Consider the following 72,089-nt stretch of genomic DNA (forward strand, 5'->3'; position numbering starts at 1 on the left):
CCCCCACAGGCACCCCAGATCATAACAGTGCCCCCACAGGCACCTCAGATCATAACATTGCCCCCACAGGCACCCCAGATCATAACACTGCCCCCACTGGAACCGCAGATTATACCATTGCCCCCACAGGCTCCCCAGATCATAACACTGCCCAAAACAGGCACTCTAAATCATATCACTGTCCCTACAGGCACCCCAAATCATATTACTACCCCACAGGTTTAGGGACTTTTTTAAAGCCCAGGCAGGAAGCAGGGGGGGGGGGGGGGGTTGTGAGAAAGTGACCATTCATCTCTATAGATCTCCCAGATCCAACACAGTTGCATGCAAAATTATGGTTCCCATTCACTTGATCCTGCCAGACCTACATACCTTGGGTCCAGATTGGCCTTTAGTTTACTTAATAATGTATAAAAAGTGCTCCATCACAGCCCATCAGAATGAAACATTCAGCTAATAGGAGTGTGTAGACCGTAAAATGTTCATTTATGATGAGTTATTATCATCTTATTTCTGTATTATATCTGATTGGATGGCGTTTTGGAAAAATAAATACACCAGATACATTTTGATGGTGAGGGCCACACAGCATGTCCTAGGCAGCATCTGGTGCTCTCGACAACCATTCTAAAACTTCTTATCAACCTCGATTCAGGTCATTTCTGTAACATCAGGGGATTAAAAATAACCATTTAAAAACGAGGCGCCAAATCTTTCAATTTTCTGCCATTCCTTGCTTGGGCAGCAGAGGTAAAATTAAACACAGAGCGGCCCCTGACATAGCAGATCTGCCTCCAGAAAGTAATGAATAGTAATGAAGTGTGACACTGAATTATTTCTCACACACACTTCCCATGGTCATTCTTGTGTATCCCAGATTTTGGATTTTCACAGTCTGTGTACATGTTTGGGGGGAAGGATGGGATGGGAAGTCCGGGGAAAGGTTCCTGGATTTTACTGGACCTCAGGCTCTTGTAGAAGAAATATCTCTAGACGACGTATTCAATTGAAGTTGAAAATTTGTGTTAAGTTGTGGTGTTGAACCCTCAAGTAAGTTGAATCACCAACCTATTAGCTTTATATATCTTTCTGTGATCTCAGCTCCCACTACCTGCTGTGGCCAACAAGAGGAAGAATACAAAATATCCATTGGATTTCATTATTGTTAAGCTGTTTAAAGGATAGGGTACATATCCTCCTTCCCTTAGTATGTACAAAAGTGCAAGTAATAAAGATTAATAAAGAAAGGCCACAGTAAAAGCTGGGGTTTGTTGGCAAAAGTGAAAACATGTATTAAATTGTCATAAAATGTTATAAATTATCTACAATCATGGATAAAGAAACAATCATCACTACACAGTGTTACAAAGTAATATAGATAAGCGTCTCCCAGTTTAGTTCCACTGGGGGATTCTGCCTCATCAATATACAGAGGCAGCTAGATGTTATCGTAAATGATTGCCCACAACGTCTCAACCCCGACACGTTTCGCAGTTAGGCTTCCTCGTGGTGAAAATGCTATCATGTTGATCCTTAGGTATTGAAAGATTTGTAATCTATGGCTTCCGTAGGATTATTGTCCTGATAGTCAATGTAGTCCCCTGGCTGTCAGAGTATGCTGCTGCCAGGTTACAAGAATTGCCGAATCCGAATGATCCAGCTCCCTGCCAGGGGGAATCCTATGCATGCATGCACAGCTTAGCATACATTGCCAGGACTGAATGAAGTCCTATACCCACGTGTGGGGCTTACATCATGCTGGCCCGGCCAATCAAGATAGCCAAAATGGCCATCAAGACCCAGAAGTGGAGAAAAAAGATGCTGGCGACCACAACAGAACAATACTGCAGCCAAAGTCATCCATCCTTCCCACCCGCTCATCTTCTGCTGCACCTCTTTGTAGTTCTCTTCATTGGCTTCCATTTCACCTTCACCTGTGCTTTGCCTTCAAATCCCTCCACAGTTTTTGTCCCACTTACATTTCTGACCTGATAGAAAAATACTCCCCCATCCGCTCTCTCTGCTCCTCCAATGACCTACTAATGACTTCCTCACTCATAACCTCATCACACGCACGGCACCAAGACTTTTCTAGAGCTGCCCTAACTCTCTGGAATGGTCTTCCTCATCCTCTTCGGCTTGCTTCTACTTTCTGCTCATTTAAAAGAGCCTTCAAAACCCTTTTTTTTTTTCAAATTTGCCTACCCGTCTTCTTCTGTCTCCTAAAACCCTCACTACTCACCCACCATTACGTATTCCCCCTCCTATTGTGCGATACTTCCCCCACCTCCTAGATTGTAAGCTCTTCTGTGCAGAGTCCTCTCCTCCTCCTCCTCTGTCTGTCATTTGCAAACCCTATTTATTGTACAGCGCTGGGTAATATGTTGGAGCTATATAAAAAACTGTTTAATAATAATAATGACAGGCGGGTGTAAAACTTGCCAGATAAGGTTATTTTTTTGCAGAAGGGACATCCCCTGTCACCTGTCTGGTCACAATTTTTTAAGCAGGGTTTTGATCCGCTATAGGAAGGCGCAGCCGGCAATATTCAGGACAAGGATTCGTATCCCCTCATTAGTTTATGTGGATTTAGAAAAGAATTATAAAATAATTTTATCATTTTTTAGTGACTGACATATCGAGAAGGGGTTTCCCCGTTTGTAACATTCAGCATTGTATTATCTGTCTGATTGTAGCGGTGCCGGGTCCATTCTACAAAGTAGGAAAGATATTTGCTGTATTGAGCTCAGTCCCCGGCCGGTCTCTCTGATGTTTAGGTTACATCCAGGAAACTCTATCGGTTCCAGCCTACTTCCTCTGCCCAACAGGAAATGCTGGAGATGGAACAGGCCTGCTATAGTCAGGGCTTATTTTTAGATGAAATAGGGCTCTACAAGCTGTTACAAATCTGGTCTTTTATTAGGGAGGGACATTTTTCCATACAAAGCTATCCAGTCCTATTAATTTCCTTTGCCTTCTGCCTTCAAATAAGTTTAAAATAATGGGTGACCTTGCACAAACGATAATAGCGTTATGTTATCTGCAGGGAATTATGTATTTTTAGAAACGGCCATTTACAGTGTAAAGACTGCCGGGTTTTGGAATGTTTCTGAAAAATAAATTGATTTTGGGTCTCGTTAAAGCATATGTAAAGCCAATCAGTCACTTCCCATGTAATTAATGTTAATTATATAAAAAAGGTCGATCATTTTACATCTGCAGTTCTCATTAAAATAATGCCTGATGATTCTGCTATGGAAGTCTTTGTTTAGTCACTTTTTCCTATAGGGTGACAACACTCTGGCTCTGTCTTGTATTTAAGCACTTGTGTTGTCACACTGGCCTAATTATTATTAAAAGGAGGCTTTAACACAGATTACATATACATGGGCCACTATTGTTCCTAACATGCTAATCTAGAGAAATCTCATGCTGAAATCACTGGAAAGCATTAATATTGCAAGGCGGCTGCTGGAAATGGGCAGCCAGAACTGTCAGTCAGATTTTTTCCAATGTCCCCCTCATGTAAAAAAAAGCTGCCATTCGTAAACAATACACATTGGATTGTAGTCTTGTTACAGGGTTCTAAGCATGCAGCCTCTTACGCCTAATTTGATAGCCATAATGTACCCAGAGGTGGTGGTGCTGGATTCATTACCCAGATGAACTGCATTGCCACAGTCTCCCCAATATTCATTCATTAGGCTGACATCTACCCATATAAAAAAAATATGCATGTAGGTAATTGGCTTTCCCCTAAATTGACCTTAGACTGTGTTAATGATATATGACTATGGTAGGGACGATATACTGCGAGTCCCTTTGAGGGACAGCTAGTGACATGACTATGGACTTTGTACAGTGCTGCATAATATGTTGGCACTATATACCGTGTAGTAATAATAATATAGGTCTGCACACATCACAGCATGGCTGCCTTTCTATGAAAGAAACATTCATCATGACATTTTAAATGTTGTTTGTATCCCCTTCTCTCTTCTTCTGACACCTGGACAGGAAGTTAATAAAAACCTAATAGCCATTCGACCATTTCCTTCTTTTTCCAAATACCATAGGGAGAAATTCCTTCCTGTTGTGTCCGACACCCATCCAGGAAATGAGGAGAAATCTTCTAAATTGTAACAGACAGCAATTAAGGTTTTTTTTTTTTTTTTTTTTTTACCCCCCTTCCTTTGCCAACAATGACTAAAATTAAACATAAACACTTGAATATAAATCCAGTTTTTTTTATTATTTCAATAGCATTTAATTCTTTTGTACTCACTAACCAGAATAAAGGCCAACTGTGTTGTCCAAAGAAATGGAAAATAGTTTGCAAAAAAAAAAAAAAACCTTCTGGATTTTACATTTCAGTAGCTCCCAGGCTTAATTGTAGTCCAGTAGGGATTATGATTATGGGTGCATAAGGGTAAAACATGGAAACCCGGAGCATTTTATCTTTTGCATTTTTTTTTTTGTGTGTGTGTGTGAAGTAATATTTAAAGTCCTATCTTTAAAGATTTGCTGGACTTTGATATAGAAGGACTGCTAAATACCCCATCAGAAATAGGTGGAGGTCCCTTCCACATTTGTTTCTCATAGCCTTTAAACAAACAGCTATACAGAGGTGGATGCCGCCAATTTCTAAAGATTTTTTTTTTTTCATTAAGGAGACCAGCCATTAAATGTCATTGACATCACCCCCGACTCCAGCGAGTTAAACTATTCCATTGAAAGTGCACATTTCAGTAAATATATTGAAGTTTATTAAAAAATATAAAATATTTAAAACTGTTACACAAATATAAAAGCAGAATTTAAATAAAATATCAGATTTACAAAATACATAGACACACCACATATAGCAATTGTCATGCACAAACCAAAGAAAAGGAAATCACTTAAGAAGTGCAACATAAAACCTTGGCTTTGTGGTACATCCTGACATTATAAAGGTGTAACCGGAACTCCATGTGGTAAACATAATCGATTACTACCTATTGATCTTCCACTAGCAGTCATTACAGAATAAATAGAAATTTATTTGATGAGCGATTCATTGCAAGTCAGAATGCAACACACATAGTGGTAAAATAGATTTTCATAAATGTTATCAAGTAGAGTTGAGATAGTTATGCATATGTGATATAAGAAGTATAAAATGCATGCTTCACCCAGATGTCCATCATTTCAAAGGTCACAAGTTAACCATTTTAATGTAGGTTTCACCTTCAGTCTGTTGTCACTTGGCTCGTGCAAACCTTTAATGGATTGAAACGTATACCAAGCTTTCCTAGCAAAGAAAGGAATACTTACTGTCCCAACATTAACCTTGTTCTCTTGAGGGGCCACAGAGGATGATGAATTTTCAGTATCGGAGAAGTCCAGGTGTGTGGAATGTCAGGACCTTTGCAGATTTGTGATTCAATCAACCGACCCCTTATATCACTACTTATAAAGGGGTTGCAAGATGGAACCACAGAGCACAAAAAGGAAACAGTTATTTGGCACAATCAGAAAGGCTGGATGTTTTTGTTTTTTCTTCAGGCCTAAGAAAGCACAGATAAGCAGCACAGGTAGGTATTAGGTCCTTTCTTTACAGAGATTTTGATTTTAAAGTTTTTATTCTGGAGATGTTTGCTTTAAAGGTAACTAATTCCTAAACCTTTCCTAATTACCACTTATAAAAATGTTAACTGCTTGGCTTTAACATGAAATCAATGACTCCTTTAAAAGTACAGTCAAAATTTTAATGATTTTCACCAATTTCCACTCCATTGTCCAGAGTCTGAAATCAAGTCACATTTAAACAGCTAGTACTTGCAGATGGAACCCAGTGATCATGACATGGAAGGGGTATCTATTAGGCGAGTCTAGTCAAATGTGATATTTACAGCTGGAAGTCTGGTGAGCCAGCCACTGTTGGTTTGAAAATTTTAGACCTCACTGGTAGAGTTTGGCCTAGCTGGTTCTGGAATGTTTATTTGCCCAATATAAAATAAATGTAAAGGTTCAGCAAAAAGAGGTAAACATGACCGATAGCTGTTGGGACAATTAAAAGTCTGGGTGCAAGAAAGGCAATACATTTGTTTGACCATTTCAGGATCTACCCATCTCAGGATCCCCATTTCAGGATCTGAGTTGTGCCTGGATCTGACAAATCTGAGAGTGAAGATGTTTTAGTAATCATGTTTCCAATGTTTAATGCCATGTTTATATAAGTTAGCACTGAAGTGCTACCCGTACAGCTGTGCCTATGGAATGTTTCAATTTGAGTGAACAAAAGCAAATAAAACAGCATTACTGTTATACAAGCACATCATTACAGTTGGTCCACAAGGCACACAACTGCATTCCACTGACCCAGATATACTTGTACAATTCTTTTAAAAGAAAAAAAGAATAATACTCTCAAAGTATAACAGCTTATGGAAAATAAATACAAGTCATACACAAGCCAAATGGATGAAAGACATTTGAAGGTAGAAACCCCCTTTAAATTAAGGACATGCAGTACTTTGGGTTCTTCACTTCCATAGGAAGAAAAATGTAAATAAACCGATTTATTCATCCCAACATTTAGCTTAGAACAGTTTGGGGAGCTGGCGAAGATGGTTGACATCTAAAATTTCAAGAGAACCCGCTGCCACTTTTTTCCCTGAGGAGTTGGAGTCTTTTGCATTGAAGAGTGGTGAACTTCTACCATTCTCTTTATCATGGTGATCTTTAAACAGAGTTTTCCCTGACAAGAGCTTAGATTTAGGGTTAATGTCTTTCAGAAAATGTAGAGATGCCTCATCGGATGCTTGTACAGGTGCCATAGCTTTCTTTGGCATCTCGTTTGTAATATTTCTCAATTTATTTCCCTCTGGGTGATATACAAATTCAACTGCAGCTTTTTCTGATGTTCTTGGGGTTGTCTTGGGTTCAGAACTCAAATCCATACTCTGTTTACTTTCAGAAAGGTCAGAGGAAAACTTCTTGTTCCTATCAACCTGGTCCACAGATAAGTGAGCGGTTTCTGAAGATGGATCCAACTCGTCATCACTGCTGTCATTGCTGTCAATAAGGGCATAACGCTTCAGGTATTTCATGGTGGCAAATGACATATTGCTTGGTGAAATTAGGCTCAGGCCAACCATGCTCTTCTCAGAGTTCCCAGGAAACAGGCCATGAAAGGAGGAAGAGTCTACATCCTTGTTCTGGTTTGTGTGATTAAGGGACAGCTGGGTCAGTTGGGACTCGCTCAGGTACTTCAAGGCAATGGCATTGGCTTCCATACTTAAATCTACTCCACTGGGTACAAAGCCACTCAAGCCAATATTTGTAAAGGACATGTAGTTTAGTCTTGGGATGACGGCATCTGGGTTAATGCATGCCAAGACACTGTAGAAAGATAATTACATGTTATTAGGAATTACTCTATAAACATAACATTTATACTCTATAAACAAATTTCTATTTATACTCTATAAACAAAAAAATAAAAGTGCCTGTTATTGTAAACAGATAAATCAACATAAAACATTTTAAAAAGCCCGTAGTATTTTTCTTAGGAGGAGGATTAAAATTTAGGCCATAGACTTGCTTGACTTCTTTATTAGTGCAAGAGTGCCAACTCAAACTCCAAATTCTTATTAGCCAATAGAGCAGCAGGACCATTGCACAATGCACGAGAGCAGCAGCCTTAGTGGTCATATGAGCTGGTTTATTAAAGCTCTCCAAGGCTGGAGGATACACTTTCATCAGAGAAGCTCTGTAATCCAGCAAACCTGGAATGGATCTGGTACAGCATTGAAAACATTTGCTAATAGAAAATGACTTAAGAAATCCACTCCAGGTTTGCTGGATCACCCGGCTTCACTGATGAAAGTGTATCCTCTCCAACCTTGGAGAGCTTTAATAAATTAGGCCCATAGTGGTGACAAATTGCTGCTCTTACATAGAGCACAGCTGTCGTCCTGTTCAGCAGGCTTGAGGGAGTGGTATTTAAAAAAAAAAATAAAAAAAAAGTACAAGAAATGGTATAACAGAATTAACTGTTGATGCTTAATTTGGTTTTGAGTGATGTGAAGCTGGGTTCAAATAATAAAGCAATTACCATGCATTATCTGCAGTGTCTGCACTGTTCTGCTTCACTTCAGATGTTGCGCTGCCAATTTCCACTCCTAGAGACTTCAGCTGCTTTAGTGTGGCCTTCTGTACACTGTGCTGGTCACTGCGGCTGCTGTCACATGCCACATACTCTTTGGACTTATCCGAAAGAGGTTCGCTTACTCTAGAATTTACCCTGGAAATATTTTCACAAGACTCCTCACTGGCGGAGGATGAGGTCTTCAGCAAATTGTTTACTTGGTTCTGCAAGAAGAAAATAAACTGACATAAGCATTGTGTTACAGGTACATAAAGAAGAACAAATATGGCTTCCAAAATGTTTTCATAATAGGAATTTTTAGGGAGCAATTTGATGGATAGCATTGGATCTTTGTTTCTTCAAGGACATGATTTATTTTCCCATGAGGTTGCTCTGTACAGAACATGTCTCTGGTTCTCATAGTGCAAGTTACAACTGGAACAAATTTACCTGTATATAATTATTTTATTATTATTATACTGTATTTATATAGCCCCAACATAATATGCAGGGAAGTACAAAGTACATAGTAGTCATGTCACTAACTGTCCCTCAAACGGACTCACAATCTAATGACCTTACCATAGTCATATGTCTATCACAGCGTAAGGACAATTTTTTTGGGGAAGCCAACTAACGGAAATGAATGTTTTTGGAATATATATATATGAATTGTTTTGTACATTGTTATTGTAGGGACATGGTCTGGTGTGAGTAAGATCTGGTAGCGCTAAGACTGGTGCATAACTTGCAGCCCCCAACATTAGGAAGTTACTTTTTAACCTCAAACTCAAGCTGCAACCTTACAAATGGTCTGCCATACAATCTGCCTGAGTGCTTTAGTTGGCAAAACTACTAAATGTTCATTGTTAAGGACCAATATAGGGTACTGATTTTACCTTCACAATATTGAAGAATAAATAAATACACTTACAAGTAAATCTTGATAAAATTTCCCTGGTGGCAGACTAGGAGCAGAGACTCCATGATCTGAAGCTTTTTGCTTCCCCTGGTGCTCTTGGTGTGCGTCATACATGATGGAATTTGTGGATAGTTGCTCATCGTGTAGCAGCTGAGGAGACGGAGGCTCGTTCCTTGTACTACAAACCCTAAAAACAAAAGAATAAATGAGAACCATTAGCTGTACAAGGGTAAATAAAGCATGTTTCAGGAGCTATTGTAATGTTGGCCCCAGAGACCTTTTAATTTGATTTTATCAGCTTTAAAATGGGTGGTGACCCAAATTTTTGTGAGGGTATTGCATGGAAACTCTCAGATTTTGTCACTAGTAATTATTCTAAACTATTTTTTCAGCATCAATCTGAGCTGCACCAAGGTAAAGCAATTACAGGATAAGCCATTTGGACTTGTTTTTAACAAGCAAGCACCTAACACACATTTTACACTTTACTACAATTTACATTAGGATTGTGTGCTTGTATATAATACACACACCTCTATACTAGAATCACGCCTACATCATTGTACCTTCACTATAAAAACACAAAACAAAAGCAATTCTATAGCTGCTATAAAATGGTTCTGGACCTATTACCTGCGTTTTAAACCCACCGGTCTATTAGGGAATACCGACAGCGAGCTTATGACAGGTATAACTATGGCGAGACGCGAGATGGGGCAGAAAGAAAAGGGTTTGCATATTGGAAAGACTAATATATTATGTAAATGGCCCAGGTTACATTGATTTATTGGTTGTAATCCACTGAGGTAAACAAATCAGGGCCTGCATAATATGGCCAATTCATAAAATATGGACCATAATGTGTGGCCTTCATTGCCTACTATAGCAGAGCTCGGATTTATAGGAGCCATAGAAGAGCCTTTGCCTTTTTTTTTCATTCAACTACACCACCAAATCTGGAGCTAATAGAAGCACAACAGAAGTGAAATCAGCAGAGAGCAAACATAAACCTAACAACCCTATTTGTTGTGCTATGTAAATGTGAGTTCTTTTTATGGCCATGACACAGCTGTCTTCCTAAGAGCCATAGAACCACCTTGTATTCGAGGTTTATTAGGAAAACAAAGATTTAATACAAGTAATAAATATACTAAAACTAACAATTCAGTTCACAAGCCTAAACAAAAATCAAAAGACTAAAACCACTACATTTCCCTTTAACATGACCAAGAACTACTGTTGCTTTCTTTTTGTATGATTTACATAAACTAGTTTTATTTCAAACCTTTTACCTAGAGATCATAAGACTTTAAAAAGGACTTAAAATAGCATGGAAAACAAAAATGGAAAATGCAGTCATGAGTATTTGCATTTTCTAAGTTTGTTACAAGTATCCACCCAACCCAAAAGTCTGCAGCAGATAAGCACTGAAAGTGTGGGTGGGGAGGGAGGCAGATTGTCACATACAGGCGAGGAGTGCAAGTTGTGTACATGCATGTATGTGGAATACATAACACACACTTCTATCCCAAACACATGTGAACCTAGTCTAAAAAAGTAGTGACCAGGAAAAGAATGAGGTGGAAAAGTTTGGGAGCAGGTCCATTGCTGAGAGATCATGTTAGCTGCCATTGGTGACTTCCAGAATAATACAGCTGCCTGGTTGACATTCTGATCCTCAATGTAACTTTCTGAATTACTGACCCAAAATGAGTATACAGCTCATGCATTCAGCTGATCGCCATGCTTGTTTCAGGTGTGTGACCGAAACGGCATTCTTTTAAAAAAGTTTACATCATCTCCCAGTACAAGTCCATTTAAATCAACATTTTTTTTTTTACTAAATCTAGCTTTATCTCACAGTGAATATTTCCGCACAAGCTAGGCAATGTTTGTATAAATCTAGGGTGTAAAAACAGCAGAGTAAATGATAATGTGAAATGAAAATGAGCTTAAAAAAAAGTTTAAGAGAGACCCAAATAAATAAAAGTGCACGTCCTGCTGATGTTTAATTTTTGTTATGGTTGTATGATTTCCACACAAAGATTGGTTATCTCTGCATCAACCACAACTGTCCACAAATGTTCAAGGAGTGTGGTCAGTTTTTCTTTCATGGGATGAAATAATTTGCTTTGGCCATTCATCCACCATAAACATGCAGATGCTTAGGCATAGAAAAAGATCCTTGTATATGAAGAGATATTTGTTGCCCATGCTTAAAACGTTTTCCTTATATCACTTGGGAAGTATAGGAAGATTCTCTCCTATGAGTTTCAGAGTTCCTCCAGCTAATCAAGAAAATAGGTCTCCCTCTTTCAGATGCATTTCCTATACGGTGCAACAAGTGATGGGTAAAGGTAGAACCCTTCATGACAATGAATGTGTGCAGCTGGGAACATTTGTTCCTAAAGCCCTTTAATGAAACAATGAAGGGTCAAACCCACCAACATCAACCCAAAGTGGAGAAGTCTGAAATCCTAATAATGAACATATTAGCCCATAAACATTATCTAGCTGTACGATAGAAAAGTCTCAGAGTGCAGTGGTTAGTACGAAGAGATTGGAGAATTCAGAGATACTTACGGCTGCAGCGCAGGAGGGGAATAGCCAGTGCAGTCTGTCAGCTGACTGTTCTCTGCAAAGCTGTAAATGTCCACGGCTTTTAAGGAGGAAGCGATGGTGGAGTTGCTTGTATCTTGCTCATTGTTCACAGCGGCAGTCAGCTCATTACAAAGCTCAGACTCATCCTGTTTATTTAGGGACTCCTCTTCCTCAGGACATGGAGGGGGGTTCCAAAACAGACTGGCACCTAAAAGCATTACAAGACAGAGATTAGGATTTCTTTTTAAATACATACAAATGAGCACCAACTCAAAATTCCCCACTGCAGACATAAGACATAACCCTGGTAATTATTTATCGATTTTAAGTTTAAGGCTCAGTACAGAACTTTAGGTGTCAGGGGCCCACTTGTTGGTCATAATGTCTTTTAAAAAAGAACCAGTCGTGTATTGCATTACGGTGTAATGTGATGCGTTGTCTTGTCAAAATAGTTCAAGTACGTTTTTTTGGGATGTTTTGCAAACCAAAATCCAATGGGTCCTCTAAGACCTCTGCATTCAAAGAGAGGGAGGGAACAGCAATACAATCACAGCCATCAACGCCATCATCCCGCTACCTCATCCTATCAGCAAAATCTTAGCGCATGTAGCAGCGCCCGATTGGCTCCTAGAGCTGCCCTTTCTTCTCTCAAGTACAGCAAAGAACAGGTAGATGATGCGTGTTAATATATATATATATATATATATATATAAATAAATAAAAAGAATTACAGTGATAGTTTGAGTTCGATGTAGGAAACATTACCAGAATTGTCCACCCTTACACAAAGCTCTAAGAGATTAAAAGGCACGATTATAACTATGCTATCACGACAGCATTGTTAAAAAAAAAAATATTTTTACACTTTAAAAAATGAAAATTTTACAATTGTTTTCAGTTGCCCTCAGTTTCATTTTATATATAACTGACATTGGTGTTAACCGAATATGTGGTTGCATTAATGTATCCATTTTGTAAGTAAAAAAAAAAAAATAAAAAAATATTAGATAGTCTAGTCTTCATTATTACTTTATAAACACAACCAACGTAGCTGAAATCTAACCGACTGCTTTAGGACAAAATTACAATTCACTTTGTTTAGAAATGCTCTGTGGATTAGGGGACACAAACAAATTAGATTTGGTTTCCACATGGAAACTGTACTTAAGAAACTTTAAATGCCTTCCAAAATCTTTCAAATTGTCAGGGCAAGAAAATACCAAGCAGTGACTAAAAAACAAAAAACAAAACAAACACCCAACCAGGGCTAAACAACAGAAATGTTAAGAAAGCACAATAGTGCCACCTGGTGGCCACTTTTCAAACCTCAGAAATGTCCCCTTTAGGTTCATAAATGATCCCTAAAGTATTCACGAACAGTATTTTCCTAATTGGATTTAATTGGAAATATGTATGTATCCTGGGTCAAATCAAGAATAAATAGACCCCAAAGTTATCTTAACACAACAAGAAATGTAAAATGCAGCATTACTTGGAGGTTTAGAGGTGAATTGGGCCGGGCTGATAACACTTTTTGAAAACTTGCAGCAGTGGGGAAAAAAAATTTAGGAGATTCTGACAGATTAATAGGCAATATTTTGTACTCATGACAAAAGTCCCATCTTCCCACTCTGACAAGTTTTACCTACAAATGTTTGACACGGTTACATTTTTAAGGCCGATATCATCAATGTTTGGCCATGTCTTCTGGATCTATGAACACGCCAAGAGAGTGAGCAGAATCCATTGCATGCCTGAGCCTTAATAAATGAGCACCATAGGTATGTGTGGGGCTTTCTGAGCTGCCATTGCTGAACTCCAGGAAAATCACCTATAGACTTTTTTCTATTGATTAAAAGTTTTAAAGGAGAGTGAAAGGAAGTGTTTTACAGTTTGGCCATCTTGTTGTAGCAAACATGGGTTCTGGATTTCCTATGCACCCAGCATCTGTTAATATCGCCCTAACACTAGACAACTTAAATAATTGTATTTCTTCCTAAACTACAGGTAGTCCCCGGGTTACATACGAGATGGGGGCTGTAGGTTTGTTCTTGAGTTGAATTTGTATCCAAGTTGGAACAGGTACAATATTTTAATAAATGCAATTAGGACAGATGTTTGTCTCAACATATTATTAGGCAGCATGGTGTCAGTTACTGTATAAAATACTCACTGTAAGTTAATCACAAACAAAGCAAAAAAAAAAAAAAAAGCCTTTATGGAGACATTTATTAACTTCTGGAGCAAGCTGTGCTCTGATATGCAGAAAGAATTACAAGTTGTTGCAGAAAAGCCCATCCTTAAGATCACCCACAACCTCAGCTGTGTTTAGATAAAGATTTCTTCTGCAAGTCATGAAAAACTGCTTCCTCCCCCCTTTAAAGCCTCCATCCTGCACTTGAGTGAGCAGGGAAGCCTGTATTTTCGTATCTAGGAGTCGTCCGCATGTCGGATGTCCTTATTTCGGGGACTACCTGTATACCTTAAAATGAACCTGCTCTGAATTAAGTTTGCAGTTACCTACTTTTCTCCATGGAAAGTCTGGTTGTCTGGCTGTTACATTGGTAATGAGGTATATTGAAATACTGCCCAAAACAAGTCTAGAGTTAAGGAGCTTTGATAATTTAACTTTTGTTTTCTGCATGATTGTTGCAAACCAGTGACACAGCCAGTGGTACTTCCACAGTTCCCATCTTACTCGTTATATTTACTGGCAAATGGGCAAAGACAGAGAATGTCATTACCTGTGCTGACAGCGATGCTCACACTGGTCTTCCGCACAGGCTCAGAGATCTCAGTCTCAGTAGCTACGGATTCCGCCGATTTCTCAGAGTGTGAAGGTTTAGATGTTCCTTGAGCAGCCTGGGCTTCAAGCAAACGCTGGATCTGCAAAGTAAATTCTCTCATTACTCATTCTCATTATACACTTGTGCATTCTTCCTTAGAGCATTAATTGGGTTAAAGAAAAACGTATAGAAAGACACAATGTCCAATTGCAACCTTTCTAAAATTGTAATTTGTTGCCTTTACCTCAATAATTGTTCCAGGTATCAGAATGGCTGCCCAATAACAAACAATTTTCAAAATAGGAGTTTACAAAGCCAGCCAACATTTGTCCATTAAAGCTAGCAATGGCAGCTCCCATATTTGTGTTCTGAACAGTTTCCTGTAAAGGATCTCGGTCACCACGGCTCATTGTACAATCTACATACATGTGTTCTCCTTCACATTGCTCTGTCAGGACGTACAACTGACATATTCATTTAGGCTAAATGTTTCTTCTCTGACCCGTTTCCATTTGCCATGTCAGCAGCAAACGGCATTAACAGCTTCCGACACTCCAAGCAATAAGCAACACAGAGCTGCATCTATGGCTTCACTTTGTATTGGAAGATTTACATAGCCTTGCTTTCAAATGAAGAACATTCCCTTCAAAGGCTACCCAGCACAGGTAGGAAATTACAACAGAGCAATAGCAAACTGCTGGAATGCCAATGGCAAAGAAAGCAGCACCTAGCGCCAGACTTAGGATTAGAAGAATACCATTATACACATATGGTATGGCAAATACATTAAATCCATGGGATGAGAACAAAGGTTTCTTTAAAGCATAACTTTTACTAAAACAAAGGTCTGCTACCACTGACCGAGCTTCCTTCTCCTCAAATCACCTACTACATGGAGGTGAAAAACATAACCGTATTGGACAATTCAATGTCCTTGTAGAAGAGTCCTTTGGAGTGGAGAAAAGGCAAAATCTCCCAATGCTCCTCCAATATACTGAGGTGCAATGTCGCCGGTTCTGCATTCCTTAGGACTCAGTAAAGCAGTGATGCCATCCATGCCTAGTTGCTGCAGGCGAAAGACGCGTGTCAGGTAATTATGGTAACGTAACCTACATATAGTAGGGGGTTTGGGAGGCTAAGATGACCATTCATTTTAGTGGAAGGTTAACCTTAATGCGATACAAACACAGAACTGGCTTCTATGGCAGCATTTTTCAACAACCAAGATCAGCTTACTACAGATCCAAGTTTAAACTTTTCAAAAATATTGGATAACACCCATTTAGTGAAAAGGATATGATGGTAATGTTCATGTAGCAATTTATTTTAGAAGGTTTAACAAGACTCTCTTATACAAACCTGAGCTTGTAGAAGTTTTAGCTGCTTGTCTTGTTCTGCTAATAGCTGGTAGGCTTCTGTGGAAAGTCCCATCATGCCATTGGGTGCAGGAATCGAGGTAGGTGCCATGGCCATGCATGGGTTTGAATTGCAAGAATTTACTGGCAAGGAGTCCCTTCTGCCAGGAGAGTTGGCAGCATCTACTGGAGTGGTACATCCCATCATTCTGCCAGAGTTCATTAACATAGGGCTGCAACAAGCATTCGGGCATGGCATATTCTGATAAAACGGAATGACATTTCCATGAGGCTCTGACTGGCTCTCCAGGTTCCGATGACCGATATGGCTCACAGCTGGCCAGGAATTTGGTGAATGGCACTGAACAGAAGCAATGCCAACACAACAGCTGCAGATATTGGTCTGATGGCGGCAAGTAGTAAAATTCTGTGTTAGCTTTTGGGCATCAGAAAGTGGCCTTGTTTGAAGGGGGAAGGTGGCATTGTGGTTTGGGGAGTGGGGCAAGGACGACCGTCTAGAATAAGGTGAAGATGTCAGCGGTGGTTGCTCAGGACAAGGTCCATTGATGCTACATCTAAGGTCATGTTCAGACGATCCTTTGACCTGATGTACAGATGTGTCCGGCGATGAGCCAGTTCGAGGTGTGGAAAGAGAGGAGGATGAAGTAGAGGATGATGTGGAGTTTCTTCTCATCTGGCCATTACCATGGAAATGTGCTTTGTCACCTGTAGATGACTTTCCCCTAGACGGTTTTGTGCCTATGGGTTTGCAAGTTTTACTAGGAACAGGTAAAGGTTTTGGCATAGATTCCTTCCCATATAAATCATTATGGGGGTAAGCAGTAATGAACTGATTGTTTACAACTTTTGGCGTCGAGGACATTGGAGGAACCTTTTTATTGCTGATCTCTGAATTTTGTACAGCAGGTTTTGGTTCTATGACACTTCCAAACACCAAAGAAAGTTCAGGAACGGATGGATGGATCCTGGTGACCTGTATTAAGAACAACATAATAAAAATTGAATATTTCACTAATTTGACACACATTAACAGTTGCAAAACTGAGTACTGATATTTTAAATAAAGAGGGCATACTAGGAACCACTAGAAAGTAAAATGATCATTTTTTTCCATAAACATCTTAGTCATTCAAATAGTGCCACCTACTGGTCAATGAAAACGTGGCAATGTTACCATCAGAAAAATATTGTTTTATTTGCAGCATTGCTTTTCTGACAAGGCCCTCAAAAAAAATGTTCACCCATGCAAGCAAACAATTACTTTTTTTGGTCAAATGGGCATGGAATCTCTTATTTAAGTACTTGAACCATTATATAGAGCATATATAAGATGCCATAATGTACTTTAACTCCGTGTCAAGCTTCGAAGAATGTAGTTTCCTTTAACTGCCCCACTTCTACGTGCAGCCTATTAAGGGAGAGAGAAGGAGACGTTAGAACAGCGGTCCGCAACCTGTGGTCCTGGTCGGCGGCTCTAGCCAGTGCACTCCCCAGCCAGGTGAGGAGAAGGACCCCGCTTGGGGGGGGGGGGGTGCGCACACTGGCCAGAGCCGTGGACTATGTCTCCTGTATGCATCACAGGCTTAGGGCGGTGGGCGGGTTGTCTCTGGGCACAGGTCTGAGCCTGCAATGGGAGAGTGGGAGGGTTCTGACATCACTCGGGGGAATTTTCTTCCTCTGAGTGAGACACGGCTCCCTACTCATGCACGATCCGGAGTCCATAAATTCAGTGGTCCACAATGTCCAAAAGGTTGGGGACAACTGCTTTAGGAGATTTCTAAGGATTATCTGTAACCTGTGAACAGCTGGAAACAGTTTGGATATAATTAGGATTGCTTCTTTTTACAAAAAATGTTTTGCATTTATGGGATGTGGGTTGTTTGGATGCAGCTAGACATTTCTTTATGAAAGCTTTTAAAGCAGAACTAATGCCAGCCATCATCCCCCTTCTATCGCAGGGCACTGCTTTTTCTTCCTAAATGCAATCTTCAGCCATCTTGATTAGCCGGGTTAACATAACCCCCATGCAGGAGTTCATTCTGTCCTGGCATGCTGGGGAAACGTCGAATTGCCAGGTATCCTTGTAACTGGAGCTGCACATGCGTTTTTGACAGTACCATGGGAAGATCAGGCAGGTGTAAATGCCTATTGCAGAAATTGCCAATTCCATTCTGCAGTAATGCCCTGCCCGATCCAATTTTTTTTTTTTTAAGCTTTCAGACAGCTGGTTTCTGATATCAATTTAGCAATGCAAACCGTGTTTTAAGCTAATTATCGGTTTATTTTCCTTGTATGCCTACCTGTTGAAATGAAGGATGAGGGTGAGGCGAAGGCCTAGGAGAGAAATCCTCATCTTCTACTCCAGAATCATGGTCACTTACGGATAACTTAGCAGGAGAAGCATGCAGTTTAAACCTGGAAAAGAATATAAAGATTCAATTTCATTTTTTAGAATGCACATTATAAACTGAATCAGTATCAAAATAATTTTAGATGCATAAGGTGCCATTGTTTAGTGTTATCCTGTCATCTGGGAAGCCATGTTGTTTGTGTAGGTATAGAAGCAAACTTACACAGAATCAGAAATGGTCTTGGAAACTTCACTAAGCAGATACGCTTCAGCATTCTGACTCTCAGTAGAGAGCTCAAACATCAGGGGTGACTGTTTAGAGGATTCCGCATTCTGAAAAAAAACACAAGCTTTAGAAATACTGCACTGCCATATCAAAGTGAGAAGAGGAAGCAGTGACATAGCAGAAAAAAAAACTCACTTTAAAAAGATGTAAAGAATCTTCGCAGGTTAGCAACTGGCAGCCAAGAGGATCGTGACCAATACATGGCATGCATTCATAGAACTCAGGCTCCTTATGAGTCAGTGAATAGAGAACAATGAGGAAACTTCCAGACTCTGAGAGCACCCTGAAAAGACACAAGCAGTAATTGTTTCACTCATTACCATTTCTATCAAAGGTAAAAATAATTAAAAAAAAAAAAACTCAAAGTCTGTCACCACTTTCTGAATTGTAGACTTAGAACAAGTATACAGCAAGTAAAATTGATCCCTGCAGTAAATTGGAGTTGGTGGATGAAAGGCTAAAATCAGATAATCTAGATTAGAGACAGATCTGATACCGAGAGGCTGCACAAAAACAGGGTTGCTCCTAAGTAGTAGAAACAAGATTTAACACAGTTATTGTCATGGCTACAAAGCAGGAGAGGGCCTGTTTTTTTAAGCTATAAGTGGAATGCTAACTTGTAAACTGTAACATAGAAGGTATTCATGTCTCATTTCAACACATCCCAAAATAAAATGATTATTCCTTATTTCAGGATAGTGGGTGGAGCCATGCAAATCTTCTGCGATTGTTTGATGAAGCACATCTAGAATTAATACCCTACAGCATCTAAGAACCTGCGTGGATGAGTTTTTATTTGCTTCAGCCATCTATTGCATTCTCATACAAGTCTAAGGGGATGCAAAACCATAATAAAGCAGGTCAAGTGCATCTGTCAACGAATTCTGAATGATCTCAGAAATGTCAAGCATATACCATCAACACAGGCTTGTCTCAAACCAGCATTACATATGTATATTAAACAGTAGAATTTCTTAAAAGTTAGGTTGGCTCATAAACCTCAAGATGTATTCAACAATTTTGTATTATTGTTATTTTAATTCTCTATTCTTAGCAGATAAATTCCAAATCTTAGCAGGAAACTGTAGCTTAAGACTGCTGTGCTCTGTGTAAGTGCTGTACACCAGTATGCCAGGTCTCATGCCTTGTCACCAATACAATGCTGCAAACTGCACAGTGTACATGAAGGTACTGAAGGTTTTGAATAATTAGTCGCATTTATTATATATGTAATAAACATCTGAAGCATGCAAACATACATGGAAGCCACAAAGTGACACCTACCGTTCCTTAATTGATGAGCTAAACAGATAGCGCAGACAGCTAGCCCAAACCTGTGGACTGTGAATGTGTGTGATCCCACTCAGCCAGCTGTTTAGATAAAGCATAGGAAAGGATCAGTAACCCTAGATATAAACATACTGTTACTTAGTGATAATTTGAAGAGTCCAGAGTATATATTTAATGCTCCATTGTTAAATAAACAGATTTTGGGGGAGTGGGGGGGGGGGGGGTCACAACAATACCCCTTTTCAGCAGGATTGTATGAAATAAAGCAGTCTAACACTACAGCCTGAAAACCTGGGCAGATTGGTTCCAGACTTCTATTCAGGAATTTCATAGGCAGCAGCTACAACTGCAGCATGGACATATTTTAGATGGGTTGCCATTTGGGTGTGTATAAACGATACAATAATACTTTATTCCAGTTTTAAATTGTATATCATCTGATGTAGCCTATGAACAATGAAGTCTTCATCTCTCTGGAATTCATTAACTTATTATTCCTGCCCAGAGCATCATTTTTTTACTGCCCACAGCATCCCTATCCCCTCCAAATCTGGATAACAATATTACCAACAGGCTAAACAAGTATGGAGAAGTGTAATGCATGCAATGGTATGGAGGGGGGGTATCTGAGGGAATTAAATAAAGAGACCCTTGTACTCAAATTTTATCCTGAATTTTTCATGGCTTTGACAACCTTTTGTCAACAGTTCTTTTTTTGCCCCAATATGTTAACAATTTTCTTATTTAGGTCTTAAAAAATGTTAGAAGCCAGGATTTAGTCACATAGGGAACAAATATCAAAAAGAACATGAATAGTTATACTTATAAAACTCACATTCCAACAAGTGGAAGTGTATATGCCTTTGGATCAGACTCTAGGACAAGAAGCAGCTTACGAGTTTGGTCCATCGTCAAATATCTATTCACAAAAACAATTTTAAAAAAAACAACGTTAGTTAAACAGCAAACATAGGAATGTTCAAATCTAAGATATTATTACCTACAAATGCCTGGTTTCTTTAGTTTAAAATAAATAAATAAATAAATAAACAAATAAAAAACACACATGGTAATAAAATACTCACACCCCCCCCCCCCCCAAATCACCTTAACAGGGAAATAATTCAGGAATAAACTTTTCCGCCCATGTGTTTTATCAAAAGCAATGTCAATTATATAAATACATCTGCAATCACATAATTTTACAGCTAAATGGCCAAAGTTACTTTTTAGAGCATTTCAAAATATAATAAAAACCTCTGTTTAAATCTAACACGGTGCCATGCATGTACTCTCTAAATATATGTCCTTTTAAAAGTTTGTTTGCTGTGGCACTTTGCTGCAGATGCATTCATTTCAGACTGCATCAAGTATCTTGTAAATAGAAACAAACAGACGCTTTAAAAACACTTTGTCGCCGCAGTCAAAAGGACAAGCATTTGTAGAAAGACACTAGTATTATTTGGATTTTTTATTAAAGAACACTCAGAATAAAGAAGCTTACCCGCATTTGTGTGTCCCTTGAAGCTGTGCAATATTATTGTGACTGCTCAGGTTCCTGGCTAGGGCCGTGGGTATAATTGGGACAGGCTTTATGGGAGTACTTTCAAATGAATTTGCTACCGTGACAGCCGCCCAGCGAAGATCAAAGTGAAGATTGTCCATGCTCTCCGAGTAAGTGATATGAGCTCTTACAGTGAGCAATTTTGAAAGATCCAAGGCTTCTTTGCAGTGAAGATGGCTCTGCAGACCCTTAAAACAAAAATACAAGAACTGCTTTTTCATCTGCAAAACAATACAATTAAAGTCTGACGGCAGTAATTTCCAGCTCCTTCCTCCTACTTGACATTCAGAACAGACTAGATCTGCTTTGTACGTGGAATATAGAGAGGAAAGAAGAAAAGGGGAGAAAATGCTCCTCAAGAAGACAAACAGAAAATCACCATAATAACAGTAAATATATTCACAAGCTTGTAGCTTCCTATAGGGTCCACATGATGATTTTTCTGCACGGAATATACGAAGGAAATATTATCTCAGATGGAAATAGATGCTGCAGTGTAATACTTAGCAAAGATGAAAGAGAAGATTGAAACACTAGCAATTAATTACATAGTAAAATATTAGTACACATTTAATTATGATGAGAATTTTTTGTGTACGGAAGACAGGGTGCTTTTTCCAACGTCCAAATTATTGCGTGTGTGATGTGGACACTGCTACCAGCGGGTAGGATCTAGAAAAAGAATCATCAATACAAGGAGACTGTCCAGCAAAAGCACCTCTGCATACTGGAATAGCAATCCTCCACATAGCAAAGTGAACTGGGAGTAATATTTAGAATAGCATGTAGGATGGGATATAGGGGGGGCTTCATATTTGCCCAATTGTGTTTCCTGGTCAGCATGTAGATAGTAAACTAATTAGTGGCATTTTAAACTGTTCTATAGGTAATCAAATCTATTCTTTCACGGTTTCCTTCTCACCTGGAGTGGTTTTCTGTTATTGAACTGATCTTTAATATTTACATTATTTGTTTTGTATTAGTTTGTAAAATAACCTTGGCAGTTGTGTCTTCAGAATACCAAATGGGGCCACTCACAGTTTTCTTACATACACGCAAATTGATTTTCAAACGTAACCACTGTTCTCATAATTATACGATTATAGGCCTAATATTTATACTACTATTAGATCCTCTTCGTTTTCATGTTGTGTAAGTCATTAGAACACCCTTTAGAATTCATTTAGACAGGCACACACATCTTTTTAATTAAAGTAAGAAAACAAAATTGTATATTATCTTTTTCATTTGGAAAGCAATAAGTGAAAACATTGGATTAACGTTGTAAAAACACACCGAGATCTACTGAGGAGCAGCAAGGGGATGAAGCTATTAGGGAACCTTTCAGTTTCTGACCAGCCAATGTAAACATTCTTCACAAAAAAATTTAGTCTAAACTTCACTTTGCAAACAGCCAATAAATAATTCAATCACAATCTCAACTCAGATGAGACCTCTGCTTTTTCGTTATCTAGTTTACCTAGATTTAAAATTAGAGTGCCAGACTGGGGACTGACCATGAAAGACAAATAGAACAGAACAGGAAAAAGGCCTAAAAAAAGAAGCAAGCAATGGAATGGGAAGAAAGGAACAGCGGGTAAATAAAGGAAGTCAAAGACTCCAAGGAAATGGCTCCTGGTGGCTATTTGTATCATCTCTAAACTAAATGCAGGATGCACTGGGTAGCTCGGAGCTCTGTGTGTGGCAACGAGTCAGCCACTGGGGATAATGTAACTCCTGTGCTCATGCAGGAGTTAGATCATTCAAAGAATGAATAGGATCACCGGCTAATTTGCAGACTTCCGTGAAGACTGCCATCCTGCTCATTCATCGAATGAGTTAACTCCTGTGCTGCAGTAAGGAGGACGGCTCCTTAGGATGCAGCAAAAACAGGTCCTGGACCTGTCATTGCTGCAAACTGACTGCACAGGGTAAGTATGTGCCAACTTGCCGATTACGGCAGAAGCTCATCAACCACCAAAGAGTTTAGTCTGCTTTAAATTACGATTTAGTTATTATTGAAACTGATGGGTCCTAGTGGAGTGACTGAAAGCTTCCCCCACTAGGACTATATTCAGGGACTGGTAGTGTGGAAGCTTGCACACCCTATATTGCCTCAAACATATTGACCAGCCAGGCAGCAATGTGTGGGTGCCAAAGCATTGCTGGACAGGACAGAACTCGGCCACAGAAGTTTATAGCAGCTAGGAAGAAACTCCTGTAGCTGTGCACACTCCATGGTAAACTGACCTAGGGAACCTCCACATCTAAAAGGACACTGGCATCCTAATGTCCAACACGTAGTTAGATAAGGTGACTATACACAGATCAAGAAAACTTTCTTTTACGAAATGCTGAATACATGGTAATATAGTAACCAATGTAATGATGTATCCTTACTTGCCATTTTAAAATGTTTCCCTGTGATATTATTCAAAGTAACAAATAGCTTACCTTAAAAGAAGCAGCAAATTCCTCTGTAGTATGCAGAGTGACATTTCCAGCTGACTCTCTGCTAGATACAGAGCAAGGAATCACAAAATCTCCAGGTAGGAGAGCAGAGGGAACCTTCCCTACAATGCCGGCTTTCTCCCTCCCAGGATCAAACCGATCAATGGTCAAGGTTACACCTTCCTCATCTGATAGAAGAGAGAAAAACTGGTGAGCAAATAATATGCACATTTCCTCTGATCTAAATCAATTTTTTTTTAGATCAGTTATATCCAGGAATAACAAGGCTGAATATACAAACAACAAATTAACAAAGTGGTGTGGACATTTACATGATAAAAAAAACTGCAGCTTTAGGTCCTCCTGGTACAGTCATGTGACCGATGGCTACATGTTGGTTTTGCTATAAAGATGCCAGGTAGATACGTTGAGGTTGAATAAAGACTACCAAGCAAAGGTGAGGACTTTAGGCAGAAAACAAAAATGTCCTCAACTTTGCTTAATTGTTGTACTAATGGGATGTGGTAGAGGAATTACCTAGTCGTGCTAATGAGCTGAGCAAATTAATCAATCATAAACTTGAGAATGAATAAAGGAATATGGGCTGTTTACATAGCATTGTGAAGTATTATTTTAAGATATCTTTGGACACGATTGCATATTCTTCACAAAGTGATCACCACATTCACTGCGCTTTGTGAATACTAGTTGGACGGCAATAATTCACCTTGATAGGTAAACAGCCTATTAGTAAATTACCCCATTGACCATCTATGTCTGTCCTAACTTTAGTGACCTTAAGTGGAAATCTTTTTACCCCCACCATGGCAATAGGCCATCTTTCTGCTACCAGGATAAAAAAGTCAAGTTTTTTTCACCAAATGGGCCATAAGCAAATTGCTGAATCTCCTACACCAGACAAATATCATAATTTTAACAAGGTGTCTTGCTTGCAGTGTACTAGACAGTGCTTTTATTTAGCACTATATAGGAATGAATGCAAACTAAACAGCCGATTTATGTAGTGCCTATGCTTTTCACTGGCTCTAACCTTCACCATCAGTCAGAAAATACAACATTAACACCGAAGGGGACCATCCTAAAACCATGTGTCATAATAAAACAACACCATTGCAAGAATTTACATAGCACACACATTCAATAAAAAATATTAGATGTTTTATTAGAGTTTATGTGGATCTATACAAATCATAACTAAAGACTTAACATACCATCATCCACAGAGAAAGATCCAAGTAAGAAGCAGCAGAAAACTCTTCTCTCCGTCTTTGCATGTCTATAAGCGAGCCGCAAAGCTTTCTCAGAAAGCAACAAGTGAGGATTCCTGACAACTCAAACAAAGCAAATAATGAATAGTTGTCTACATGATGTATGTATTTATTGTATTAATTTTAATCATAAAAACATAAGAAATAAACCTTGACATAACTAAACAAAACTTCAATTAAATATATATCAATAAAGATACCGGATGAGCGGTGCCAGAGTGACGGCTATGCCTTCCATGTCAGCAACAAATTGGTAATTTAATAGGATAAGTACCTGTAATAGCTGAAATGTAACCCTATTGGCTCTCCCATGGGTGTTGAGTCCCAGAGTACAGTTTTAGTTGGAGGGAAATGAATAGGTAGCATCCTGTTTGGCATATTCCTAAAAACAATAAACAAATTAAAAGTGATATATTAATAAAAGATTTGCTGAAATATACCTACATAGAAAAGAGGAACAAACCAAAAAAAATCCAATTTTTAAATGGTATTTTCTATCTTGGAACAGATGTGTGGGGGGGGTCCTCTGGGAGTCCAGCACTCTCCATCTGCCCACAATACACCAGACTGCAGAATAAAACCCCACTGCTCATTAAAAGTCACACATAGAATTAGTGTCTGGCAAAGGATGAACTTTGAATTTACAATCAGGTTTTAGATGTGACATACCAGTAAAAATTGAAAATTTCTCAAGGAAATGGGTCATTACAGAGAAGGCATGTATGAAAAAGGGTATGTAAAGAAAACCTGCGATGAACTCGCCTATTTAGATACAAGTATGAACGCTCATACAACAATCTTTAATACAGCCATTTACCAGCCGAAGTTGTCCACGCTATTAACCACCGTCACCGACTTGTAACCAGCTTTGTGTTTCTCGCAGTTACCAAACTACTGCAAAATGTAACATACCTAATATTAATCGGGTTTTCATTAGCACTGGGCTTGGCCTCCTTGTAGTGCTGCATATTCTTTAAACTCATCTTTGTGCTCATGTCCTGCAACATAACAGAAATAAAGATTTAATTGAGCTGGAAGTACTTAGTTTTGTTTTATCAAATGATAAAGAGATGGCAGAGGAATGCTGAGAAGGACATATTATTGGATCACTACGAGTTAAAAAAAAAATCTTTCACTTTGTCCTGAATAAGCAAAGTGACAAAGTCTATTTAAACATTAAGGACTAAGACTGTATTGATGAGCTTATCAGTTTAATTAGCTGGCTTTCAGCACTCATGGATTTAAAGTAAAAATGTTCACAATACTGGTTTACGTAGGGGATCAACTCCATAAATAACAGCAGTTTACTAAACAAAAAATGCACCGTATACTCTGCATTGTTTATTTTTTAAATGTAAAAATAAAACCTATTGGGCCGAAATACCTCTTTTCTATTCCTGTGGAATATAACAACAAGCAGTGTACTGTGCAGTAACGTGCATTGCATTAGGGCAGCTTATTTATTTTTTATTAAGCACAGGCATGGAACAAAAACAAAAAAGGGAAAAGTCTAATTTTCCAACACAATGTAGTGCTTTACCATGGATAGTGATGCACTTCCACCCATGTGCATTGCAGCTGTGTTGCCTTTCATTGAGGTGCCATTCTAATGTATGGAACCCTACCAAGTCATATATTTGTGCATTGATATGTGCATTAAGACACACAATCAAAATGAACTCTTTCTTGCTCTCCTCAAAAAAAAGTTTGATTATTCACACATTTTAAAGCAGTGATCCCCAACCTTTCTGACATCAGAGCCTGGTAACAGAGTAAAATCTTGCAGCAGCCTGGTATATGTAAAGCTTACACTACTCTCATTCTATGCTATTCTCAGCAGCTCGGCCTCCTGTCAGCACAGTAACTGAGAATAGCATAGTGTAAGAGAGCTGGTGTGCTGTCAGAGAAGTGTAAGCCTACATACATTGCTCTGCCATTCTCAGCAGCTCCTGTTTAAGCAGTGTGAGGAGAGCCACCAGCGCTTCTGTCCATCATTTGTGGCCCCCCACCTAACCAGCCAGCCAGAAGTAGTTCAATAACTAGTGTACATTGTTGCAGATTTCAATCAGCCACAGCTTAACCCTAACAACATCTGGATAATCCCTGGCTAAGAATGAATGTTCTAGAGGAACCCTTGGATCCCATGGAACACTGGCTGGGAATTATTGCTGTAGAACCCCCTAGGATTAACACTCTGGCTAAGTGTTGCTGTTGTAGAGAAACCCTGGATGAGAATGGCTGCTCTAGAACAGAAAATGTTGGCGATCCTGGGGGTACAGCCCTGCACTACTGTCCCCCCCCCAGAATTTTACAAGCAGGTCTGAGCCAGCTATGGGAGGGTGGGCGGGTTCTTACATCAGTCTGGTTTCTTCCCCTTTGAGTGACACGCGGCTCCCCATGCTTGCGAGCTCGAGTTTGGTGAATTTAGTGGTCCGTGAGGTCAGAAAGGTTGGCGACCACTACTCTAGAAGAACCCTAGGAATCTTAGCTGAGAATAGCTGCTCCAGAGGAAGCCTAAACTTTTATGAAACTTTTATAGATGAAACCGATGATTTCATGAAACCGGCTGCCAACGCCTGTCATAGATGAACCTTGGGATTCCAAGGAGCCCTGGCAGAGAATGCCTGCAGTAGAGGAAACCTAGATTTGCACAGAATGCTGGATGAGAATGCTTGTCATGGAGGAACCCTCAGATTCCACAGAGCCATGGCTATGATTGCCTGCCCTAGAAGAACCCTAGGAGCCCACAGAATTCAGGCTAAAAGTGACTGCACAGAATCCTTAACGAGGATGCCTGCCCAGGAGGAACCCCAGGATTTCCCAGCTAATACCAGCCGAGAATGAATGGCTGACTTAGAATTCCACAGAACTCTGGCTTCCCTGGGAGAACCATAGGAATCCACAGCACCATGGCTTAGAATGGCTGTTCTAGAAGAACCTTAGGAATCTTGGCTGCTCTACAGTAACCGTGGCATTCCAAGGGATGTCCTGGAGGAACCTTAGGAATCCACAGAACCCTGGTATAGACTTAATGACCTATAGGATCCCTACAATTCCACTGAACTCCAGCTGAGAATGCCTGGCATAGATAAATCCCAAGATTCCAAGGGGTCCTGGCTGAGTATGCCCGCTGAAGAGGAAACCTAATTTACCAGCTGAGAATGAATGGCTGCCCAATAATTTCACAGAACTCTGGCTGAGATTGGCTGCCCCAGAAATCCACAGGTTCCAAGTAACCTTAGTTGGTTGGTTGATCCAGGGAACATGGTTTGGAATCCCTGACCTACAGGAAACCTAGGAATCCCCTGCACCATGGCTAAAACCATCTTCTCCAAGGCAATCCACACAACCCTGGTTTAGACAGGACGACCTGGGGGAACCATGGATTTTAAATAAATACCTTATAAGTGATCTTTACCTCCGGTATTCCACCTTCATTGCAATGTTTTAAACACAATTACATTTTCGACATATTTCAAATACAGAAATACTTTATGTAACATTTTCTCCTTTTCCTTTTGATTTTTCCTCATCTAAACACATGTAGCTATGGCTCGGAATGAGGGGCTGAATTTGATTTCTTTTTATTCCACTGCTAGACCAGCAGATTTAGGAGACCCTCCATTCATCCATCCACCCATTCTGACCTCCATTCATCCCTCCATTCCTACTTCATTCATCCATCTATCTATCCCTCTGTCCCTCCATACATCCATTCTTCCATCCCTACCTCCATTCCTCCACCACTCCCTCAATCCATCCATCTATTATTATTAATATTAATAAACAGGATTTATATAGTGCCAACATATTACGCAGCGCTGTACATTAAATAGGGGTTGCAAAGGACAGACTAATACAGACAGTGACACAGGAGGAGGAGAGGACCCTGGCCAGAAGAGCTTACAATCTAGAAGTCTATCTATCCCACCTTCCCTTCCATCCATCCCTACCTCCCTATAGTGATCCCAGGTATGTGAAATGTTATTGCATATTAACAAGGAATGCAAGCCTAGCTCCCAGCTGCAAATCAAAGAATCCTGAGACTTGTAGTCCCCCCCGAGCAGAAAAATTGCAGCCGTCCATCCAGGGATGTAATAATCTCACCTGTGTGTCTCATCTGTGATACAAAACCTATCTCAGGTAGACAATGAGGGAAGACTCACCTGCAGCTCAGCATGGACGCCGCCACCCGTCTACTGCTCAGCTCCTGCACTTCTCTCGGTGAGCCTCCTGAGCGGCAGAAGTGGCGGCAGCTCCCAAGGGAGGGGTTTCCGTAGCACACTAACAGTTATCGGTGCTTAGCGCTTCACCCCCAATAACACATACAAACGAATATGGCGCCAGTCAGTCCCCTGGGCCCGGGACACAATGCCCGCCCCGTGGCCTATCAGAGAAAAGAGCCGAAAACCACCTAACCAATAGACGCGTCAGTCTTGCTCTCGCTGAGCCAATCACAGTCATTCAATTCAAACAGATAACGGTAGGGCTGTAAAATGAAGAACGAGCGCATGCGCTCTTCCCAGAGTAGATTTGACAGGAACCAGTTGCTTAGCAACAGACAGGACGCCGCCTGTGCTACAGTTACAAATACAGTTGCTGCCACAAAGTTTTAGTTTGATGAATGTTGTTAGATTATTATTTTTAATGTAACGTTAATGCTGCACCTGAATGTGAGCAAACCTAACAATGATCTGCTACTGTTGGTCATTTATGGTCCTGTGGCTGCTTAAAGACGGATGACAGAGGAATAAACTAGGTTCCACTGTCCTGACTGTGATACTGGACTTTGTGCAGCACCCTGCTTCAAAATCTACCACACCCCAGATGTCTACTAAAAATGTAAATATTTGTTTTTCTAAAATCTGCATTTAAAGTATATTATTATTTATCAATAATATTGCACCCTTGTTTGGAAAATTTCAGTGAGAAATTTTTGATAAAATATTTTTTTTTGATAAATTACATTGTTGTGGTCTAATATTTCATTATTTTTAAAATTATGATTTATAATTATGTATTATAAATTATGATTATAATAAATAAATATCATTATTATACCCGGGAGTTGTTCCTAAGAATTACAGGCCTACAATTTAAACAAAAATTTCTATGCAAAAAAAATAGGACCACTTTTTGCATAAAAAACTGACAGATATAGAACGCTAGGGGGGTTAAATATACTTTTGAAAGGGCTTTGGTATATTTTTAATAAAAAAAACATACATGCAATACAAAAGTCGCAAAAATCTAGTGAAATAATAACTTTGTACACTCTATGCTTCTGTTGTCACTTTATTCCCTGCAATCTCTGTATATTGTAGTCTGTTCTAGGGTGACAACACTGCTCCTCCTTAGTCACACCATCATAGGAGTTGTCATGATGGAATTACTAAGTCGCAGCTGACATTTTAACATTCCAAAAAAATTACTTAAGTTACACTTTTAAATCAGAACTAATCTAAATAAACCTCACTCCCCTTACTTCTGCAGATCCCTGAGAGGAGGTTTCCTGGATTGGGTCCTGCGCTGCCCGGTTATCCTGATGCAGAGAAAGCACCAGACGCTTCCATCCTCTTCTTCCTGCTCCTGCCTACATCACCTAATCTGGCACTGTGCAGGCGTGAGATCATGTGATGTAACCTGCAGAAAATGGAAAAAAAGAGTGCCGATCTGGATTTGTGAAATCCGCATTGACAAGAATCCGTTGACGAGAAAGCTTTTGCTTCAATGCGGGAAACAATTGCTGAGATCGGCACGCACATGAGATTGACAATGTCCAGAATGATGTGTGACATCCCAGTAGGCTCTGCTCTCCGATTTTGTCTTTATTGCCGCAGCCCCCCCAAAAAAGAGGTAATTTTTACCTTACATAAAAGGGTTGTCTTCCTATTTATGTATTCAAAAAATATATGGAATTTTAATGGGACTTTTAAGGCCAGAATGAATTCATATTGTCACACAGTTCTTAGTATAAAAAAAAAAGACGGGAGTTTGCTGCGTTTAGTTTCTCTTTAGTTCCCCTCCTGGGGGTAGCTGGGCATTGGAAACCAAAATCCCATAAGAATTCATCTCAGCACATTGCAGGAATGTAATATTTTGGGATTTCAAGTGCCCAGGAGGCAGCATTAGGGAACCTGATGTCACCTGGGCCTGCCAAAAGTGTCAGAAGTCAGAATCGAGATATTTTTAGCTTTTATTAAAAAAAGTATATATATCTTTACAGTTTTTTGCAGCATAGTGGGGATAACAGGAAATTCCATTTCTATTGACGGTCCACTTTAAAATTAAGCAAAAAAAAAAAAAAAAGAAAACGAATGCAGCCAGCACATCCAAGGACCGGTCTGTTACTTTGGACTATTTCTAAAGCAGGCAATCTGACATTCACCTTAACATTCCTTGATGAATAACCTGCCAGGGTCATGTGTTTTTTAATGGCAGCAATTGATTCTCGAGCAGAAAATGTTTCTGATTCACTGATTTATAAAAAGACCTTTTTATATTATTGAGTTTAGAAAAATCATATTTAGAATCCTCTGCACCAACTTTTTTTTTCATTCTTTCATTGTTATTGTGAAAAATGTAACCTCACATGCAGCCCCTCCCACACCCCCCATGACCCATCCTCTAGCTACCATTCTTCAGTCACCAAGAGTAAAGCTGCAAACACTTCCAATAATTATTGTTGGAATTGACCGACCAGCCAAAAATTGCAAAAAATTTGACCAACGACTGACCAACAACGCCAACGAACGAGGATTGTCATTGGAAATGAACGACCGTCACGGCCGATCTGATCGTTTACTATCTATCGTGTGTACAGTCGTTCAGTGGTCGTGCATTTTTCTGCAATACACTTTCTACTTTACATGTCACTCCATCATTCAAACGATTGTATCTAGCCTGTGTACGCTATTGGTGGATTATATTTGAACAGTCATATCGTTACAACATGTGCAGAATTGTGCACAATACAATCGGTCAAGTATATTCGTGCATAATCGTTGATCGGTCGTAATCGTTTGTTTTCTAATGATAATTATTGAAAGTGTGTTTGTAGCTTAAGTTGATGCAACGTGTCTTTAATTCTGGAGGCTCATACCTGACTACTGTCCTCTACACACTTCCAGAGACCTTAGGGGTGTTTATGGAGTTTATTTGTGTCTGCACCAAACTCCCTCCATTTTTACACTTTTGAAGCCACCCACACAAAGGAATTGTGTGCTGGCCAATACCTGTCACCATTTTCCTGGGCGACTGTACAGCAGTGTTTCTCATCCAGAGTTCCTCCGAAGTTGTTAGGGATTCCTTGAGCAATTCAAATCTCAAGTCGGTTTAACTGACACCAATGACCTTTTCTGTAAGGGTGACATTCTTCCCAATGGCCAGCAATGTAAAAGTCGTTTTTCCCACTGACCACAACACTAATGTACTGTGAGCTGTGGATATAGTAATTATAGAATAATTATTGAAAACCTGAAAGTTATTTTAAGGGGTCATATGGTAAAGAGATCAAGAAACACTGCTGTAGGAGATGTAGGGGTGTAGGGGATGATGGGTCTTACCATAACACTTCATACTCATGGTGTAACACACAGTTACCATATCACTGTCAGTGTTTTGTCTGTGTCTCTATTGGGAAAGTTGGCTTTTCTACTCATGCCAATGCAAAGGGGGCCCCTCCTGACCCCGATGCAAAGGGGGGTTGCACTAAGCTTTTATTTTTTTTTAATGCTATCTTTTTATTGTTATAGTGGGGCAGGAAAACAGATCCTCCATTACTTTAGAAGGGCCACTTCTATAAAAGAGGGGAGGGTCTACAATACTAAGGGGGATCCCCGCTGAGACCAATACTAGGAGATTGGGGTCCCATGGACACCAAAGCAAAGGAGGATTGGGGGGTTGTATTTATTACATCCTTGCTAATGGGGGGTTCCCTAATAACACCAATGCTAAGGGGGTCCCACTGACACTAATGCTCAGGGAGAAGGGGCCCCCAAATTGATACATTCTGGTTGCCAGGGAAACCCAGCACATCATCCCGGCACAGCCAATCAAGATGTCCTGAAGATTATCCGGTAGCTGAAGAAGGGAAGAAAGATGGCGGAACCCAACAATGTAACAGGGGGGTTGACTGGGTTTTCTTCCACTTCAATGCAAATGGCGTCCTGTACTTTGTCTCTGCATCGACGTCGGCCTTGGGAAGAATGGTAAAAATATCTTTAAATGTATCTCAGACAGTAATAAACCTCCAACCCTTCCCCACCTCATGTTAGTCTTTAATTTTATTGCCACTAATTTATTGCCATGCTATTTCGTATGTAAAATAATTCTGGTAGAGGATTTCTGATCTTAAAAGTGATTGCTAAAGCTGACACGCTGTCAAAACCACAATAAGGTCCTTCCCAAGCTCTAAGATTGGGCATTGCCCTCAGCAATCATGGCGTCGACACATCTTACGATTGACTAGCGTGTAAACCAATGAAAGTCGACATATAGAAGGCTGGGTCCGGGACTGACATGAAACGTCACTTCCTGTATGTGACACCTCAGCAGGCAGCCGGCTTTCTCCTCCCCTTCGTTGTGTATGGTGTTCCGTGCCCTGGGCGCTCTGCCCCGCCTCTCTCCGCTCTTCACCCGCTCTCTGCTCAGTGCTGTCATGAAGCCCATCGTAGTGTTCGTCCTGGGCGGACCCGGCGCCGGGAAGGGGACTCAGTGTGAGAAGATAGTGCAGGTGAGTGAGAATCAATGGGGGGTGGTGTGACCGTGCAGAATGGGGTCAACTCGCCCTGTGCCACGGCAGCATTGCAGCTTGGTGCTGACACAAAAGCTGGGCAGCACAGGCCAACCGGGGAAGCAGGGTCCTTCCTATTACTAGAACATTATAAAGACACCCAGGGCTACAAGGATCAGGACACCAGGTAAGTAACGAGCATACTTACCTCTCTAGTGTGTCCAACCTACCCTCCTTTTCTACATTTATGTCATCAAATGTTAGGCACCTGACCCCCCCCCCCCCCCCATTACACATCATGGTACCTTCCACAGACCCCTGAGCCACTATAGCACTCCACAGTGACATCAGGGTGAAGGAAGAAACCATAGCGTGTAGCGGGGGTCACTGGCTCCTTACATAATAAGAAGTGTCCAATACTAAAACGGTTTTTGGAAACAACAATGCTGGAAAAGAACATTAGACTCTGGGCTCTGGTGAAATAAAGATCCTTCCTCTTCTTTTGCAGTTTTTAACCCCCCAAGCTGTATTTCTGAGTGTGACTCGGTAATCCCAAGTCACACTTGGGGTCGCTAAAAACAATAAAAAAATCTCACCTTGTTCCTTTGGCGGCCTCGGGCGTCATCCTCCTTCCCCAATCTTTTCCCAGCCACTGCAGAGACGATCTCCGGGGTTTCCCCGTGACGTTAGTGCGGGAGGCGCAGCGGGATATTCAAATATTTTTGTATTGGATTCAGTACAAAATAACTGTATCCAAGTCATATAAATAATATAAATAACTGAGTCCAATACAAAGAAAACTTTATATAATGTGTATATATAATTATATTAAATATATATATAAAATACATGCTGCAGTTATATTACAGGTTTCTGTATTTTTATGCATACTTTTTTTAACAGATTTTTGTGTTTTTTTTATTTAAAGTTTATTAATAAATGAGTGAGAATAGGCAAACAAATATTTTGCATTTCTTTAGTAATACCAAAGATAATGCAACTAATGATAACCGTGAGCTGATCAATGAATCCGAGCCTCCACAGTCCTCATCAGACACCATTAGGAAGATCACTATTTTACAAATGTATTTATCTTTAAAAAAAAAATTCATATTAATTGTCCACGGGATTTAAAATCATGAATTTAGTGGTCCGTGAGGTCCGAAAGGTTGGCGACCGCTGCTTTAGAATTTATCTTCATACAAAAAAAAATAAGTGGTATGTTTTTATTGCCTTCTGTGTCTTCTTTAGGGAGATTCACCTCCTCTTTTTGTATTGGTGATCATTGTCCCCGAGAGGGTGAAGGAAAATCTGTAATATTACACTAACCCCTATTACTTTAGAAGATCTCCCTGATGAGAAGTGATGAAAAATTTCCCACTAGTACACAAAAAGCAAAAAATAATCTCACAGTTTTTTTGATCCTTTCCTACTCTATGCAAACTTAAAAAAAAAAAAGTTTTGGCTATTGATACTGCCAACTTCAGGGACCTCCTTCTATAATCATTATAGCCACAGCTCACAGTACATTAGCTGTGGGAGGAATTTCTCTTGCATAGCTGGCCATTGGGAAGAACGTCACCCTTACAGATAGGCAAAAAGACTATAGGTGCTATTTAAACTGACCTGAGTGGCACAAACTACTAATTGCTCTAGGAACCCCCAGCAACCTCTGGAGGATCCCTTATATTTATATAATAATATCCTGCTTATATTGATTGAAGATGCAGGAATATACAACACATACTGTGATCTTTTTATATCCTTTTATATACAACGACTCCCATTATTATTTAGCTGTTAGTGTCTTTGTGGCTTGGTTTTATATCTGTACTCCATGGTGGTGAGCGATAATTGCTGCTTGCAGGCTACACAAGCCATATTCTCCTTTGGTCTAAGTACACAGGGTGTGCCGGCCTAGAAATATGAACCTGTCATTCTGCAGTGGTGAACAGTCATCTGAGACACGTCATTTTATGGGGAGTTTCTTCCAGCTGAAGCGCAGGGGATCTCCTGGTCTATTTGTAATGTGACCTGTGAGTAGTAATTTCTAAGTGCAGGGTCTATATTGGGCAGCTGACAGGGTCATTTCTATCAGAGGTCAGTAGTGGCCCCTCTGCATGTGTGGTCAATGGCTTTTGTATGTTTTTACTTTAGGAGGAAATTCTTGTGTATATTGGGATGCAGGGGACCGTACAGAGGGCACACCTGTCCTGCTAAGGCAGCTACACATCATGCAGTCCTTTTTATATCGGGGTCAGATATTTGCATATTTTTGTCTTTATAGCATAGATTAAGTAGCTGACAATGCAAACTTTACCCGGCTGTGCAGATTTAGACATTTGCATGGCTATATTTTACTTTTTGTGGTTTACCCAGCTGGCTATGCTGCTACAAAGAAAATACCTTTCCTAACTCTTGGAAAGTCTGTGGGGCCTATTTAGAAAGAGGAGAAAAGGCTGTGCACCATAAAATGGAATGATTTATTTGTTGGGCCTGATTTATTAAAGCTCTTCAAGGCTGGAGAAGAAACTCTTTCATCAGTGAAGCTGGGTGATCAGAAAACCTGGAATGGCTTTCCTCAGTTATTTGCTATCTGTTAGAAAATATTTTCAATCCTGAACCAGATCCATTTCAGGTTTGCTGGATCACCCAGCTTCACTGATTAAAGTGTATCCTCTCCAGCCTTGGAGAGCTTTAATAAATCGGGCCTATTATTGGAAGATGGAGATCATCATGTTAAAGCAGAACTATAGCTCCGCTTGTGATCAGGCAGGATTTTGATTGCAGAAGGGGCAGACGATCTTCCTATTCATGAGAGAAATGGTTGCTATGCATTACTGCACATTGCAGCATTATCATTATCATCATCCTTATCACTAAAACATGCGGGAGATTAAAACATTCAACCTTTGCTTGTTTCATCTACAAGGTCCATACTGACAGTTTATACTGAATGCTTCTAAGAATTAAACCCTAACTGAGTGACATTTAGTTTGCAGAAGCACCAAGTATCATGAACCGTTTCCATTTTTCTTTCATTGCCCAGGGCCAGCTTTTGTTTTGTAAACCCAAAACAAAAAAAAGGACACACTCCATTTGTCAGGAGGTTTCTTCAATCGAGTCCCACATTGTCCTGGTTTCTGTCTCTAGCCTGCTGCAGGGGGGCACCAGGCGCCGCCATCTTCTCCTTTCTTCTTCTGCGTTTTTCGTCCTATGTCACCTGATCTTGCACTTTGCATGCGTGAGTTTGGCTATTGATGAACGGGCTCCTTTTCAGACATGCACATTAGGAGCAGCCAAGAGCCTCCCAGGATGCGTGATGTAGGCTATCAAGTATTAAGGGGGCAGTGCTGTCCCCTTATTTTTTAAAAAACAAAAATGGGTGTTGCACTTAAACACCAACAAACAAATTATTTACTAAGGGTTATCTACCCTTTTATGTAAAGTAAAAAATTCTGAGTTTAGGTACTCTTTAAGGCATCCCAATAGTGGTGCGTATGACCGGGTATATAAAATAACTGCATATTGTGGCATATTCAGGTATATCTAAAGGTGCGTACACACTTCCAATTTTTATCGTTCCAATGGAACAACGAACGATCGATTGGGCAAAAAATCGTTCGTAAAAAAGTAACCAACGACGCCGACGAACGAGGAAAATTGTTGGAAACGGGAGCGGCACCCTGCTGCGCGCTCTCCCCTTCCCTTTCATTAGGATCGGTCGTCGTCCATCGTCCATGGATCCGCCAGGACGGTCGTCGGACCATGGACGACGACCGACTGTACACACGGCAGATTTTCGCCCGATAATTGGCCGATACCGAGTATCGGGCGAGAAAAATTTGCCGTGTGTACGCAGCTTTAGGCTGCATACATACGTGCAATAATTGTCTTTGGAAGGGATCTTTCATTATCCTTTCCAACGACAAACTACTGCACAATGCATAAATGAGTGCTGTTCATGCAGCACCGTTCTGCTCTATGGAGATAGGAAAGAGAGAACGACGGAGCCGCACCCCGCTGTGCTGCGATCGCACGACGTCCATCGTCTGTGGATCCGCCAGGACGGTCATTCGGACCATGGGCGCTGTACACTTGCCAGATTCTCGCAAGCTATTGCAAGTGTGTATGTAACCTTGGATTTTTAATTCTGCAAAGTTGTCTCTCTTGTACAGGATCAGTTATTTACAATGAACACCAGTTTCTCTATTTGATATCTTTACTAAGTAAATTGCCTCCACTCCGTTTTGGAAATCGGCTTATATTTTATAGCAGTGCTGTTGACCATAGCGTTGCTTCAGGCAAATGTATTTTTCTAATCACGGTTGGGTTAGGGTGCATTCCCATCTTTGCTTTTGCAATATGTAACATCATCAACCCCCCCCCAGGTCCTTTGTCCTGGCATCTAGTCCTGAAAGGAAATTTGGGAAAAATCTCACCAATAAACACAAATAGGGCCACAGCTTTTTAGGAAGGAATGGATTTCTATAATTATAAAGCATGAGGTAATAAAAATGATGATCTATGGTGCTGATTTTTCTCTTTTTTTTTTTGTCTATAGACTTGCATTGAACGCTGCTTGGAACGAGGGAAGAGCAGCGGGAGAAGTGATGATAACAGAGAGAGCTTAGAAAAGAGGTAACAGTACAGAACTTTGGTTCTTTAGGGATGGGTTGAAGTTTGGCACCAACAAAGTATAAACAGTTTTTACATTATCTGAATGAATCGGTTAAAAAAAAAAAAAGGACCATACGCATTTACATACATACATACGTATTTCAGGTGACCCGATGACACCACCCACATTTCCCCAAAGCTAGTATGTAAGTAAACTTGCAAAATCTAAGGTGACATGTGGCTGGAAACTTATCAAATCTTCCATACAAAAGAAACATAACTAAACAAGCACTACATGTGGTTTGTGGTGTGAATATATATATAAATTTATTATTGTGCATAGGCAACTTCAAAAATAATCTTGTATGGATCTGTAGTGTATAGTTTTTTTTAAGCAATTTCATGCTAGGAAAATGCTACTATTTTTTTCTTGTAATTCCTAGTTTGCTGATTTTTAAGAATTTGTAGCCCAGTCGCCTAGCATGTAGCAGCACTTTGAGTCATCAACAATTATTTAAAATATTCCTCTATGGGCTTAGCTACTAAGTAACTAATTTGTACCAAAGCACACCAACCCAATACTGTAGCACTTGTTTTAGGTTGCAGCAGTGACAAATCATCAGCAACTTTAGCAATTAAATCACTAGCAAAAAATAGGATGCTAATTGCTGGCATTATTATTTGTAGTAGCGATTAGTCTCTGCTACAGAATTGCCCATCCCACAAAGCCCTTAGTGTTAGGGTACTGTTTATGTAAATGAAACTGCAAAGTCCAGAGTATTTTTATTAACAGCAATCCCTGAAGTTAGAAAATTATTGTAGAGTTTATCTGCAGACACAGCAATAACTTTCTGGAACGTGCAATAGCCAACATTTGAAAATTCTAACATATTAAAAAAAAAAAAATACTAAATTAACTTACAGAGAATACAATTTACATTTGTAAGCCTCACTGACAGTCTTTTTTTTTTCAGGATTCAGACATACCTCCAGTCCACCAGGCCTATCATTAATCTGTATGAGCAGAGGGGAAAAGTTCGAAAAGTGGATGCCTCCCAATCTGTAGATCAGGTTAGCTGATGTGACTGGTATAGTAACAAAAGTTTAGTAGTTTTTCTGTGGCTTTGGTAAAACCTACAAGCAAACTACCATTTTTTTTTGCACTTTAAATTTCCTCTGTACTTTTATCTGGCACTTAGGGAGGCAGCTGCCTACCCAGTAATTTATCTGACAGCAGACCAACCAGTCCTCTCTCCTCAATCTATTGTGTGGTAAGCAAAAGAAAGAGAAGTGTATTTTGCCATTAAATTTTAAGTTTCTTGGAAGCTGGTTGGTACATTTTCGATGAATCTTACTCCTGGTACCTAAGCATTTTTCCATCTGTACAGCCCCAATAGTTTTACATGTTTTCACCCAAAACTCACATAGTTTTCCTCTTTGTTTCAGGTTTTCATCAAAGTTGAGGAAATCTTTGACCGAGAGGGATAACGATGCTCCATGCATAGTTATTTTAGCCCCTGGGGCTGAATCTTATTTACTGCATATTTCCTATTTACTTTTTCTATTCTTTTTTTATGTAAACATTGTAAACATGAGCTTGATCTTATTGGTGTATTATTGCTTCATTTCCGCTCACACAACTCTTCATCCTTTAATCACTACATCAGTTAGTATTTTTTTTCCTGAAATGCCGGTGAGGGCCTCTTAGGCCATTCAGATCTGAGGCAGTCGTGATGGACCTTTAACCCACTTTCACAACACCTTAGTTTATATTTGTACAGAAAGTAGTAAAAATTGTATCTGCAATATTCTCTCCATTACTTATTGACAGTACAAGCCATTTACATTTTAAAGAATGGATGTGTAAAGGATTGCTTCTTTACATGGGGGACAAAAAAGAATTCAAAAACCTTTAGAGCTTGTGTCAAAGATATGTTAAAGATGCTTCAGTTTCTTGACAGGTTTACTTGTCCTGCAGTTGACCTTCCTCTGACCTGTGTTTGACCCGTTTCAAGCAGGTCTCCCATAGGTTCCCATACCTCACATTTACATTTGACGACTAGCTGTACAGTCCTGGGTGCTGCATCGATGGAGGAATGAGAAAAGACCACATTCTGTCTCATACTTGGAGGCACCAGTTATGTCTGAGGCTTCAGGCAGGTGAATGGTGGAGTATTAGTAGATTGGGTAGCTTTCAAGAATACCTCTCAATTTGCTCTAAATGGGCAAAGTGATGTATTTACTGTAATGATGTATTTACAAAGTGATGTATTTACCTGCCACCAACCTAAAACATTGCCGCTAAAGCACAGGAAAATCAAATAGTTTAAATGCTTTTGTTCAGCAGTTTCTGAAAATTAGGTTTCGGTATATTTCAACGTGTTAGTACCCCGGTATGAAATGTGACTTCTTCAATATCGTAGCCCTTTCCTTTTTTTTTTTTTTACTCTCTGTGATGCCCCAGAATCTCCTCTTTACCAACCTCCATGACCTTTTATGTTGCATCCAATGAAGGAGTAAAGGAGAAAACTATTCACTTAATGTGTATGTTAAGGAAAAATTGTAATACATATTTACATAGCTGAAAGCACCAAAGACAACTGTTAATGTGACAGAAGTATAGTGTGTTTCTACCCGCACAATACAATGCATTTTTGGGATCTGAATTCTGAAGATTAAGGTCAGTCTTCATTTCTGATAAATTACAAAGAACACAGCCCTTTCCTCATCTCCATAACCCCTCCTTGTGCATTGTTAGGGTCTCCACACACTTTAAGATCTTGGAGCTCCCAGCAGCCGTCTCTGGGCTTTTAAATGTCAACACAAAGGAGGTTTTTACAAGTAAATAACATGGCTAAAATATGTTAAGTACACATAGAGAAGTATTGGAAGATTGTTGTTGAAATGAATGGTCCCGTGACAGGGTCTCTTGTATTGGGGCTTTGCAAAAAAGCTTTTGATGGAGTAGGCTAGACTTGTATTTTGAGTAAATGCTGCCATAGAAACAAATAAATTGGATTTCCCAGCACCCCCCATAGCAACAAACCAATCACAACATAGTTGATTTCAGATAAGGTGTTAGAAAACCCCCATCCTTGTATGCTAGTGACCCATGGACAATTAGTGGATATTGTTGTCTGATTTCCTTTATTCTCTGGACATTACAAATTGGTTGTTTTCCGCCAGTGAATTCTTTAAGTTATAAAATAGACATCGAGTGGCTTAAGCTTTGAGGTGATATAGCTCAGCCTTGCCTACCCACTTCCAGTTATAAGTAGATAATTGGCCGACCTTTAGGCATAGAATGTGTATCTGCAGAGTGAAAAGATTATATTAGAGAGCAGTTTATTATTTTAATATGTTTAAATGTGCTAAATCATTAGTTTGATAAATGAATTGGCTGCTATCTGACTATGTATAGAACTAGCCATGCCAAGCTATACCGAATAACGCAGAATAGGAAGCAGTGGTGTGGTTTGGATTCAATCCTTTCAGTTTAGTGCAACTTTTTATCCTTCCAACACAGTGGAAGGATTTTTACAGTTTTGTCAAAATGTATTTTTTTGGTATTGGTCAACAACTAAAGCTTGCTGTGCTATGTGTAAGAACAGCAGTTCCTATATAAATCAGTGAAAAATGGCTTTCCCTTTGCTAAGCCACTACTACAGCTCTAAATGTGTATATGGGGCATAATGTTTTCATTTGGATTCATCCTCACTCTCTCCATGTCCTTCTTTACCAGTCCATTCCCACCCTAATCCTTATCCATACCATCCATACACCATGCCTGTCAAATTCCTATCTGTCCACACTCTCCCCCCTTTATATATTTAATCAATTATGTAAACTCTTAACTAAAAAATGTTTAGTTTACCTTTGTTAAGCAAGTAACTGAAAAAGCATATGCAGATCTATCAGTACAAATATAAACCAATGGATGATGCCAATACAAGATCCTGGACGGCTCAGGCAGTCAGAGTTCTTCAATGAAACAAACATTGATGTCCTAAGTTTTTTCTGCAGTCTGAAAGAGACATCTGCAGCTCACAGCCATGTCCCAGGCAGGTAATAAATCAGAAATCATCACCAGAGCAGGTGCTTAAAATTTACATGCTGCATGCACACTTTGCAAAGACATTAGATCTGTTGGCATCCTTAACAAATCCATACCACAACCAGATAAAAGCTAGCAGAAACCAATACTACTGCTACATCACTATCATGGACCCTCTACACCCCCAGTATAGTACTGCCAGTGCTCCCACCTTCCCAATAAATTACTGCAGTTAAGGCAACTGGTTTACTCTTTTTTCTATGGAATACTGAAGTTTTGCCATTATTATGTCCTAACACCTCTGCTGTAGAACTGTAGAGTGAAGCACATCACCACAAGCACTTACTAGTCTTTTCCTAGTATGCCTTTAAGTATTTCTGTATGTAGTGGGTTACTGCCATGAAACAGGCATGCAGCAAGAACATTGCCACAGAGCCTACACCTTTAGAAGCAGGTTGGCAGTGACCGGTAGTTTACTTCTATTCTTTGCAATGTAAACAATATCTACCTCTGACTGAGCTACACAAAGGCTTTCAATCAAGGCACCTCATACTTACTGCTAGAGTTTCTTGATTGGCTAATGCTGGCATTCAGCTACATCTAGAATCCATAACTGTTAAACTGACCAATCACTGAGCACTCTGAAAAGGGAAAATTTAGTGTATTTTATGCAAGTTTTGAATTACTGTATTTCTTTTTACAACGTTTACATGCTTGCTGTGTTAATATTGTATAATTGTATGTTGCATACTGTGTTGAAGGTTCTGGTGGCTGACTGTATATAAATGCAGTAACCATAACTGCTGAGATAAAACATTTTCATATTTTTTTCAGTCACTGTGCTCACTCCCACTTTCAAAAACAAGCAATATATCACAACCCTGTACTACAATGCCACAAGGAGTCAGCACTTAGGCCATTTAAATAAAATGTTTTTGAATATCTGAACATCTGAAAACCAATCAATTCTAGAAGGCAGAGGGAACAAAGTAATATTTTGATGCCCTACTAAGTTCTAAAGGAATGGGCTTTTTTAGTGGACATTTAGGTTTATTTATACATTTTCTCTTCCCATTTGCAATGTCTGGAGTGCACAGAGTCTACTAGAAACAATGGATTTTAGCATTGTCTTACATAAGAATATGTACACTGATTAGAATAATTACAGAGGGGGCTGATCAATGCACAATGAGGCCTCATTTCCTTTATTCTCTGGACATTACAAAATGGAAAGGTGATTACTGACTGTATCATGGCTAAAAATGCTTAATTTCCATGTTTTATCTGGATGGCTGCAGAACTGGAGATGTGGCATTATTTATACTTGACATATATTATACTAAAATTATCATGTTTTAAATCTCATGTGCACACGTCTCTTAAAGTAATGGTCTGTAGGTTATCACAAACATCTGGTGAACATTTTAAGTGTGGAATAGTAATCTTAGGTACTCATGTATTATTGTTAATTTGGTATTGATATACATGGCGACAGATCCCAGAATCCTTCAATATTGTCTGTATTAGGTTTATTTGATGAGTTGTGGTAGAGATCGGGCAATGCTCAGATAGGATAAGGAAAAACCATAATGAATTTCAAGCAAGTACTTTCAGATATTGTAAATGACTTATGGACCTCCTCACACTTTTGTGCAGGTTTACGTGCATTTGTTTATGGTTTGAAATGCAAAGGGCAGCCCACTCTCTTAATGAACCCAATGTTCTCCCCAGGCCTTTTAGCTGGGTTCACCGGGACTTTTTAGAATCCACCTCACCGTTTTTGGGTAGTTACTGAGAAGTTGGTGCACAAAACATAGGCCGCCACTCGCCTACAGCTTTTTCATGCCCAGATTAAAGTAATTTCTGGGGAGAGTACTGAATTCCATACCTGCATTGTCCTTTTAGTCTATGCAGCCCATTGCTATACACAGAACAATCATATCTGTGCATTTTATGGTAAAGGGCTGATGCATTTCTTTACTTCGTATATGTACATTAAGGTGTCATCCAGAATGACACAAATACATTTTTCATTGTACGTTTTTACCATCATGTGCAATATTGTGAAGGGGCCCTGGAAGTATTTTTTTCAACCTTAACGTTCCTTTTTTTCCCCTTTATTATAACTATGTAAAGATTATTAAGTGTAATCTCTGGTTAGCTCTCCAGCAGTGTTGATTATTCTAAATGTTCTATAACTGGATATCTCGCCTATAGAGGAATTTTTTTTTTCACAACACTCTCTATTGACCCGGATTGTAGTGAGATGAACAGCACAACCCATACATGCACACACTGTATATGTATGCACTGAGTATGGTGATGTGTCCAGTACAATAATTCTACTTTAATAAATAACTCTGTATATTATGGTGGATGTGACTTGACTGTCACGTCTCTTTAAATCATACACATATCATTGATTTTATAGTTAGATTTCTGAAAATAAAATGATACGGAAAAACATCAATTTGTTTTAAAGATTACATATTAAAATGTTGAAAAGAAAAATCAATTTTCGTTTGTCTTATGTTTTTCAACAGTTTATTGTATATGTTCCAGAACCATCATCCTTAACCTATCTTTTCAGGAAGTCCCTAACCTGGAACATGCTCATATTAGGGGGGTTTGATCCTTGAAATGTAGTTGCTTCTTCCGGGGATAGGTTCACGGTGGCAGCGGGGTTGTGAAACGTTTACCACTTCCTACTAGGAACCACTGCCTCTCAGAAGATGCTACATAATAGCATCTTCCTTCAGCAGCTTCATAGAGAATGAAAATGGGCAGCAGTACCGGTACCATTCACTGCCGCCAGCTGACAAATATACAGATGCTGGTTCTGTAGGAGTCAATGCTGAAGTGCAAGAGCAGCTGGTAAGTCACCAGTCATGGGAAGCTGTGCCAAGTCGCTCAATCCTGAGGCAGGAACCTGCCTGTCACCTGCCCCAAGTGATCCATATTGAGTGTAAAAGGGAGAATTTTGATCGGCAAGGTTGGAAAATGTCCACCAATCGTATCTAATGAGTTTTGAGACCTCTCAATCAGCTTCTGTTGGAGGGGATTTTGGAGAAATGCACACACGATTGAATACAAAGAAATGCTACTAAATCATCAACTGATGTGCATTTTTTAAATAGACGCTTAGTTTAATTTAGATTATTTCAGGTAATTTAGGTTACTTCAGTCTAGTTGGCAATTATATTGAACAAGTCAGTAATTTTGAAAATCGATCAAATTAAAGCCGATTCACATTTGTTTAGCATTAGTCTTCCAGCTGATCCCTGTGAAACCCTTGTTGTGCTCAGCAGAGTTATATAGACATCTAATGGAGACTTTAAGTGACCATTTGCATAGTTACATAATTAGGTTGAAAAAAGTCCATTATGTTCAACCCTAGGGAAATAAACATATCCCAGATAAAACTTGATGGACATAGTTATTCCATTGGAGGGCAAAAAAAAAAAACTCGACCATTTTGCTCCAATAGGGAAAAAAAATTCTTCCTGATTCCGTGAGGCAATCAGATGTTCCCTGGATCATCTGATTGCCTTAGATCAGTCTCTGTTTACCTTAAAACATTAATACCCAGGTATATTATGTCCTTCTAGAAAAGCATCGAGCTTTTTCTTAAAGCAATCTATAGTAGTTGCTGAAACTACTTCCTGAGGGAGCCGATTCCACATTTTCACAGACCTTACAGTGAAGAATCCCTTCCTTATCTGGAGCTTAAACTTCTTTTCCACCCTTTTTTTTCCCCCTTGTCATTTGTAATGATCTTAAAGTGAATAACGGGGAAGAGATTTCCATAAATGGACCATTTATATATTCATTCAGGGTGATCATATCCCCTCTTATACGTCTCTTTTCAAGGGAGAATAGATTCAGTTCAGCTGATCTCTCCTCATAGCTGAGCTCCTCCATTTCTTTTATTAGTTTAGTTGCCCTTCTCTGCACTCTCCAATTCCACAATATCATTTTTTGAACTGGTGCCGAAAACTGGACTGCATATTCCAGATGTGGTCTGACCAATGCTTTGTATGCACAATATACAATCATACAGCAGAGCCCCCCCACCCCCTTCCTGAAGAAATGCTCTGCAGTCACTTAGGGTGCTTGTAGACAGTACATGGCTGCATATGAAATATTATTATTTCTTCCAAGCAGAACCCTTTGTAATGTAATAATAAATCAATTGCATTTGGTGATAGCAGGCACAGAGGCTGCAAACACACAGAAACCCATTGGAAATGAATAAATGAAAGGCTGATGAATTTGCAATAGATCAAAGATGAATTCTGTGGTCATATCACCAGACAGCTTCCCCACTTTGCATTGTACTGTTCCTTAATATAAAATGTGTCTTTAAACACAGCCCCATTCTGTCTGTCGTTACTCTCTAAAACACTCCGGCCCTTCAAACAACAATGGCTCAAAGCCCCTTTTAGCTTGTTCGGATTTTCCTTTTGGTCCAGGCTGTTGGTTTTCCTGTTAATCTTCTAAAATTCATAATGGGAGCCTTGTTCCTTCAATATTCTTTCCGTTATGGGACGGAGTCCAAAGCAAACTGAATATAAGCAACGCTGCAGTTAGTGGCCAACACTCTTTCTGTGTAACCAAAGTCTGGGATTTTATTGTGTTGGAAAAGTGTTTTTTTTTCTTTTCCCCTTTCTATAGAAAATATATTTTTATTCCATAATAAACGATAATGATTGTTTGTTTTGTCGGTGCTAGAATTTCATGCTCTGCAATTGTCATGCACAGAAGTGCCAAACCTAATGGCAAGTTTTGGGGTTTTGGCTGATGCGTTTTTTGGAGCGTTGCCTACTATAGCAGTCCGGTCACTGCTGAATGCAAATTCTTCAGCTGAACACTAGGTTGTGATGTAGACTGAACCAGTGCAGCTGCCTACAGCTGGGATAAATGATGACCTGGAAGGTTGGATGCAATACATGGCTCTGCAAACTCTGCAAATGGCTCTCCCTAATCTATCAACCGTTGTACAAAATATGTAATTTTTTTTTAATCAGTAATTTTAAGATTGTGTACTGTTCAGATCAGAAGTTTACCATACCTGTTACATTTCAAAAGTTTTCTTTACAATATCTCTTTACAAATTGCACATTGCACAGGACACCAATAGACAGAATGGCAGGGGTGCAGGAAGCTGGATGTTGTGCATTTGGATCTTCTACTTCATATTTGTCCAGAGCCGCATTTTTTCCTTAATTTCCTAATATTTAATCAAAACTATGCATTTAGGAAACGGAACAATTTAATAATTTTGTATGCAATCATTTGTCCCTTGTACTAGTCACTAGATTTAAAGGGGCTTCTATATTCACATTGTATTTTGTAGTGTTATTGCTATAGTTATTAGTATATGGTTATTTCAAATGAATTTTAATATAAAAATCAGTATTGAAATTGATCAGTTTGGTCAAATCTGATTGGAGTTCCTGAAAGGAACAAATGCAATTCCTAACTATGGGAAAAAACAGCAAGTTGCTATACTTACCTTCATTTCAGGACTGTTGCCTGCAAGATTTCTTTTTCACCACAAAATGTCCTCAGTCTTAGGAGTTTAATAACACTTGAAATCATTAAAAGGGTCTCTAAAATTTACAAAAAAAGGTGTAAAGTCTTCATGCCTCCTTTTTTCCTTGTAGTATTTTAAAAATATGGGTACGATTGGTCTCTATAAATATTATTACACAGTATTTATAATGCACTGACATATTACGCATCGCTGCACAAAGTCCAAAGTCATGTCATTAGCTGTCCCTCAAAGGGGTTTACAATCTAATGGCCCTACCATAGTCATATGTAATTAACACCATCTAAGGTCAATTTTGGGGAGAAGCCAAATAACCTTACTGCATGTTTGTGAGATGTGGGAGGAAACTGTAGTACCTGGAGAAAACCCACACAGACACGGAGAGAACCTGCAAACTCTAGTGTCCAGACAGAAGTAGTAAGACCTGCCAGAAACACTTTTTGTAAGACTCATATAATAACTCATGTGATTGTATGCTCAGGTTTTATTATTTCCTAATGTAAAGCCTGTGAGTTTAGATTTCTTTTAACCCAGAAAATTAAAAAGATCCTGTGAGTACAGGGCAACATAGGCATGCCCCCCACCCCAATGAGATGACACTACAGAGTTCTTCTTTTTCATTACAATGATACAGATTGTGGCACTGATTTAATCACCCACTGCCTGGAGAGCGGAGGAACTCCAGGACTCTTCATGTCACATAATTAGCTTGAAGATTTTAGACAAAATTCAGTATTAAAAAGCAAAGCATACTAACTAGGCAGGTCCTCAGGCTCCAGCTTGTGCAGTTAATGCCAAGTGAGGCTAATCCTTGCAGTTGCACATTTGTATATTCACTTCGAACTTAGTATTAGTTTCCTTTTAGACCTGTAATATGTGGTGTCCATCTCTACACACAGATGAATTGGCATTCATGATTGTATACCCTGAGAGATCTCCAAAGACCTGTTTTATAGCCTATGATCAAGAAAACTTAGAGAGGTATTGTTTGGGGCTTATTTATGGTTCACCACTAGGTGCATGGTTCCCCTGAAGAAGCAGTTTACCATGAAATGTGTTGAAATTGGGTATATGGTTGTAAATTCTGGTGTGGTTATGTCAAAGACTGCTGTGGCTGGTTTTAAGATTGTTATATTGTTATAGTCAATAGTTATAGTTTGTTATATTGTCTGTTATAGAAATATCCCTTTTGCCCTTATCCTATGGAAGAGTTCAATTGTTGTAAGTAAGCATTTGTATAGATTTATTGTTTTGGTGCCATTTCTGAGATCCCTATGTTCCTATTACTCAGAAGTCAGGCAAGAAGAATACAGACCTATTAGTGACCCATGTGTAGTACAATCATTACTTCAATCATTTGGTAGGTAAAGCATTTCTTATATTAGCTTCAATAGACTATTTAGTCATTTGCCTAGAGTTCCCCTTTAGAAGTAGTGAAGGCAGCAGCTGCTGTACATTCGGGATCGGCCTAATGGAAAAGGCAGCTAATGGAGGTATTTTACCTATTGTTTGTGAAGAAGATGAAGATGAAGGTTTAAAGCTTAAATCCCTTCGTCAAACAGTGGAGAAGATGGGTAAACTTTGTCTTAGTGAGTCTCCAGTAAGCAGCCGATCACAGAACAATCCCACTTTCTAAAAAACGTAAAGACCCTTACTAGCTGTCAATCATTGCACTGAAAGCCTGTCAGCCCCCAGAAGCTGCTCCCTGTGTGGGATGCCATTGACCTTTTTGTTGAGTGTCTTTGCTGCTCATTTGCTGATTGCCAAGTGAAAGTCTCTTCTTTCTCCATACTATTACATTTGACAAGTTTGTAAAAATAAATTGCTGACATACTGTCACAAGATACAGCAACATTATAATGTTAGAAAATATAAAGCTGCACTTCTATTTTATTAAAGTATATGTAATGCAATCACTAAAATGTTATATATTATTTCCATGTTATATGTTTATTTTAATCTTTTTAAATCTTCAGACAAGCTTGGTGACCCTGGCATGAGAAGCCTTGTTCAGGCATTTCCCATTCCCAAACAACATTCTGTATCTGTCTTCCAGTTTTGAAATGTCATGCAGCCATTGCAGTGCTGCATGGAGTGCATATGAACAGTAAGCAAATGCAGCTCCAGCCCACTGACTTTGCCAAAGCTAAGATGATATCATCAGTCTGCTGTAGACAGGAGGAAGCATTTCCCCAATTTCCTCCTAATGATCAAGCTGCAACATTGTAACTTTGCAGAAAGTCACAAGGTGAATACCTGCAGCAGATGCTGAGCTGTGATGTAAGGTTTGGGCTATGGAGGATAGAACCAAGTGAGCTGCAGAGAAAGTAGAGATCCAACACTCCTGGATGTCTTAAATGCTCAACAACCTAATAGAGGCTAAAAAGCTTTAATAAAGCTCTTTCACCAAAATTCTGAGTAGGAGACACAGTCCACCAAAGAGTTGAGTAGAAAGCACGGTCCACCAAAAGACCGAGTAATGGACATGGTCTACCAGGGGTTGAGTCGGAAACATGATCCACCAAAGAGTTGATTAAAAGGCATGGTCCACCAAACGACTGTGTCCACCAGCGGTTGAGTAGGAGACATAGTCCAACAAAACACCGAGCAGCAGTCATGGTTCACTATTTGATCTACCATGGTCCATACGGTCCACAAAGAGACTAGGTAGGAGAAATGGTCCACCAAAAGGTTTAGTAGGGTATACACTCCTTTAAAGCAGGAAGTCTTGCTCCCCAAAAGTGTTGAATAGGAGACATGATCCACCAAAGAGTTCAGTAGAAGGCATGGTCCACCAAAAGAATGAGTTGAAGACACTGTCCGCTAAAAGGTTGAGAAGGAGACATGGTCAGCCAAAGGTTTTTTAGGAGCCACTGTCCCTTAAATGGTTAAGTATGAGACTTGGTTCACCAAAGGGTTGAGTAGGATACTCGGTCTGCCAAAGGTTTGAGAAAGGAGACATGGTCCCCCAAAAGGTTGAGTAGAAGAAAATCCCCATTAAAGTATTAATTGGGAGACTTGATCCATCAAAGGATTTAGTAAAAGACACGGTCCATCAAAGAGTTGAGTAGGAGTAACAAACCACCTAAAAGTTGAGTAGAAGACTTGGTTTACCATGGTTTGGCTGGAAGACATGGTTCACCAAAGGGTGGGGAAGGCGAATGGTCCACCAAAGAGTTGTGTATAATATCTATTATATTGCAGAGAGCTGCTAATTCAAATGTTTAGGTGACTGAGGGGGTCACTTTATGTTAGCATACCTTCATTTTTGCTTTATCTAAACAAACAACACGTCTCACTGGAATATCTATAGATTCTTTAGATACGCCGTCTCACACACTCTTCTTTTTTTAAACTGCTTAAATCAATATTTGTAATATTCAGGTCTGTCCCTTCACCAGAATTTGCTGTTTCTTGAATGCCGGTCATCAAGTGTCACTGGCTTCCTTTCATCTATATCATGTTTACTGCTTGTGAACTCTCATGTTTGACATCTGAATGCAGATACTAAGTTGTAAGATTTACCAAGATGTGCAAAAATGATCAGTGATGACAACTAACTCAGACATGTTTTAAAATATTTATACATTTACTTACCAAGCGCTGGGATGGCAGACACACCTGTATTCACTCTTCTGTGCTGACAACTTGCCAAATGTGGACAATTCCTGATTGATACATCAAAAGCTTCCATAAGCATCAAAAGACAATGCTGGTTACAAATTTAAGCATTTTATAAAAATTCATATTTTATATTGCATTAAGGGCTCATTTATACATATGCATTGCTGCAGCTTATATGCATGTCCACTTATTCCCATTGCCTGCATTAGGGCAACCCATAAATATGAATGAACTGCATAATGCTTCACAGAGGTCCAGGAGTGCACTGCACTACAGTGCTTTGCCATGCTGCACAGCATAGTGTGCTTGAGAAGGTCCATTGGAGTGCTACCGTGTTTCCCCGAAAATAAGACCTACCCCGAAAGTAAGACCTAGCACTATTTTGTAAACCTGCCCTAATATAAGACCTACCCCGAAAATAAGACCTAGGAGAAAAAGAAAATAAAAGCATACATACCGGTAAATTAAAAAAGTACTCACCGAGACAGCTCCAGATATCTGATCCTGCGTGTGTGTCCTTTATGCTGGCTGCAGCGTGTGTGTCTTTGATGCTGCCTGCAGCCTGTGTGTCTTTGATGCTGGCTGCAGGGCGTGTCTATTCCTGAGCCAAACTGAAAGTAAAAAGCCTGCACACGTGCCCCCGCGATTCTGAACAAGGAAGCAAGCTGCTGATCCCTGCCCTAACGGAGATCCCTGCACTTAATTACGGGTAAGTGATCAGAAGGGGACAATGGAGTCAATGGAATAGAGTGATCAGAAGGGGACAATCATTTCATAGTGATCAGAAGGGGACAATCATTTCATAGTGATCAGAAGGGGCCAATCATTTCATAGTGATCAGAAGGGGACAATCATTTCATAGTGATCAGAAGGGGACAGTCAATGGCATAGAGTGATCAGAAGGGCATAATCAATGGCATAGAGTGATCAGAAGGGGATAATCAATAGCATAGAGTGATCAGAAGGGGAATTTGAATGGCACATGAGTGATCAGAAGGGGAATATGAACGGCACATGAGTGATCAGAAGGGGACAATCAATGGAACATGAGTGATCATGAGTGACTTTCAACAATAAATGTGTACTGTAGTCTTCTTCATGGAAAAATAAGACATCCCCTGAAAATAAGACCTAGTGTGTTTTTGGGAGCCAAAAAAAATATAAGACAGTGTCTTATTTTCGGGGAAACACGTTATTTAATATGAATAGCGCAGCATTGCACCAACGCATGAAATGCATTCTGCTGTGTGAACATAGCACAACTGTTTCTGCTGCAATTATTATTTATATAGCACCAACATATTACGCAGCCCTGTACATTAAATATGGGGGTGCAAATGGCAGACAGATATAGACAGTGACACAGGAGGTGGAGAGGACCCTGTCCAGAAGATCTTACCATCTAGGAGCTGGGGGATATATAATGATGGGTAAGTAGTGAGGGTTTTAGGAGACAGAAGAAGGCAGTGAGGGAAGTATAAAAAGATTGTTTGAGTGCTCTTTTAAATGAACAGAAGGTAGAAGCAAGCCTAATAGGATGAATAAGAGGAAAATGAAGACGAGCAAGATCATTCCATAGAGTCGGGGCAGCTCTAGAAAAGTCTTGGACCTGTGCGTGTAATGAGGTTATGAGTGAGGAAGTCATTAGTAGGTCATTGGAGGAGTGAAGAGAGGAGCTAGGGGAGCATTGTTTCTACCAGGTCAGAAAGGTAAGGACTGTGGAGGGATTTGAAGGCAAGGCAGAGGACCTTGAATTTGATTATAAGGTGAAATGGAAACCAATGAAGAGAACTACAAAGATAGGCAGCAGAAGAGGAGTGGTGGCAAGGATGGATAAGTTGAGTAACATTTACAGGTTTTATCCTTCCCCCCAGCTTTGACTGAGCAGTGGGAGTATATGCTGCTGAACTCACCCTGCTCTATCCTCTTATCAGCATGCTCTTTGCACTGCAACACCAATAATTAGATCCCTGCACTGTTTATCGCTCTCAGAATTTGAGCTTTGCTTTACAAGGGTCTGCTTTGAGCTGATACTTTGACAATTTCAAGTACTTACACTGCCTTTATTTAAAAAAAAAAAATAAATAAATATACGGTTTATATATTTAAAAACATTTTTCAATAGATTCAAAAGTCTATATGTTCAGAAATTTCATTGTGTTTTTTGTAAATGGATTTCAACTTTAAATATAGAGATTGTTAGATTAACCGCTAGAGGGTGCTCTGCATTTGCCTTCACTCCATTCATCCTCTCTGCCTACTTACTGCAGAGATAGCCCCAGGTTGAGTGCATTGTTTTTGGCTGCTTTATAGACTTGCATTGTGTAAAGGAAAATGTACAACTTGAGTGCAGCACTACTAAATGACCCAGGCCCTGTGTATATAATGTGCATATATGGCTCCCCTGCAGACATGAATATATTATTGGAAATTATAGATAACATTTTTATTGTTTTGTATTTATATAGCACCAACATATTACACAGCACTTTACAAAGTCCATAGTCATATCACTAAATCGCCATTCTTTGGTTGGTATTTGTACCATTCTTTATGTTTTGTCTTTCGTTCCTGGTAAAGAATGAACAAGTAGTTTTTTTTCTTGATTCTTTTCACTTCTTTTCCAAATCTATTCAGTGTCTCAGAAGATTCTCTTGTGTCGGTGACCTTTAGGAGCGTATGCCGGACAGTTGCCTTGGAGATAAGACTTGATTTTTTGGGACCAAATTATTCTCCCTTATGCTCCCATGTGCATTAAAATGAAATCTTTCATCACTTTCCTCAATATTGCGACAGTCTGAAAACGTGGGACGAATTTGCCGTCTAAGGACAATATTAAAAAACATCTCAACGTCAGATCATTAGGACGAGTTAGAAGCCTACCTTGGGCTTGCTTCACAGCCTGGGCTGAAATGTTAGTGAATCAATGAGGCTCTTGTTAGCGTGTAATTTCTCCCGAGCTGGCTCGGAGGCCCTGCCGGTGACGTGCGTTAGACACAGGCATAATTGAATACTGTCTGGTTTCACAAGACCTGTGATGGTATTTAGGATTAACAGATTGGCACATTGGTTTCTTTATGTATTTGATATTCTTTGCATGTTATGAATCTTTGAAATTGTTCTGCTAGGAATTAAAGGAGACCTGTCACATCAAGAATGGCATTGGTGGTTTCTTTTAAAATGCTTGGCTGTCATGTTCTTCCTCTTGATCCTTTCCAAAAAGAGTTATTACAATGAATGCATGGCTAATAGGGATGAGCGAGCGAGAATATTAAGTTCGATCTCGCGGCGAATCGGACCTTTCTCGCATACCGAAAAATGTAAGGGAGACGGGCATTCTGATTCACCAAGAGGCTGAGCTCTTGCCAAACAGAAGGATTTCCTCTTCCATCCCCAGGCACAGGAGGTTAATTAACCTCTAGTGCCCCGGGGATCGCACACTTTTCTCAATGAATGCAGCCACAGCTGCAATATTTGAGAAGATGCTTAGCACAGGAGAACCTCCTGACATTGTAATATAAGTATCTCTTACAAATGATACATTTGTATCTGTAACAAATGTATCATTTGTAAGAGATACTTTTATTACAATGTCAGGAGGTTCTCCTTTGCGATCCCCAGGGCACTAGAGGTTAATTACTTTCTAGTGCCCCGGGAATCGCAAACAGGGAGATTCCCAGGGCAGCTCTGGGAATCCTCCTGATTTATTTTCCTCTTCTGATAGTTTCACGAAATCAGTTCACCAAAATTTCGTGGAACCATTGGAAGTTCGAGTAAATTTTCGCTAGAATGCCAGAGGCATTCTTGCTCCTCCCTAATGGCTAAAACATTATTTTTCTAAACTTGCTTCTCCCTGCTGCTTTTCAGCACCTTCGCCAGGTCCTTTTCTGGGTTTAGCTATTCTAGTTGGCTAGACCACATTGACGTAACCCCTGCACATATGTGCACAGGAGTTTGGTGAATCCCAGCAGCCACCTATGCCAGGATTGTAAAGCTGCCCATGTGTAGCTCACTGTACAATCGTAAAGAAGATCGTGATCAGCCGGTAAGTTTGTTTTTTTTGCAGAAGATAAATAGCCTGTCCCTTCTACAATAAAGAACCTGCCTGGGCACAATTTAACCCTTCTACCTAGGGGCATTCTTCAATTTTATCTAGGCTGTATTCACAAAAACAGATTAAAGCAGTGTTTCTCGACCAGGGTTCTGTGAAACTTTGGGGGTCCTCCAGAGGGTGCTAGGGGTTGAGCAATTTGTGACTCTCAGGTCAGTTACCAATGACACCAATGATCCTTTTGCCTATCTGTAAGGCTGACATTTTTCCCAATGGCCAGCAGTGTAATAGGTATTCCTTCCACCACAAAAATATACAGTGACCTGTGTTATAGTAATTATATAGCAGGGGTTCCCTGAAAACTGAAAGGTAACTCAATAGGTTCCCCCATGTTAAAAAGTTTGAGAAACACTAGAATAAAGCAAAGACAGGAGCTGTTATATTGTCTTATTATACCAAAGCTACTTATACACGATTGATAATTGTAGAATATTAGTAATTGCAAAAATCTAATACGTTTGTAATTACGTTTGTAATTTCCTATAGGAGAGGACACAGCGGCATGCCTCCTGCTTATCCTCGCCTTCCTCTCTCCATAGAACCGAACAGTACTGAATGTACAGAACTCCATCATTCTACTGTAGCTGGAAATCATCACAAAAGATTGTCAGTGTCAGAAATTCATGCGTTCATAGCTTTACCTGGGTTTAAATTGTTTATAAGTCACTGTGTGTGTGTATGGCCAGCATAAGCCTCCAATGTTAGCCCCATGCCACATATACAGAGATAATGCACCCAATGCCCCACTGAATAGGACATATGGATTTAGTAAGTGTGGAGCATTGAAGTGAAGGTCTCCTAGCTTTTACTATAAGTGAACTTTTGTTTGAATATAGCAGTGAAACCTGTATGTGAATGTGTACACACACCTAGAGAGAAAATGGACCGGCAGCTGTCAGACCTCAGGATTCCTGGAGAACCTGCTAGATGGTCATGTTGTTTTAGGTTAGACAAAAGCTTTAGACACTCATTTAAATTGCTTAAAATTGAGTTCCACTTGGTGAGTTTAATCTCTCAGGTAAACACACTTGATGGTAAGAGATGTGTGGATAAGAAAGGAATGTTCCTCCTTTGTGATAGGAATATATAGATCAACAGACCTATGAAGAAGGAAAGGTAGAGATAGATAGATAGATAGATAGATAGATAGATAGATAGATAGATAGATAGATAGATAGATAGATAATTATTATTAAACAGTATTTATATAGCGCCAACAAATTACGCAGCGGCATAGGGGTTGCAAGTGACAGACAAACACAGACAGTGAAACAGGAGAGGAACCTGTCAAGAAGGGCTTACAATCTAGAAGATGGGGAAGGTATCACACAATAGGAGAAATACATAAATATACATTGATAATATCCTTTTATTGGTTTGCTGAGAATTATTCATCCTAGATCAGGCTTTCTCAATCTTCATACCCCTGAGGAACCCTTGAAATCATTTTCAAGCCTTGGAGTACCCTTGCAAAAACCATGACTCAATGGGGAAAATGCACCTTACATTTGGGATCAGTGGAAAGAATTGCTCCTTATGGATAGCCAAAATGAGCTTTGGTTCTATGCTACTATGGTAAGTTACGTTGGCCATAAATCTTGGACGTCACCATGAAATGGAAGGTCAACAAGCCAAAGCCCAAGGAACTTCTTGCAACCTTTGGAGGAATATAAGGGATCCATGGAATGGCTGTCCAAGATCATCCTCTTCAGACCCCCTCAGTACATCCCTCCTACCAAGCTGGATCTTAGTAGGACAACTCTTCAGTGTTATTTAGTTTAGAACAGCTATGAAGGGTGTTGGCATGCTCTTACTGAAAGTCTACATACATTTTAGATGTCAAGATGGATTTTTTATTTTTTGTAATCTGCTTGATATTAAAGAAATACATATCTGACTGGGGTGCCAACCTTTCCCTACACTACTCTTTTTGTGCTGCCATTAGAGGGCTCGCCTTAAATTCCATTTGATAAAACGTTGTCAACTGAATATATATAGTGAGAGGAAATCTTTCTAAGGGCCTCAGATAGCATTAAAAACCCAATTTAGGGAGTTCTGATCATTCCAATTCTATCCAAAACTAAGAAAAATAATTTTAGCTTTACATACACTTTAATCTATTGCAGAAAATCCCTAATAAATATAGCAATGTAGAGTTATTAGCTGCATACACGTCACAAATTGAGTGTTTTGCACCAATGCCTTTATATCAGAAATAACCATGTCAATTTTTGGAAGTTAATGATCTGCGTATCGGAATAAATCTTCAAGTACGTTAGCAAAAAAACCCCCTAGACTAGACAGAGGGGGTTTCCAGGAGGAACAATAGAGACCAAAGTTCCATTCCCGCTGGATGATTAGTGTCTTTCTCCATTTTAACTTTATTCATAAAGTAATGCTGTAAAAACAGACTGGGAAGTGGCCTTGTGTCCTGCATGCTCAGCATGGGAACCGCACTGACTAAGCAGTCCTTACTCCAGTCACCTCCGTCTGGGAAGGCATCAGTAGGTGATGGGTTGGAAGCTGTCAGGCATTCCACAGAATCAGTCACATGGACTAAACGTGGATCTTGGGAATCCGGACTTACAGAAATTGCCTGCAGCTAGACATAGATAAGAGTTACAGTAGTTTATTAGTACCAGCAGTCACTCAGAGCCTGATCCCTTCTCTATTACTTGTCCTATCCCATCTGCCAGTGGCCACAGTGCTGGTCCTACACTATACAATCTCCATAAAACAAAGGCCATGAGATTGCATGTTTCTGTTTCAAAGATTTTATTCTAGAATTGAAAATGTCACATAACACAGGAGGAAGTGACTTACACAATGCCATTGAATGTGGAAAACATGGAATAAAATTAGAACAGTGCTCAGGTGATTTTATTAGTGTAGGCAGCACAGAGAGTTTAGCACTCTCACCTTTGCAGTGCTAGGTCCCATGTTTGCATCTCAGCCAGGATACTATCTGCATGGAGTTTGCATGTTCTCCCCGTGTTTGTATGGCATTATTATTATTATTATTATTATTATTATTAATAAACAGGATTTATATAGCCCCAACATATTACGCAGCGCTGTACATTAAATTGGGGCATTCCTCCCACATTCCTAAAACATGCAGTTTGGGTAATTGGTTTCCCCCCAAAAGTTGTCTTTAGTCTAGGTTAATGACATATGACTATGGTAGGAACATTAGAATGTGAGCCCCTTTGAAGCCAATGACATGGCTATGGACCTTGTAAAGCGCTGCATAATATGTCGGCACTATATAAATACTGTGTAATAATAATAATAGTCGAAGTAAGTTGGAGGCAGCGTTAAAAAAGTGAGAAGGGTTTAAAATGCAATAGAAATATTAATTCAAAGTTTTGTTGGGTTGAGGGGGTTGGCATACTTCTACCTTTGTGGTGACCCTGCTGCCAGGGGGGCCCATTCACCATCATAAATCCTCTCCTAGCCATTCGATAAAAGTATATAACTATCCTTCAGCATTGGGTCTTCCGCTGCATTACTCTCTAAAGACTACAGAACCATGCCAGTCTATGCTTTGGACCAGAGGTTCATTTTTTGATTTTTTTTTTATCCAGGAACTGAATAGGATTCAAAGAAAAAAACACATTACTATGGCCATATGACACATTGTGGACATTCTTCTACATTTCTTTAGGCTTTAGCAAACCTGAGAGAAGTACATTATTTGTTACAATTTCTTTTTAACATTAACTAGCCCCATGGCTTTTTAACATCACAATCTTGTATTTGTAATTACCTCTGACCCCTACCCCCACCTCATACACTCTCTAGTTCACCATAGGTGTCTATATTGTCCTTCATAATAGTTTAATTACTGCACAATGTTTCAATGGTGACATTGCGGTGGCTACTAGCAAAAAGAATGGTATGCTCAAAATAATAGAAAAGTGTTCCTAAGCAGAAACAATATAACTTTTTATTGTTCCTTCAATTTTAGGTGGGCCAGAACATTGTCAATGAGAGTACAAAATGCCTCGGCTTTGGTAACCAGTTGGAGTAAACAATCCCTTTGGATCGGTGGTCAGTGAGAGTAAACTATGACCTGGTGTCTGTGATCATTGGAAGGGGAAATGATGCTTCATTGTTGGTGTCAATTGAAAGAAAAGCACCCCATCTTTAGTGGAGGGGAAAGGCAAAGAGCCCTATCGTTGGTATCAGTGAAAGGAATTATGCCTTATCATTGCTGTAAAAGAAGGATTTGTGCCCTATCAGCAGTATTATTGGGAGGCATAGTGCCCCATTTTGGTATGAGTGGAAATAACAGAGTCCAATCACTTTGGTCAGTGGGAAGAATTGGGTCCCATTAGTGATGTCAGTGACAGATATAGAGTCTCATCATTAGTGGTATTGGAAGACACACATCCCAAAGGTCGATTAAAGCAAAGCATGGGGCCACATTCAGCACATGGATTGCATACTGGGGACTACATCCCTGAAACCATTTTGGTAGCACAAAAATTATACTGCAGTGGTACCTTAGTATAAGTCCTTAATCCGTTCCAGATCCTTGGACTACCAAACAGGACTTATACCAAACAAACTTTCCCATAAGAAATAAAAGGAAAACGATTAATCCATTCCCATGAACAAAAAAATCCTATTGTTGGCATATTATACATTGATGGGGCTGTATGAAATAATTTAAACACTGCCTAATACTAAAGTACATAAATACAAAAGCAATTAGATGAAATAAATGAATATTTATCCTCACTTTACCTTGCTGAGAAGAGTCGAGTGCCTACTAGGATGGTGCTGAGAAGGGAGGAGGAGGAGATGTTATGTAATTCACAAAGAGTTCACTGAATGGTGGCAACTGGTGTACTGACGCTCATGGGCAGTCGTGGCTTTGTCTTGAGAGAGGTAAATAAGGGTAGCGCGGGGTGTTATGACTCATTTTGACCCATACAAGTTCTAGCACAAAGGTTGTATACCAACCAAGATTTTTCGTGCCCAAACAGGACTTATACCAAGTTGGACTTATTCCAAAGCGGACTTATACCAAGGTACCACTGTACTTGTATATTAAAAATGATATACAGTGATTAAACTGAGAAGGGTTTGTACAGAAATACTAATTGTGAATGAACTAAAGCCCGTAAATCAGGTCCCGGTATGATCCTGGTCCCTTTCTCATACCAGCTAGAGGACAACTGCTGAACCACTGGCAGTCACAAAGTCTTGAAAACATTCTCATATGCTCCTATAGCCAAAAGTGCATCAAGATCATTAGATTTCTAGCACAGATACATATAGAGCCATTTACCTGGGTAGCATACAATTGTTAAGTCTTGGTAGACTTTATTCATGCAATATATGCACTTCAAATTGCATGCAGCTTTTCCAGGCATGTTATTTTACCGTTATTCCCGACATATTGGTTACCCAGTCTGGCCATTTTCAGTTAGACTGGGCTACAATTTTCTTTGTGTACTATCTCTGTGTAATACCAGATTGCAGTAGACCATCATGGTGTAATGATCTTGGAATAAATAGCAATATTTCAGAGATATACTTAGTGAAGTGTTATCGTTCACCCTGGAATTAACAATATCCAGAGGTGTCATCTCATTCACCCCTTCTGCCTGTACTTTCTAGAACAGATATGGGAATCCCAAAACTCCTGTTCAAAAAAACATATTCTGGTGATTACACCATGTTTTATAGACAAATGATCTCTAATTTCTTTGACCAAGTTTGGTCCTTACCAGTAGATGATACTACTGAGGACCAAACTTCATGAGAATATAACAAGACCATACATTTTAAGGGATGGAGATTTAGGAGTAATGAGATCCAAAAGGAGCAGGAAATACCTTCATTAAAATACCAGGAAGTGCAGCATTCCCTTCTTCAGACAGAAGGTTTTACGTGTTTGTAGGAATAGACATAGAGGGCTGACAGGTCATCAGAGACATGTCAGCCATAATGAAGGTAATGTGACTTCTTATAGCATAGTTCCTCCAGTGACTGGCAACCTTTTATTAGTGCATTAGAGGATTAGGCCACTTTTGTTTACAAAGGGATTCACCCAGCAGACATACAGGTTGTGAAGGCATACGCTATGGATTCTCATACACCTGCAGATAATCTACTGAGTTGGCTTTTTTTAGACCTTCTATGCCAATACATGGAGAATGTATGGGTCACGTCCACTAAGATGGAGGATCTTCAAAACTCCCCTGGCTTTATATTTGGAAAATAACAGTAGCCAGTAGCTTTTTAGGAAATTCATCCAAGGTTTACTGGATCACCCAGGTTCTCCCATGTTAGTCTATCTTCTCCAGTCTTGGAGAGCTTTGATAAATCAGGCTTATGGTCTCTGTCAAGGAAAATATCTTGTGACTCCAATGGCACATTAAAATAATACGTAATGATAGTGATTCTGCCCTGGAAGTTCTTTTTCCGGCACCTCATGTTTTTTGCTTTCTCACTTTCCCATGGTCTTCCAGTGGACACCATAGGGAGGAAAGATACTCATTATACAGAGATGTGCCAGCATGTGCCACCCTGTCTAAATGTCATTTGGTTAGCTTTACATCTCCGGTACCATCAATAAACCATTCTGGTAGAGGCTATAGGGCACATCCTGGTACATTACCTCCGTAAACAGAGCCTATAATGTGAATGAGCATGAGTTGTTTTAATATACAAAGATGTGATAATAATAGATTTGCATATACATAATACATACACAGACTGGACATGTTGCTTAATAGTATAGGATGAATAAAATAATTATTTCTTTATGCAGCTTGACTTAATTTTTCTTTTGTACATTACTGATGCTAACTGTATTATGTCTTGTTCACATGCTACAGAATAAATCTATAGGTGTGCTTTAAAATATATTAGATTTATACATATTTACTGCAATCTCATACACACGTTAAAATCTCAAAATGATTGCATATGTGGTTTTCAATCTTTCATAAATGCAGTTTTGTACTACCACAATACCTGACAATCCTGCAATAAAGGTCATAGTCTTGACACGTCATGTTTGCCTGCAAATGTTTTGAATCTTGGACCAGATCCATTCCAGGTTTGCTGAATCACCCAGCTTTACTTATTAAAGTGTATGCTTTCCAGCCTTGGAAAGTTTTAATAAATCAGGCCCATTGCCGGAGACTACAAGCAGCCTTGCCAACAGATACTGCACCGCCATGGTCTACCAAACATCTAGTCTAAAATAATGAGGTGCTACAGATGATGGGGTGCATGTAGACAGGAATATGTCAAAAGAGGATCAGGAAGATCAGCAGCTATGAGATGCAAAAAAACGGAAAAGGTGAAAATAGTATTTTAATGAAAAAACATAGCAATTTCTTATGATGTACTGCTTTTAGCAACTGAATATTATAGACTTCGAGGTTAGATTGACTTTATTAAAAGAAAACATACAACACGAATCCCAAACATTTAAAATCACATCAAATATTTCAATAATAACTTTTTTTATTAGCCATTGGTCTAACAATAATAAACCCTGACCATCTAATAGTAAAGGGATGGAAAACCATGGATCAGACAGATCAGGGGGATTGTTGTCCCATTTAGCAAAGTCTTTCAATTGTCTAAAGCAAAGGCCAAATGCCAGCAATAACTGTTTTTTTCCCAGTAGAAGGTCATCTGTAAAATTTCAGGAACAATTGCCATGTTCCCGGTTTTTGTAATTGCGTGTCAGACCAAGTGCACTCCAAATGGACGGAGTTGTTTGATACAAGGAGAGTGAAATGAGATAATCCATGTTTTCATCATTGGTAGGCTCCTCTTTCACGGGACATGGGGCGTACTTTAATGGGCTGAGCAGTTCTGGGCCTGTAAGAAAGGCTCAGGCCTTTCTCATCGCTGGGAGAATGGGCCAGTGAATTCTTTCCAAGTGTTTACTCAGCATTTGTCTCCTGCCCATCAGAAGAATTAGGAGGGGTGCCGACAGGTCTTTTGTCCTAGCAAACAGCCTGATGTGTTATGACAATGTTCCATGAATATGCAGGATGGCAGAAAGGATTAGGCCCAGAACATTTCCCCTCAGGCTTCTCTCTGCCTCTCTCTCTTTTTTTTTTATTTCAGCCTGGGACATTCAGAGCATTAAGGATGACCTGCTTGTAGCAGGGACATCCAAAATGAGATTTTCCTACAGATACGGCTCAGGGATCCCACACATGTCCACACCAGTTAAGGCTTGACATGTAGGCTTCTCATCGAAAGTAAAGAAACTCCTACATGGTGGATGAAAGGGGTCAAGTAGTATGATAAAAATTAGTCATATACAAAAAAAAATCAGTAAATTTATTCTATTGCCCTACCTGGGATATTGAATGCACTGTATTACAAAAACACCAAGACACCAAGACCCAAAATAGATGGAAGTTAAAGTTAGCAATAAACATGGGTGGACTGGGGAATTAACAGGTCTCTAGCATCAGATATATTTTTTTTCATGTTATGTGAATTCATGCTAAGTATCTGTGGATGTTAAATATGTACAGGCAATCAAAGAATTTACTACAGCCATAAGAGCCCATGCAACTTTTGTGGACCCCAGAAGCACAGGGTGGCCAGAGCTGTTTGGCAACACCCACCATAACTTTTGTGTGCAGGGATAGCATTTGGTACATACAATTGAGAATTTATAAATGTATGTAACTAATAAACTTCTGGACCAGCTTTTCTCAACCATTTACTACACAGGAACCGTTAAAAATGTTAAGATTCTGGGGAACCCCCACTAAAAATAATTCAGCAGTTGATGGGTAAAATTTCCCTAAATTTGTCAGTAGGAAGAATGCAAGAATGCAATCCCTACATTGGTGGTCAGAATGCCACCCTTATTGTCAGACAAAGGAATACTTGCGTGTACTGTAATGTTTAACCTGAAACTATGCAAGTACCCTTAAATGAGAAGTCAATCCTCTATTATTCAAGGAACCCCCAGTAACCTCTGGAGGAACAGTTGAGAATGACTGTTCTAGAAGAACAATGGGTTCTTACCTATGAATGATCTTTGTGCCATGAATGGTCAGTTGCAAATTTTTCTGACACTACCCTCATGGTACAAAATAATTTGCTACCTAAAGCCTATCTATATACTGTTCACTGATTTGCCTCCTCTGGCAAGCAACCCAAATATAAGAAACTTTTTACCTACAAAATTTGTTTCTCTCAGTTTTGATATGGTGGTGATATTTAAAGTCCAACTCCAAAGAGGTCCTGGCCAGTGCATGGTGGTATTGCTGAGTAGGTAAGTGGACCTGCTCTCCACCCCACTGGTCACTTTTAAACATGGCGGTAGGACAGCGTTGAAACTAGAATCTGTGCATGGGATTTTATGGAGTAAGGATGTAAGTATAGGTTCTTTCTGGCCATTTTGGATCACTTACCAGAACAGGGAAAGGTCACTATCGCAGGAAAAAGTGGAAACCAGAGCACTGGTAAATATAATTTTCTGTTGTCAGGCTGTTTTCTTCAATAAACTATTTGTCCATCTAGACCTAATGTTTAGCTCTAGAATACAGCCTAGCCCTATCTGGCATGGGTAGGGACTTAAGCATTCTCTGCAGCAGTTTCACTTTCATCTACAGGTCTTTTCCTCACCTCCACCCTTGTACAACCCTTATTGCAGATGTTGATGTTCCCAGACCGCAGGAAAAATGCCCAGTAAAAAAATGCCCCCCTCCCTATATACAGCTAAAAAGGATCATTGTTGTCAAGCAGCTGGTTCTTCCTTAAGGTATTGGGCATATAAATATCAAGACACCAAAAGATGGTATCAAGCAGCCAAAAGAAGGTCAACCAGCTACAGCTCATGTTGCTTCTGGAGACCTCTGGGCGAACCTAAGGATTCTATAAAACCTTGGCTGAAAATGGCTTAGGTAAAATGACCCAAACCATTGTAGTGTAGTGCTGACCTTGAGAAGGGATGTACACTTTATTAAAAACCTGGCTAAGAATGCTTTGGGTAGAAGAACCCATGGGGAACTCTCAAGTCTCAGGGAACCTATCCTATAATTACTATATTCACAGCTCACAGGACATTAATTAGGTGGTCATTGAGATGAATATCAAAGATAGCCAAACAGATCATTGGTGTCACTTAAATTGACCTGAGCAGAACTCTGGAGGAACCCTAGGGATCCACAGAACCATGGATGAGAAACTCTGGTCTACATTATATATATGAATTATGATTTGTTGAATCTGAATTAGGATTGTTCAACCAACAAGTAGCACACATGTCAGACAAGCCTTACTTTTTTTGCCTTGGGCAGTTCTGGGGTATGTGCAGGGTGATGGAGTTGGGCTGGGTTAGGTGAAGGTGTCAGCACGCTGCTTAATGAGTAATTCACAACTCATTGTGTCCAGAGGGGGAGGGGGTTGCTAATAAGGGGAGATTAGTGTCCATCTGATGGCAAGCTGTGGAAATGGACAGAGACAGTGTGCTAAAGCCTAGGGCAACACTTATCCTCTTACAGGTAATTAACACTAACATGCCAACAGCACCGACATTACCAAAGAAAAGACATTTGACCATAAACAATGGAACACAAATAGAGCTAACAAGTTACAAACTAGCACACTGATATGGTAAGTGTGTGGGGTGTGATAATCACAACATCAGTTGTCTGTGTAAATACCTCTTGATGGATGGCTCTGTCACCTACAGCACTGCAAGGAAGACTCGGCTGACAATTCTGCTCCAACATGTTGTGTGAACAATCAATCAAATTCCAATGATAAAATAATATTGATGGTTGAAGCTTCAAATTCCAATAATTATCAATAATAAAATAATATGTGGTGCCATGTTGTGTGTTGGAATGATTGAGTATTCCAATTGGAATTCTAATCACTTTATATTGGAGACTGACAATCAAAAGAGAAGAATATCCTAAACTTGTGTGCTGTGTTTTCCAACCAATTGATCATGGAGCAGTTAGACAAGACTGCACATACACTGCATGTATGGTATTCTGCACTTTTTTGGATATTTTCGATATATTTTTTGGATATAAAGTGATTGGATTTACAATCAGAATTTTATTGTTGATTTGTACACTTGACATGACTTGAGTAAGATCAATAATTGGTATTTACAAACATGCCCGTCAAATCAGAAGTAAAAATCTGATTGTGTGCACAAGGTCTAGGGGCTTTCTTACATCTGATCAACATCTGATCTAAAAAAAATTTAAATCAGAAGTGAATACAAATAAAAAATCTGCTTCCAGTTGTGTACAAATGATTGATTATATCTGAAAAAAATATATTGCACAAATGTGTGCAGAATTTTGAAGCTTCCAACTGATCAATTACTGATCTGAAAATGAATCAGATTTGACTGTTTTATGCCAACTTGGCAGTGGATCTGCTTGTGTGTGCCAGGCATAAGTACCCGTGTCAATGTAACTCGGAAGCATTAACAAATCCTCCTTATAGCATCTTTACAATGGATACATCTGCATTACACAACTAAAGTTTGTAAATCCAACCAAGCAGATATGATGTACCTAAAGCACAAAACACTGGACAGCAGCATAGTAAATAACCTATTCAGTATTATTAACATACAAACCTAATTCATGAAATAATATGAAGAGATGGGAGTGAAGTATAAAATGCTACACCCACAACTTCCATTGAAAATCCACTCAAAGGTTTTTAGCAGAATAACGTGTTTCTGTTTGTATTTGTTATGTATGCTATGCATATTTACTATCTGCAAACCCTGATCTTTGCACAATGCCACAGAATAGGTTGGTGCTTTTAAAACAAAAGTTAACAATAAGTAGTTTAGGGCACAGAATTAACATGTAACACCAAGAAATCCCATAGGGTCCAACTTTATTCCAGGAAGAATGAATGTTACTACATTGTATCTGTGTAGCTTACACCATAGAAAGTAATTTATTCCATTTGGTTAGTGATCAGGCACAACTCCAACTCCTATGATTTTGGAAGTATGATGGAATTACATATATATGTTGATGTAACCTAAAGGAATTCATACAGAAATAATAAGGTGAGTTTTCTAATATGCATGAGCAGCTTTGAAGCTTTTGGTTGAATAAAACCAGCAGCCAACCAATCCTCAGCATCTGATTCTTTGGGTTCCATTCTGATTTTGGTAAATATTGATCCATATTACACAAGTCATATTGTACATGAGAATGAAAGCTTATCTTTTTTTGGATGCTATGAGCTTGAAGTATAGAAAAATAACCATAGCTATCTGGTCTAGCTCATGGCTGATTGAGGTGTGACATCAGATTCCAACACTTGTAATTTGAGGCCAGGATTGGACTTTAGACCTAAAACTGGAGCAGATAGCTGTGAACATTATTCTATTCTTGCCTGGACTGCTATGGTTATGTGGGAGGAAAAAGAGGAGCCTTGGCTTTTGCTTTTTCGTGCGACAGGCTGGCAGGGGAATTAAATGATACCCACCACTAGGTGGCACCCTAAACAACTACCCTTTATGCCTAGAAACAGCCCTAATGGCCTTTTGAAATGTGGTTTGCCTATATCACATATGGAGTGATTCATCCCAGAAAAAGCAGAATGTATATTTCACCACTCTTGTGTGACCAATTAGTAAGGTTCTCATTCACTGGAACTCTATCATATTTTGTTAGACTTATAAGTAAGTTTATATAAATTATATATATATATATATATATATATATATATATATATATATAATATGATCAGTGAAGGCTTGTACTAATTAGGGAAACTAAAGCTCTACTTTACTGATCAGGGCAGCTGGATCCATTTGTAAAAATAAGTGTGTTCTTCTAATTCCCCCATCTCTATAGTTGATCTGTTACCATGCCCTGAATAGGCAGGATCAGCAAACCATAACTTTCCATCCTGTAACATATTGCTTTATGTCTTTTTGTAATAGAAGGTGACAAGGTACTGAGTCTTATTATAGTCAGTCATTTAATAATTCTGCAGATCACCGTACATCCTTTATGCCCCAAGCAGGGGTAATGTAGCCACGACCTGACCCCAGGTTCTCATTTTCCTTAGCTGGAGGAGAGATGAACGCTGTCACTTTTTCATGCTGCAATGACTGGATTTGTACTGAGCAATAACTCAGTGACCCAGAACAGGAAATGACTGGTAAAACATTTCAGGGAATATGAAGGGGATTTTAATGTTCCACAGACATGAAAATGGGAATGTCCACCCTATGATACATTCCTCTGTGGTTGCTTAATACATTAAATCAGTTCTTCTCCAACTTTACATCCATGAGTAGCGTTGCTGTTTAGATTCCAATTGCAAATTGGCCCAAACATCCAACATTCAGGTTGGTCCTAACAGAATCCAACATTTGCCTCGTTTGCCTGTTAACTTGTTTATAACATCATGGGCAGCTGACAGGCTTTATGCCAATGAAAATGGCGGTAGGCATTGGTCAGCCGGAGGTCCTTAGGCACCAGCCAATGAGAATCACCACTGTATGACTTTATGTACTTGTAAGCACTTCTAAATTTTGATTATCTTGCAAATTAAGTGGTTGGCAAGGAAAAACATGCTTTGGCCATCCATTAGCCTCTGTTCATTTGAACATTTGCCAAATCAAGCAGAGACATATTTAAACAACTCTACCAACTACATGGGTGGTAAATGAGGAAAACCCATTCTGAGCACCCAATTTTTGTTTACGGATGAATGAAGTCAGCAGCACACTTTGTGTAAAACTGGTGGAAATGGCTAAAGTGTGGGCATCGTCACACTTTTTTAATTTGTTCCCCAAAAAGTGTCACCCTCATTTGTCACTTGTATCCCCAATATATAGCTTTTACACCAACAAGTTAAACGATTGCCCTTTTCTTCTGCCAGCCTGTCAAGGCAGCCCATTTGCCAAGTGTGCAGCTAATGCCTCCATCCTGCCTAGGTGCCCCTGGTACTGTGGAAGGTGGCCCAGATGGAAGTGAGGTGGGATAAGACTGGTAAGCACCTGGCTTCTTGGTAATGTTGGTTCCTTATGCAGCCTTCTGCTCCAACCAGTTCCTGGTAGACTGGTCTGTGGTGCTCAGCCTGGTTCTCTCTCGGTGCCGAATATGGTGCAGTGGGAAAATCACATAAGTCTACCACTCTCATTATTGAAGACAGACATGGAGTAATAATGCAAAACTTGGGAAAAGCTAGGACTTATTTTAATGAACACCTATAAAAAATAACGGACATCACGGCCAACCCAAATACATTTTCATTGACTATTTGTTCGATTACAGATGGCTGGTAATACTGTTAGGACAAGTTTAAACATGCAGTGACAAACTACAGGGCTGACAATCCTCAGACGGACCACAAACTTCTGCTATGAGAACTTGTCCAAGTTTGGTTTGTTCCAAGTCCAGTGAACCCAGTTTGACTAAAATTCACCAAGTCGAACAAATGTTTTTCTTTGACAACAGCCCCTAGGGACCCTTCCCGCTATGTACATTAACCTCCCTAGAGGTAACCCGGAGTTTCACCGGGGTAGAAAAAAGTTGCTAAAAGTGGTAACCCTGAGTCACACTCGGGGTACGTAATCCTATAGGAGGTAATGATAAATAGAGCCGTACCTGATCTGCCGGAGTCCCGCGTCGTCCATCGCCGCGATCTCCATCTTCTTCTCTCTTCTTCGGGCCGGCTTCTGCATCCGATGAATGACCCGGGAGTTCCCTGTGACGTCGGTGCCTGTGTACGTTACTGGCGGAGTGGGGCAGAAAATTGAAAAATCCATTTGTATTGCAATCAATACAAATTAACTGTTTTGAATGCAATACATTGGATTTATACGTGTAAAAGCAGTACATTGTTTTCAAGAACATTTATTTTACAGTACATAAATTAGTATGAGTATAATATGTATTTTTTTTTTAAATATATAGATTTTTTAATTTATTCAATTTATCATTTTTACATGATATTGTGTTTCAAACTTTATTATACTCATACTATTATATTATACTGTAAAATAAATTTTCATGAAAAGCAATGTACCGCTTTTAGACATATAAAACCCGAAAGAAATGAACCGCTAAGGAGGTTAACAACCATCTTGCTTGGTATAACTCATACGTTTATGCCCTGTTTATTTCACTTTATGCTGCGGATTTACCACCCACAGGACCTCAACATATTGCTACTATTGGGGTCTCCTTTTGCATCTCAGTGTTATGCTATATGCTCTCTGACCTGGCAGTAAAAAGGATATAACCATGGAAGCAAACAGACGGGCTGTGTAGGGCAGGACTGTGCTGATGTTGAGTATAGTACATAAGGAGCATTGGAACCCAGAAGAAGGTACATCTATATTTTAACCACCATTAAGACCTACTAGCAAAATGCCAGTTAAAAAAAATAAACAGAAGAAAGCAAGTTTTGCTGCAATAATTTACTTTATTCTGGAGCTGTCCCTTGTTTTATTTCTTTTCCACCACAGTGAATGATGACCAGCATAATTTATCTTACATGCTCTGAGCCCAGGGTATTAAATACACCTTCAGTCTGTGAATGGGCAGTGAAGGAGAAGCAGCATAGTGAGGAGCTCATTTCTCTGTCACTTTGCTTTCTCCTCCAATCACTATGCTCTTTCTCAACATATAAACTGATTTAAGCCTAGTACTGTCTCTTTTACTCACATATTAAGTTCTGCTGCAGTAGCCCAGACCAGGTCAAATCAAAGGGGTTCCTGTTATGTCTCAGGGCCCTATCATGCCTATAAGCTTGCTCCATGACACCTGTTTGTGAACCTTTTTTGATTTAGGAACAAACATTGGTACAAGATTTAAATGTATGTTTGTTTTCCCTGATCATGCATTATGTAAATAAAAGAGAAAAAAATCAGCATGTATATTTCATTCGAGGGAATCTGCTATGAATGAAGAAAATCAGATTGTATAAGTATTAATATATGTGTCTGCCTAATGCCTGCCAACCAAAAAAAAGTCATTTTTAGAAAATGTTTGAGCAAGACATAACAAGGATTTGTTCTTGGACCCATGCAATGAAATGTACAGCCATCTCAACAAACCTGGAACTGTCCTGAGTTATAAGTATCCCATTCATTTATTCAGGTAATATAAATTGGTGACTCCATCTGAGCACTCCACAAACTCATCCATAGCAATATAGAGAAACATTAAATATATTTTATTTCCCACGCCAGCACAGACAGTCCAAATATTCGTGCTATTAGCAGAACAATTACCCCAATATGAATAATACCCTCATTACCAGAGATATCAATTAACATTCCCGGCCTGGGTGCTGAATGGCAAGAACAGCCTAGTAATCCTCCTATCAGG

At 39.5% G+C, this 72,089-nt stretch overlaps 2 protein-coding genes across 2 annotated transcripts; one reads left to right on the forward strand and one right to left on the reverse strand.

Moving 5' to 3' along the window:
* Positions 1-4,743: 4,743 nt before the first annotated feature.
* On the reverse strand, positions 4,744-29,376 carry STIL (STIL centriolar assembly protein). Its single transcript, XM_072419601.1, has 17 exons — positions 29,216-29,376; positions 25,962-26,047; positions 25,324-25,431; positions 24,993-25,105; positions 23,764-23,948; positions 21,250-21,497; positions 20,581-20,664; positions 19,740-19,826; positions 18,591-18,738; positions 18,393-18,502; positions 18,120-18,234; positions 15,803-16,792; positions 14,402-14,543; positions 11,640-11,865; positions 9,069-9,243; positions 8,102-8,358; positions 4,744-7,386 (listed from the first exon to the last, which is right to left on the reverse strand). Exons 2-17 carry the CDS (start codon positions 26,042-26,044, stop codon positions 6,585-6,587), a joined length of 3,873 nt encoding a protein of 1,290 aa, XP_072275702.1. The 5' UTR covers positions 26,045-26,047; positions 29,216-29,376; the 3' UTR covers positions 4,744-6,584.
* A 4,219-nt stretch (positions 29,377-33,595) lies between these two features.
* CMPK1 (cytidine/uridine monophosphate kinase 1) lies at positions 33,596-40,009 on the forward strand. Its single transcript, XM_072420740.1, has 4 exons — positions 33,596-33,783; positions 38,348-38,424; positions 39,378-39,474; positions 39,850-40,009. Exons 1-4 carry the CDS (start codon positions 33,637-33,639, stop codon positions 39,889-39,891), a joined length of 363 nt encoding a protein of 120 aa, XP_072276841.1. The 5' UTR covers positions 33,596-33,636; the 3' UTR covers positions 39,892-40,009.
* The last annotated feature ends 32,080 nt before the right edge of the window (positions 40,010-72,089 follow it).

Source organism: Pyxicephalus adspersus, chromosome 8 (assembly GCF_032062135.1).
Source record: "Pyxicephalus adspersus chromosome 8, UCB_Pads_2.0, whole genome shotgun sequence".
NCBI lineage: Eukaryota > Metazoa > Chordata > Amphibia > Anura > Pyxicephalidae > Pyxicephalus > Pyxicephalus adspersus.

What these genes read in the sequence shown, in the direction of transcription:
- STIL (XM_072419601.1), bottom strand. Translation starts at nt 26,044, where the DNA reads ATGAGCACAAAGATGAGTTTAAAGAATATGCAGCACTACAAGGAGGCC. An exon ending in ATCTTTCTCTGTGGATGATG is followed by an intron (nt 23,949 to 24,992) that starts GTATGTTAAGTC and finishes CTCTTCTATCAG; the next exon opens with ATGAGGAAGGTGTAACCTTG. An exon ending in TCCCCTCCTGCGCTGCAGCC is followed by an intron (nt 9,244 to 11,639) that starts GTAAGTATCTCT and finishes TTTTGTTTTTAG; the next exon opens with GGTTTGTAGTACAAGGAACG.
- CMPK1 (XM_072420740.1), top strand. Translation starts at nt 33,637, where the DNA reads ATGGTGTTCCGTGCCCTGGGCGCTCTGCCCCGCCTCTCTCCGCTCTTC. An exon ending in AGTGTGAGAAGATAGTGCAG is followed by an intron (nt 33,784 to 38,347) that starts GTGAGTGAGAAT and finishes TTTTGTCTATAG; the next exon opens with ACTTGCATTGAACGCTGCTT. An exon ending in AGAGAGAGCTTAGAAAAGAG is followed by an intron (nt 38,425 to 39,377) that starts GTAACAGTACAG and finishes TTTTTTTTTCAG; the next exon opens with GATTCAGACATACCTCCAGT.